This window comes from Phoenix dactylifera, chromosome 8 (assembly GCF_009389715.1).
Source record: "Phoenix dactylifera cultivar Barhee BC4 chromosome 8, palm_55x_up_171113_PBpolish2nd_filt_p, whole genome shotgun sequence".
NCBI classification, from domain to species: domain Eukaryota; kingdom Viridiplantae; phylum Streptophyta; class Magnoliopsida; order Arecales; family Arecaceae; genus Phoenix; species Phoenix dactylifera.
This window is the reverse complement of record NC_052399.1, coordinates 14053645-14124772: the sequence shown is the minus strand read 5'-3', so window position 1 is coordinate 14124772 and position 71128 is coordinate 14053645. Positions and strand designations below refer to the sequence as shown.

At 39.3% G+C, this 71128-nt stretch overlaps 4 protein-coding genes across 6 annotated transcripts; 3 read left to right on the top strand and 1 right to left on the bottom strand.

The window, feature by feature from the left end:
• The first annotated feature begins 8036 nt into the window (after nucleotides 1-8036).
• On the top strand, nucleotides 8037-14438 carry LOC103695533 (14-3-3-like protein). Of its 2 annotated transcripts, XM_008776902.4 has the most exons (7): nucleotides 8052-8197; nucleotides 8306-8352; nucleotides 8807-9235; nucleotides 9338-9416; nucleotides 10019-10141; nucleotides 13887-14003; nucleotides 14112-14438. In XM_008776902.4, exons 3-7 carry the CDS (start codon nucleotides 8829-8831, stop codon nucleotides 14172-14174), a joined length of 789 nt encoding a protein of 262 aa, XP_008775124.1. In that variant the 5' UTR covers nucleotides 8052-8197; nucleotides 8306-8352; nucleotides 8807-8828; the 3' UTR covers nucleotides 14175-14438. The 2 variants fall into 2 exon arrangements, with proteins under 2 accessions (XP_008775117.3, XP_008775124.1); XM_008776895.4 differs by lacking the exon at nucleotides 8306-8352 and having other exon boundaries at nucleotides 8037-8197.
• Nucleotides 14439-16664: 2226 nt separating this feature from the next.
• LOC103695545 (protein CASP-like) lies at nucleotides 16665-42966 on the top strand. Of its 2 annotated transcripts, XM_039128980.1 has the most exons (20): nucleotides 16665-16833; nucleotides 16864-16989; nucleotides 21623-21733; nucleotides 21955-22133; nucleotides 22413-22562; nucleotides 24347-24435; nucleotides 24606-24715; nucleotides 24849-24943; nucleotides 26652-26704; nucleotides 26883-27048; nucleotides 28978-29070; nucleotides 30500-30628; nucleotides 31219-31338; nucleotides 31616-31696; nucleotides 34749-34853; nucleotides 34942-35085; nucleotides 35180-35281; nucleotides 40423-40502; nucleotides 42465-42557; nucleotides 42653-42966. In XM_039128980.1, exons 2-20 carry the CDS (start codon nucleotides 16908-16910, stop codon nucleotides 42723-42725), a joined length of 2055 nt encoding a protein of 684 aa, XP_038984908.1. In that variant the 5' UTR covers nucleotides 16665-16833; nucleotides 16864-16907; the 3' UTR covers nucleotides 42726-42966. The 2 variants fall into 2 exon arrangements, with proteins under 2 accessions (XP_038984908.1, XP_008775135.1); XM_008776913.2 differs by having other exon boundaries at nucleotides 16665-16989.
• Nucleotides 42967-43759: 793 nt separating this feature from the next.
• Nucleotides 43760-58100, bottom strand: LOC103695556 (ubiquitin receptor RAD23d-like). The gene is made up of 12 exons (XM_008776922.3): nucleotides 57922-58100; nucleotides 55737-55898; nucleotides 54098-54151; nucleotides 53087-53169; nucleotides 52882-52944; nucleotides 52240-52411; nucleotides 48849-48983; nucleotides 48695-48760; nucleotides 48571-48618; nucleotides 48389-48498; nucleotides 48218-48296; nucleotides 43760-44241 (listed from the first exon to the last, which is right to left on the bottom strand). Exons 1-12 carry the CDS (start codon nucleotides 57985-57987, stop codon nucleotides 44125-44127), a joined length of 1155 nt encoding a protein of 384 aa, XP_008775144.1. The 5' UTR covers nucleotides 57988-58100; the 3' UTR covers nucleotides 43760-44124.
• Nucleotides 58101-61576: 3476 nt separating this feature from the next.
• On the top strand, nucleotides 61577-69978 carry LOC103697616 (50S ribosomal protein L15, chloroplastic). The gene is made up of 4 exons (XM_039128979.1): nucleotides 61577-61769; nucleotides 61854-62223; nucleotides 65626-65777; nucleotides 69510-69978. The coding sequence occupies exons 1-4, from the start codon at nucleotides 61692-61694 to the stop codon at nucleotides 69735-69737; spliced, it is 828 nt and encodes a 275-aa protein (XP_038984907.1). The 5' UTR covers nucleotides 61577-61691; the 3' UTR covers nucleotides 69738-69978.
• The last annotated feature ends 1150 nt before the right edge of the window (nucleotides 69979-71128 follow it).

The following is a 71128-nucleotide window of genomic DNA, read 5'->3' as shown; positions in this document are numbered from 1 at the left end:
CAAGCAAGGACACAACTGCGAGTGCCCATTTGGGTGGGGGTACGAGACTCTGCGATATTTGGCTATCTGACGGCCCAAAGAGTGTCATCGAATGAGCGAGGATGCAAGAACGACAATTTTTAAGGTAATGCTGCCATCAAAGATGGCAACGTGGTTCAAGAAGAACGCACGACGTGGAAAGGCATGCAGTGGCATGCATGCATTCAATGTTTTTGTGCATCAATGGCCAGTATAAGGAAAAACTTGGAATCGCAAGCTGTTAATCGACTCCCTGATTGACATCTGGAGATGGAGCTTGCGGATGAGAACTTTGATGACAAAAAAATATTAATGGTTCTGCTGGGGTTAGGCCTTGTTGCTGGAAATTGGACCCGGGGGCCGCCACGAAGCCAGAGGAAGGAGGGGCTCCGCCGCAGAAACAGTGGATGACCGTGCGCCGGCTGGTGGCGTCCTTCTGGGGGGGTGCAAGTCCGCCGTAGGAGCGGTGGTCGATGGCGTGCCGGCGGGTGGCGTCCTCCTGGAGGGGTGCAAGTCCGCCGTAGGAGCGGTGGTCGATGGCGTGCCGGCGGGTGGCGTCCTCCTGGAGGGGTGCAAGTCCTGCAAGAAAACCGGTGGCCGGGAAATTGGACCCGGGGGCCGCCACGAAGCCAGGGGAAGGAGGGGCTCCGCCGCAGGGACAGTGGATGACCGTGCGCCGGCTGGTGGCGTCCTTCTGGGGGGGTGCAAGTCCGCCGTAGGAGCGGTGGTCGATGGCGTGCCGGCGGGTGGCGTCCTCCTGGAGGGGTGCAAGTCCGCCGTAGGAGCGGTGGTCGATGGCGTGCCGGCGGGTGGCGTCCTTCTGGAGGGGTGCAAGTCCTGCAAGAAAATCGGTGGCCGGGCTCCCCGGCGCTGGCCCTCCGATGCTTAAGTCAGAGGGGGGCTTAACTTTGAAGAAGAGAGAGGGATTGTATGTAGAAGTCCGAAAAAATTCCCTTGGGAGGAAGAGGCCTCCCCCCTTTTAGAGGGAGAAGCTCCTCTTTTATAGGGAGAGTGGCAGGGTTACCTGTGATGTGACTGGGCGAATTAATGGGTTGCCGTCACTGTCAGGGAGCTGTCACGATTGATCGGACCCGTTGGGGTGGTTGAACCGCCGGCCGTGGTGGGCCTGGGGTCCGTAGATGACAAGTGCATTGATTGCTGAGTGAACCGGTGGTCAGAAAGAGCCATACGCTTTGATGGTTCAGTGATCCGGAGATCATCTTGAGCCGTGTTCATTTAATGACTGAGTGCATCGGAGGCCTGAGGGGGTCTCATGCATTAATGATAGGGTGTGCCGAATGCCTGCGGAGATCTTGTGCCTTAATGACTTGGGAATGGTGGCAGATTGAAGTGGAGTCATATATTTAGTTGTCAGATCCTTTGGAGGGTTAGGCGGAGATTGGATATTTGGCTAAGGCATGGGCTCGGCGGGGTTGCCTTTCTGGTCGGCGCTCTCTGGTCTCGGCCTTCTGGCCTCGGCTCTCTGGCCTCGGCTCTCTGTGCTCGGCCTTCTGTGCTCGGCCTGCTGTGCTCGGCTCGGCCTAAGAGCCCGATCACTTGATGAGCTCGAGAGCGGAAGAGCCCGATCACTTGGATGAGCTCGAGAGCGGAAGAGCCCGATCACTTGGATGAGCTCGAGTGCGGAAGAGCCCGATCACTTGAGCTCGAGGGCGGAAGAGCCCGATCACTTGGATGAGCTCGAGGGCGGAAGAGCCCGATCACTTGGATGAGCTCGAGAGCGGAAGAGCCCGATCACTTGGATGAGCTCGAGAGCGGAAGAGCCCGATCACTTGGATGAGCTCGAGAGCGGACGGATTTGGGTGCTATAATTGCATTTGTGGGGTGGTCCATTTTTCCACCAACACTACCCCCCGACTTCCGAGTTCGACCTGCCTTTTGGCTCAGACGAAGGAAGTAGTCCAGTCGTCGATCATCCTGCAATATAGCCAAATATATATGGAGATGTGCGTGCCAAGCAGGATGTACCTTTCATGCAGTTAGAGTTAGTGCTTTAGGTCGACTCAGCGGCCTTCTTTGGCTTGTGGTCAACTCAGCAGGGTGCCCCCACTCAGATCGGGGCGTGTTGTCGTAGGAGGCGTCGAATGGCGTCGAATGGCGTTGAATGTCGTCGAATGGCGTCGAAATGTCGTCGAATGGCGTCGAAGTGTCGTCGAATGGCGTCGAAGTGTCGTCGAATGTCGTCGAATGGCGTTGAATGGCGTTGAATGTCGTCGAATGGCGTCGAATGTCGTCGAATGGCGTCGAATGGCGTCGAATGTCGTCGAATGGCGTCGAATGTCGTCGAATGTCGTCGAATCGGCGTCCCGAGCTTAGCTAGAGCATCATTGGAGACGCATACAGGAGACGGACTTCGTCCATTGGCGATCGTGCGCCCTATTCGGGGCGACGTTGGTCGTTTTTTGGATTCTCCGACATGGAAATAGATAAAATATTGAAATTATTTGAAGCCAAAGTGGCGTCCTGTACCTTTTGGAGATATTTTGATGGCTTCCGAGCTTCGAAGTCCCTTAGGACTTAGCTTGGCACTAGCTTTCTTTGGCTCGATTTTCTGGGGGAGGTGTTCTGCATTCGGGCTTCTGAGCTCGGGCTTCGGAGCTTGGCAGCCTTCTGAGCTCGGCGGCCTTTGGTGCTCGGCCTTTTGAGCACGGACGGCCTTCGGAGCTCGGCCTTCTGAGCTCGGCGGCCTTCTGAGCTCGGCAGCCTTCTGGACTATGAAAGGATTTAGCTTCATAGTACTTTCTTTGGGTAGAATCTCCTATGAATCTAGCCAGAGGAGCGCTCATCCTTTGGAAGGCATACAAAATAAGGCATCAACCGAGCTTTCATTATGTACTAAAATTCTTTTTTAAAACCTTGCAATGATGAGGGAAATAGCTACAGCGTCGTCATAAAGAGGGCTCAACACCCTTTTGGTCTTCATCAGAAAAGGAGATGTGACTTTCACAGAGCACGGATGCTTTGAGGAAGCTCTTTTTTCCGAGCTCGGAGCTTCTGGTGCCTCTAGTTGCCCGCCCTCTGATGGTATTGATGATGCCCGTGAGAAGTCAGGTTGTCATTCTGCTCCTTATGCGGCACTGGATTTTGTTCCTCGGGCTCTCTCCTGTAGGCATGATCACGGACAAAATAACTCAACCGACCTCGGCGGACAAGTGCCTCGATCTCATCACGAAGCTCGTAGCAATCCTCCGTATCATGGCCGCGATCTCGGTGGAAGCGGCAGTACTTTTTCGAGTGCTTCCGCGACTCTGTCGGACGCATTCTCAATGGAGGTCGGAGGTAGCCCCGACCCTCAATCTCCATGAGGATTTCTGCTCGGGTGGATGTGAGAGGAGTGTACGTCTGAAATTTTTGGAGGGGAGACCCCGGGCGAGCTAGGCTCTTGGGCCAAGGAGGCTCTTTCTCATGCCAGGAAAATCTGCTACTTGGTTGGGAGTGCTCCTGGTGCTTCTTCTGCATCTTGGCAGGTTGTTCGGCTTCCTCCCGCCGAGAGGCCATGGCTTCCTCAGCCTTGGCGTACTTGCGAGCTCGGGCCAACATTTCCGTGAGGTCTGCAGGGAAGTTCTTCTCGATAGAGAAGAGGAACCTGTAAGACCGGGCTCCAGTCTTTAGTGCCGACATGGCGATTGACTGGTCCAGCTCTCGGACTTTCCATGTTGCGGCAGTAAACCGATCCAAGTACTCCTTGAAGGACTCTCCCTCCTTTTGTTTGATGTCAAGGAGGGAGTCCGACGTCCGCCGCTGGGGCTGGCTAGCGGCAAAATTACTAGCAAACTGCCTGCCGAGCTGCTCAAAGGAGGAGACAGTACTCGGCTTCAGCCCGGTGAACCCAAGCCGGGCCGGTCCTCGGAGCGTTGCTGGAAAGGCTTTGCACATCATGGCCTCCGAGGCTCCTTGTAGGGCCATTAAGACCCGATAACTCTCCAGGTGGTCGAGGGGGTCGGCCCTGCCGTTGTAAGGCTCCACCTGGGGCATCTTGAACCGCGGCGGGACTGGTTCGTCATCAATTTGCTGGGAGAAGGGGGACTTTGTGGTGAACTCAAAGTCACCATCACGTCCCGGTTTCCTTCCATGGAGTGCCTGGATCTGGCGCTCCAGCTCCTCGACCTTCTTGTCGAGCTCATCATTCTGGGGGATCGCTGCAGCGGTCCGTTCTGGTGCAAGTTGCCCTGGAACTGACTCGGCCTCTGAGGGTTGGGGCCAGCCACCAGGGCCTCTAGCTGGGTGTTCTCTCCAGAGGGAGGCCTGGACTTGAGAGTCCTGACCTCGAAAGGGAAGTCCGCTTGTAGGAGGCTCCGGTTGAACTGGGGCCGGAGGGGGCGGTACCGTCGGGGCGCCCCTAGGTTGCAAGCCTTGGACAGCGGTAGCCAAGGCCTGCACCTGTTGCACCAGGGCATGAAACTGCTCTGGCCAAACTTGAGGGGTTGACTCGGCCGGAGGTGGCGAGTTCTGGACAGAGTGTCCAGGACTAAGTGGAGGACGTCGAGAGGCGTTGGAAGCCCCTTTGCTTCTTAGCTTCATGGCAGCGAACTCGGGCCCTTCCTCTAGCGCCAACTGTTGCTGGAAATTGGACCCGGGGGCCGCCACGAAGCCAGGGGAAGGAGGGGCTCCGCCGCAGGGACAGTGGATGACCGTGCGCCGGCTGGTGGCGTCCTTCTGGGGGGGTGCAAGTCCGCCGTAGGAGCGGTGGTCGATGGCGTGCCGGCGGGTGGCGTCCTCCTGGAGGGGTGCAAGTCCGCCGTAGGAGCGGTGGTCGATGGCGTGCCGGTGGGTGGCGTCCTCCTGGAGGGGTGCAAGTCCTGCAAGAAAACCGGTGGCCGGGAAATTGGACCCGGGGGCCGCCACGAAGCCAGGGGAAGGAGGGGCTCCGCCGCAGGGACAGTGGATGACCGTGCGCCGGCTGGTGACGTCCTTCTGGGGGGTGCAAGTCCGCCGTAGGAGCGGTGGTCGATGGCGTGCCGGCGGGTGGCGTCCTCCTGGAGGGGTGCAAGTCCGCCGTAGGAGCGGTGGTCGATGGCGTGCCGGCGGGTGGCGTCCTCCTGGAGGGGTGCAAGTCCGCCGTAGGAGCGGTGGTCGATGGCGTGCCGGCGGGTGGCGTCCTCCTGGAGGGGTGCAAGTCCTGCAAGAAAACCGATGGCCGGGCTCCCCGGCGCCGGCCCTCCGATGCTTAAGTCAGAGGGGGGCTTAACTTTGAAGAAGAGAGAGGGATTGTATGTAGAAGTCCGAAAAAATCCCCTTGGGAGGAAGAGGCCTCCCCCTTTTAGAGGGAGAAGCTCCCCTTTTATAGGAAGAGTGGCAGGGTTACCTGTGATGTGACTGGGCGAATTAATGGGTTGCCGTCACTGTCAGGGAGCTGTCACGATTGATCGGACCCGTTGGGGTGGTTGAACCGCCGGCCGTGGTGGGCCTGGGGTCCGTAGATGACAAGTGCATTGATTGCTGAGTGAACCGGTGGTCAGAAAGAGCCATACGCTTTGATGGTTCAGTGATCCGGAGATCATCTTGAGCCGTGTTCATTTAATGACTGAGTGCATCGGAGGCCTGAGGGGGTCTCATGCATTAATGATAGGGTGTGCCGAATGCCTGCGGAGATCTTGTGCCTTAATGACTTGGGAATGGTGGCAGATTGAAGTGGAGTCATATATTTAGTTGTCAGATCCTTTGGAGAGTTAGGCGGAGATTGGATATTTGGCTAAGGCATGGGCTCGGCGGGGTTGCCTTTCTGGTTGGCGCTCTCTGGTCTCGGCCTTCTGGCCTCGGCTCTCTGGCCTCGGTTCTCTGGTCTCGGCCTTCTGTGCTCGGCCTTCTGTGCTCGGCCTGCTGTGCTCGGCTCGGCCTATGAGCTCGATCACTTAGATGAGCTCGAGAGCGGAAGAGCTCGATCACTTGGATGAGCTCGAGAGCGGAAGAGCCCGATCACTTGATGAGCTTGAGAGCGGAAGAGCTCGATCACTTGGATGAGCTCGAGAGCGGAAGAGCCCGATCACTTCTCGAGAGTGGAAGAGCTCGATCACTTGGATGAGCTCGAGAGCGGAAGAGCCCGATCACTTGGATGAGCTCGAGAGCGGAAGAGCCCGATCACTTGATGAGCTCGAGGGCGGAAGAGCCCGATCACTTGGATGAGCTCGAGAGCGGAAGAGCCCGATCACTTGGATGAGCTCGAGAGCGGAAGAGCCCGATCACTTGATGAGCTCGAGGGCGGAAGAGCCCGATAACTTGGATGAGCTCGAGGGCGGAAGAGCCCGATCACTTGGATGAGCTCGAGAGCGGAAGAGCCCGATCACTTGATGAGCTCGAGGGCGGAAGAGCCCGATCACTTGGATGAGCTCGAGAGCGGACGGATTTGGGTGCTATAATTGCATTTGTGGGGTGGTCCATTTTTCCACCAACATGCCTGATGAGCAGTTTCCATCTTATGAAGTGTAAGTTGATTAGCCAAAGGAATTCTCATCCACTGCTTGCCATCTCTCTTCTCAAGGCTTGAACACGTGCTCTGGCTTTAATCCTGCACTGCGGCACTCTCATCAGTACTCTTTGTTAAAGAGTGCATTCCAATAGCCTAAGTTTGTAAGTGCCCAAGGTATTACTTATGGTGGCATGCAAAGCAAAGATGTCCTTCTGCTTTGGGTGGCAACTATGACTCGTGCTGGGGGTGTGAGTGTGTGTGGAACGTAGTGAGTTGATCGTGATGTTGCACTTTCTTTTTTTTTAGCTAAAACGAATGATTCATGCATATTTGGTACGGATAAATCCATTAAGATAAGGAAACAAAAGGTCTCGAAGCGCTCTATGCAGCTCTTCATCCTCAACCCACGGGATGTCTTCAGAGTGACTGGCCACGTAAGAAAGCCATCCAATTCGCGGTTTTGTTTGTCTCTCTGAATACATGCTTGGTTGGGAAGGCCACTTCATCGTTCATCATAACCCGAATATTCCAAAGCAAAGAGTGGCTCTTACTTGACACAACTAGCGCCACCCTGAACCAGCCGACTATAGTAGCGTATCGTGATGTTGCACTCGATTGCAGCGGCAAGGAGTGTGTGGTGAGACATGGGTAGGAGAACAAGTGTGGTACCCAAGTGTGCACGTTAATTGGTTCAATAAACAAGAAAAACATGTAAGTAATTTTCTATCTTTTAATCCATATCCCTTTTTTGCTTATTTTCTCCCTTTCTTTTTCTGTTTACCTTCCATTATAGCACAACCTGATTTTTTTCTATTGTAGTTTCTTAGTGGCAAATCAACAAAGACGTGTACTAAATACTAAATAAAAAAGGGATTTCAATCATGAGAAGGATTGTGAGAATGATGTTTTATTGTAGAGCTATGCGAGTCCGTATCTATTGAATGGAATGACAATAAATGGTATGGTATATGACATGACTTACACATCTCATCATTTGTCAAGATTAAATTTTTAATCTTCTTATATACATAGCAATCCAAACTATTTTCTTCAAGATCATAAATTTTCTCGCTTGAGTTCACTTCAACAAGAGAGTAATAAGTATGTAACTAAAAAAGAAAGGTGAGTAATAAGTCAGCCGATGGCAAGTGAAATATTTAGCCCATAAGAATCCCTTCAACAGCCGCAGCTTGTATGAGTTCATCCAATTTGGTGCTGTTACCAGCTCATTTGAAACCAAAAAATTCTTCCTCGTTGTAATAATTTATACGGACCAAAGCTTGCCCGTCGGTGCGGGCCTTGAACCATAAGAAGATTGGACTACCAAATCGAGGCATCTTTCTACCCTTCACCCCTCGCTGTTCCAGCCCAAGCAGCGTAGTCTCTGATCAGCTAAATCATAACCGTCCATATCACACGGGCGATACATGGACGGCTGGGATTGGTATGGACAGCTTGCTCGCCCGTCCCATGAACAAACAAACGAGGGGCGCGTGGGGCCCGTCTTCATGCGCAGAGCCCGCGTGGCAGTGTACCGCGCGAATGCTGGCCCGACCGACCACGTTTCTCTTTTTTATTGGTGGATTGACTGGAAATGGACGAGCGTTTTTAGGGCTCGACAGCTCCCCGGCCAAAGAAAAGAAAACCGAAACTTAGGGGCCGACCGAGCGGCGAAGTCGATTGAAGAAGAAAGAAAAAGAGGAGGGAAAAGGGAAAAAGAAAAAGACTCGAGGGGTTCGTTTCGGAGGAAGAAAGGTAGGATTTTCCTTGTCTTTTTGCTGTTCATTGCAGCGATTTTCTTCGATTCATCTGTGTTGCCGTGCACGGATTGATCGGATCTGACCTTTCTGAGTCTCGATTTAGGTTTGGAAGATTCGATCTTATATTCGTGCCTGCGTTCTCTTCTAAAGGTCGATTTGATCGCTTTGTCTACTTGGGGCTTTTTCGGGGTTTGATAATTTTGTCTTTATTCTTGAGAAAAATTGAGAGATTTATGCATCGATTTGTTGAGTTAATATTATGAAAATCTTATGATATCTCGCGTTCCGGTGTTTCATATGGAGGAAGTTGAAAGATTGCCGAAGGAAAAGAATAAGTAAATGGAAAAGAATAATAAAATCCGAATATTCGTCAAGATATATCTCCTTTTCTTTTTCTTTTTCGTTATTTTTAGATTTTATTTTTTTCAATTTTTTATTCTGTCGGTGGATCAGAAGGCTTTCTTTCTTCTCTTTTCCCCCTTTTCCCACAATAGATCAGGATGAAGAAAGATATTTTTTCTGGTTCATTTTCTTTTAATATACTTCAAAAAGAAAAGAGTCGGGGTGACGGCTAGGGTTGGATCTGGATCTGATTTACGTACAGAGTTTGGGAGGCAGAAGCTACGATGTCGCCGGCCGAATCGTCGCGTGAAGAGAATGTGTACATGGCGAAGCTGGCCGAGCAGGCCGAACGGTACGAGGAGATGGTGGATTTCATGGAGAAGGTAGCGAAGACTGTCGACGTGGAGGAGCTGACCGTCGAGGAGCGCAACCTCCTGTCGGTGGCTTACAAGAACGTGATTGGTGCCCGCCGGGCTTCGTGGCGCATCATCTCCTCCATCGAGCAGAAGGAGGAGAGCCGCGGGAATGAGGACCATGTCGCTATGATCAAGGAGTACCGCGGCAAGATTGAGGCCGAGCTTAGCAAGATCTGCGATGGGATCCTCAAGCTGCTTGACTCCCACCTCATCCCCTCGGCCACAGCCGCGGAGTCCAAGGTTTTCTACCTTAAGATGAAGGGGGATTACCACAGGTCTGTTGGAATTATTCCATTGGGGAAATGAGTTTGTAGAACGAAATTGGAAGAAAGATAATACTTTTGATCATTGGATAATAATCTATTCTGATGGTGCAGGTACCTTGCGGAGTTTAAAACTGGTGCCGAGAGGAAAGAAGCAGCTGAGAGCACACTGTTGGCATACAAATCAGCTCAGGTGGGTCCTTCTGTTCAGATTTGCCATTTTAACCCATTGATGAGAATTTGTGATTGTTTGCTTTGTTGCCATTTTCTTTATGGGGTATATCATTAAAACAAAGATCCTCCTATGCATCAACAAGTTTTCTCATTTTATTTAGTCAATGTCTGGTTCCTGGGATAATGAAAAAGAGAAGCATAGAAAAATTATGAATCTTCTCATTTTGTAAGGGCTAAGTCGACATAGGAGTTTGCTGAGCCATGCCATCCCCTTTTCTGAAATAAAAGGAAGGGGATATTTTAGGCATTTGAGAAATAGTCTCGGCCCTCTATATGTCCTTTTATCTTTAAATTTTCTTTTGTTTGCTACAAATTGGAAGAAACCTCCTTCCTTTCTTTTTCGCATGCTTAACATAGCTGAGAGGTTTTTTTTTTGTGCATTTAAAGATATCTGAGCTTATTGGAGAATGTAATTATTGTGATGTTCCTGAATAAGTTTGTAAGCTATTGTCTTTCATGGGGTTCCAGTTGCCTGTCTTCAAGTTTTCTTTAGCTTGTGATTTTGACATATTATAGTTGTACAAACATTAGCTCAAATCTCCACATTTGATGGCATAATAGGATATTGCACTCGCTGAATTGGCCCCGACTCATCCTATAAGGCTTGGGCTTGCACTCAACTTCTCAGTGTTTTATTATGAGATCTTGAACTCACCAGACCGTGCTTGCAGTCTAGCAAAGCAGGTTTGTTTCTCTACTTTTTTTTGTTTTTTTATAATTTGTGGTTATTTAATTGATGATAGACGATCTCCCTTATTATTTTTGAGCTGTTGGCCAGTAAAATTGCATTATTTTATTTATGCATCTTAAACATTATTAGAGGCACCATCTATTGGAACTTTGACTGCATGCTGTATAGAATAGAACTTTAATTACACGCCATATAGAATAAATTACTCTGTGGGGCTAAGCGTTTTCAGGCATGTACAAGTATTGCACTGTGAGAATATGAACTCTGCAGTATGTGTTTTGGTTAAGTGCTTTTAGTATATACTGAATTAATGAACATCTGTTATAATAAACTTGGTCTGAAGCTGAATCTTATGCGGTGATTTGTTTCTAAACAATCTGACCAGCTGATAGGTTTTGCTGTATGTGCTAAAATGAGCCTTGATGTAAGCAACTTCCCACAACACTTCCAATACATGCAGTTCTATATGTTCTATGTCCAATTATATTTTTTTTTCCGTTGTCACTTGCAATGAGCATATACATTAGCTACCTTGTAGAAGCACGTTCTGATATGTGTCTAAGCTCACATATGTCAAGAGCATAAACAGACACCCACAAATATATACACAGTGCTGCATATATTGTATTTACAAAAATATATTACGTACATAATTGCAATTCTGCACAGAATTTGATGCATGTGCTAATGTATTCACATACCTCGATATCTGTTTCTATTTGTACTTGTACATAAACACCAATATGCAGTTAGATTAAAGTATGATATCATGTTGTAAAGCAAAATGATTGTGTTCTTCCCCTTCTCCTATTCTATGTTAATTCTGGTCTACATCTGATAATTTGGCTTATATATTAGATAGTCATTGTGCAATGACATCTTAGTGTTGTAGTATGATAGTATAGTTTTCTCAGGAGAGAGTATTTCCAAGGAAAGAAGATAAGCATATGATGCTTTAGAAATCAACTCTGATGGCTTTAATATTTGGCTGTGCTTTTGTTAGAAAAAAGTCCATAACAAAGTTTATGATTTTCTATTTGATAAGTAGTTTGAATGAAGTCTTTTATTTTTATATTGCAGAAATTTATTCTCTATATTTTTGAAGATTATCAAATTATAATAATCCTTTACTTTTTTTCTCAGAATTTTGAAATTTCATTATTATGTACCTTCACTGCGATTATTGTGCCAACTCAGTGGTTTTATCATTAAGGAATAGGAACATATACATTAATGCATGTTGGTTATGAGACAATTATATGGACTTGTTTTTCAACATTTTGAGTAGTTCGTTTCTATGTCTGACATGGTAAAAAGGCTTATGGGATTATATGCATCAGACTAGAGTTCTGAGGCATTTTATTTCGATTATCTTTCATGCGCATGAGCAGCTAAATTCAACAAGCAAAGTGTTCCTGACACAGTTTAAAGTGAGACCTGAACTAGACTCTTATCCAATGTTGGACCTAGCTTGTTTTACATATGGGCTGGTTTAGTGCCAAGCCAATGTCAACCGACTTGACCTGATGAATATCTTTCACAAGCCATGGCAGTGACCCTGGCTCAACATGGTAGGGTTTGAGCTTGCTAGCTTTCGTGTTATGCCTGATCCTATCTTGTAGAAGAAATTAGACCTAGGTGCAGCCTGACCCGGCCTGATTTTTGGATAGAAGGGTGGCTGTTGGGAGTAGATCTCAGTACTGGTTGGGCTTGGTCAGGTTTGAGCTGGTGCTGCATTGAGAACAACTATGCTGGCCTTTGTCTGGCTCTGCCTGGTGCTTGACTTTTTTGGCTGATTCTCAGATGCACTGTTAAATTCCAAGCCTGAGATGAGCTAATTGAATGCTAGGGTCAGTGTTACTTGTTGTTTCTACTCTGCACTTGTGGAGGGAGAAGTTGTTTGATTTTCGGATAGAAGAGTGGGTGTTGGGAGTGGATCCCAGCACCAGTTGGGTTTGACCAGGTTTGAGCTTGTGCTGCATTAAGAACAACTATGCTGGCCTTTATCTGGCTCTGCCTGGGGCTCAAATTTATTGTCTGAATCTCAGATGCACTGTTAATTTCCAAGCCCAAGACTGAGCTAATTGAATGGTATGGCCAGTGTTACTAGTTGATTCTACCCTGCGGTTGTGGAGGGAAAGTCTTTAAGAAGAGAGAGAGAGAGAGAGAGATGGTAGGTGGTGATGGTAACACAGGCATTCTGAGTGATGGGGGTGGTAGCATCCTTTGTGAAGAGAGAGTTGGTGGGGGACAGGAAGCTTGCTGTACATTTTTTATCCATAGTTTTTTTTTGTTGTTGTTGGTTGGGGGTGGGTGTTAAGAGTTCTGTTAGAGTGAGAGCGACCAAGGGTGGGGGGGGGGGGGGGGTGGGGGTGCAGTCATTTTAGCTAGAGTTCTAGTTTTGGGGCTAGAAATTTGGACAAGGAGTATAGTTTCTTTGTAAACCATTTATCACCAGCTGGGCCAAGGTACTATTTGGTCAACTCGGGCCCTGTCTGAGATTTAATCTGGTTTAGAATTGGCCTGGCTTGACATCCTGAGATGAAAATCCAAACATGTGAATAGACAATTATGGGGTTGCACAGGTGAGCAGTTCTTGTCCAGGTCTAGTTGGGAGGTTGTGGGAGAGAACATCTATGGGGATTTATATTTGGGTCTGGGATGCATTGGTTGCCAAACATTTTGCCGGTAAGTCAGCGCATTAGATGTCATTAAGTTGCAAGATCAGATTGGTAACATTGACTATAGCCAAGTAAAGGAGCCAGACTATAATATTCCTATAATCAAGCAACTAGTTGACTACTACTGTCTCATAGCAATTGTAATGTATATCATAAGAGGGTTCATAGTTGTATGACTGATATGGATACTTTTTTCTGCTAGCACTATATGCGCACTCTATATGTTATTATATATATACACTATACACACAAGTGGGCCATATTTGGGCCAGTTCAAAATCCTGGACCTGATCTGAAATAGCTTCAGTTTAGAATCCTGACTTGACTTTTTTACTTTGGGCCGAAAAAAAATGATCTGTCCTGCCAGCCCTGCTCATTTTCCTCAGTTTTATTTTCAGATCCCAAACCCCTGAGTTGTGATCTAGCAAGATGGATCTGATGGATACATTGTCCACAGGGTTTGTCCAACATGGCAAACTTGCTTAGTTCTGGAGTCTGGAACTAGTTTTGGCTATAATTCTTGGGAGGAGTTCATCAGACTGGGCCTAGACCTCATTTGTCTTCCTCCATGCTGTACATAAAACTTAATTAAATATTTATTCCTAAGATATATTTTATGTAAATCAAACTTTTTATTGAGTCACCTTAAAGATAGCCGCATACATTATCTTAGCTGCAATCACTAATCTGGAGTTGCTGGGTGCTTTGAGTTGATGCCCAGTAATATACATTAGGTGTGAAATAGAATAAAACATCTCTATTTGTATTTATATTAAATCATTATGCATCTTCAATTGATGGTCCTACTGACCATGCACCTGTCTTGTTTATGTTGGAAAAGGAGGATGCTTTCTGTGTGGTGTATTTTTCTTATGACTTATATTTAAGTTGATACAAAAACAATGCTGGACGTCTCAAATCATTTGTTAAAATGCTTCAGTCGGCTTAGAGTTGTTTTGTTGATGACTTGATGCATTACTCTTATAGTCGGATGTTGATCACAAGAGCACATCCGTAACCATTGCTTGAACCTTATCCCTTTGTTTGTGGATCACAGGCGTTTGATGAGGCCATCTCAGAGCTTGACACTTTGGGTGAGGAGTCTTACAAGGACAGCACCTTGATCATGCAGCTTCTCCGGGACAACTTGACACTCTGGACATCTGATATCACGGTATGACTCCCCTTCCGCCCTTTCCCTCTCCCTTTTCGGGGCTAGCCAATGATATTTAGAATTATTTGGTTTGCATTTTGTTCATTTTACCTGTCTTTTGCCTGCCAGGAGGATGGAGGTGATGAGATCAAGGAAGCTCCCAAACGGGAATCAGGAGGAGAGGGGCAGTGATGAGAGATCAGGGATCTGGCCTGTTTGATCCCTTGTGCCCTGGAATGTGTATTTTTAAGCTTTAAATGTAGCGATGTGCTTGGAGATTGGTACTCTTTTAGTTGCCGTGGCTTGTGGATGAACCTCCTATCTACCTGACAGATGTGGTTTGATGGTTGGATTGTTCTAGCTTGTTAGTGCTTCATCACATCTCCTTTATCTCCCATAGTGGAAGATTTATGGTTAGTGTATGTCAAGCAAGGTAGAAGCTAATTAATTGCCGTATATTTGCATCATGGAAAAGCTGCATGACCGAAAGCTAAGTAGCATCTCGTGGTTTGGTGCGCTATTCTACCATTCAAGATGCTAATTTTGCTTGGAAAAAGTATTTCCTTCAATGCATGGTGTGGCCCAGGTCAACGACAGTCCTCGGGATGAAAGGTCTTCTGCTAGCGTGCGGATGTACTTCAAGCTTTGCAGGATCTTGTTGGCTAATGATTCCTTCCATTTGCTTCTTAATTAGGAAAGTTTTCTTCAGTTTTGGTGGTCAGGTTCTAGGAATCATGTAGGCTAGGTATTTATAGGTTCCCATGAGGTGAGGCTTGTTTCGGTCGGGTGTGAATTCTGCTGATTGACCTCCAACAGTATTAAGCACCAATCCTCGTATGCAGAGAGTGGCAGGTATTATGCCTACTGGGTTAGGCACCGGGTGTATCGTAGATTGGTGCACCCTAAAGGTTCGTATTGCTCGGTACCAATCTTAAAAAGATGCCTTATTATTTCATTTTTATTTATAAATTTTCTAAATAGCTGACGAGAATTGGAAGTTGGTGCAGGTTGGGATAAGATTAATTCAAGAGCTGATTGCTTGGTGTAGGTTGGGATAAGATCTAGTGTAGCAACTAGGTTCTTTAATTTCTTCTGTTTGAGTTTGATGGACTTGTATAAATTTTACATATCATTCCTGCTGAGATCACTTTTTTCTAACTTGGAGCAAATCTCAGAATTTTAGTGTTCAGGCAAAGTAACAATTGTGAAGTATTGGAGAATTATTAATTTTTTCAGAAGTCTATAAGTCTCAAAACATTTGAACGTTTGTAGGACCCAGAGATCTGGGAGGAAGAGTGTTGTATGGTGATCTGTAAATAACTTTTCAGTTAGTATGGGACTAATTTGCAAATAGCACTAAATATGCTTTCACGTCCTTTTCTTTTCGAATATTTGTCTTCTGAAAAAAGTGCATGTTCGTACCCAAAAAAAATGCATATAAAGTTCTGTGATAATTATTAACAGTTGTCATTAAGTTAATGGTAAATGCACCAGCTTAAGAGACATCGTGCGCACAAAATGAAATTTAGCATATATATAAATTAAATGTTGTTAATGATAATTAAGAAAAACAATTCAAATCTACCACAAAGATCATGTGACTTAAAGTTCTATAACAACAAATTAAAAAAATCATCTATTGACTATCATTTAATGTAAAGAATTGAAAACATGTAAATTATATAACTGCTTCACTTTTGAATAAAATTATAGAAATATCATATTACATATTCTACTATACAAGGCAAAACACTCTCGTTAAAATTATACCTTTAAAATTGGATTTCCAACTGCACATATTTTTTATGTTTCCCCCGCCCAAACTAAATACGCTCTTCTTCCCCTTCCATCAAAATGAAAAAAAATAATTTAATCCTTTTAAAGTGCTTGCTATGATATTGGTCTTTTATCTGTATGCCTTTTATGCCTCTTTAAAGTCATTCACCAAGTTTTGCATAGTCCCATTTATATGATTATTGACAATGCTTCATCTTCGTTGTCATATATACCGAGACAACTTGCAAGAGACCCTAAAACAGAAGTCTAATACTTGCAAAATATTTTTTTTTTAAAGGAAGTGCTGCATACAAAAACCTCAAGAATCTAAACTTTCTCAAGCACAACAATCTTGGAATAAACATATTAATTCTCTCAACATGCACTGCGCATAGTTGTTATCTCATATACAATTATAAAACATATATAATTGAGACATAGATACATCTATTTATTTATTTTACGCAATATTGATCGGAGAAATAGCAGGTATTCAAACACTCCTTGAATAAAGAATGTAATTTTAGGTTGTTTGTTTGCTCATTGTCTACTGATTAAGAACATATTTATCAACAGAACCAACCAAAAACATACCAATGGTGGGAAATAAATTTTTGTTTAACAGAAGTAATTTGACTTGGTGAGGAGGGCGAAACAAAGTCAACTACTTTCTCATCTCTTTATCTCACTTATTATCGAAAAAAATTATCCCACTAACTATTCAATATCAAATAGACAGTTGATAATTTTATTCGATAGTAGACTTAGTAGTGGCCATTGATTAGCTGATCGGCGTCCAAACGCAACCGGTCACGTGAACCACATCCCGTGTGCGGCCGAAGCGCAGGAAGTCAGGTCCCGCCCCCGCCCCCCCCCCCCCACCCCCAAAACAGAAGAAAAATCCGATAGCACGTCAGGCATCAAATAACACCGACTGCTCTGCTTGCCGGGACGCAAAATCTGGGGTGAAACAATTTCTCTCTACATTAAAAAAAATAGAAATAATCCCCTCTTGAAGAATACCCATTTCATATAACGATCTCGGCAAGAATACCTAAAGCTAATCGAAGAGAGAGAGAGAGAGAGAGAGAGAGAGAGAGAGAGGGAGAGAGAGGGAAAGAAGGTCGCAGATCCCATTATTCCCCATCCATGGAGGCGAACCAGTCGGGATCCGAGAGAGACAAAGGGAGTTTGCCGTCCCCCATCACCGTTGTTTGTAGCTTTTGGAGAGGTCTGTTCGCCTTCCCTCCACTTCGATCTCGTTCTTTCTCTTTCTTTGGTTTCTTGGATCTTTGACGGCGGTGGTTGCCGAGAGGGCCTTCTGGGAATCGAAGGCGAGTCGTAATGTTGGTTGATCTCAATTAGAACTGTAGATTTTGCGTGTCCAACACGAATGAATCTGATTTCGAGATAGCATTCGTTACCATTCTCTAAGGTAGTTTCTCGGCCCTTGAATTGGGGTATCGGAGTCTCTTGTGGTTTTTAATGGTCATGTGGTCTGGATCTTGCTTTTAGGTGGAAAAAAATATTAAGGGTTACCCGTGTTAGACAACCGAAATTATCTAGACCCCTTTATTTGAGTGTAACATCGAAATCCTTCTTGGTACCTGGTCATTTTAATTATATGTCACTGATGCAAGGACGGGCTTTGTTGAGAGGCCTTGCTGCTCTCCAATGATCTCCACTGCTGAGGTTTATGTTATGGCTATAGCCAGTGCAGCACTGGAGTTTGGATGTTAACAGATGCAAGGATGGACTCTGTTGAGAGGCCTTGTTGTAATCCAATGATCTCCACTGCCAAGGTTAATCTTATGGGTATAGCCAGTGCAGCACGAGAATTTAGTCTCAAGAGCTTCGAAGTCCTGTAACACAATTTGAAGTAGAAGAAACTCTAACTTACTCTTCATTTCACATTAACATAGCCATCCATCCCCTTTCATATGGTTTTAGGATTCTTCAGGTTCAGACCCCTAAGTGGGTATCTAGAAATCCTGTAATATCATACATGCATGTGTGCTTATCGGTATGAGGGTATTTATGCAGTGGTGGTTATCATTGTATTATGCTTATATATATTTATGATTTAGACTGTTACGTCTGTTTGCTGTCTCTTTCTTGCTTCTATGCCATGAACCAGGCAGCTTTGTTTAATTGTTTGGGTTGATAAATTTTCTGATATGGGACGTTACATGGACATTCGTCTTGCTCATATATATAACTTGTGTGAACATTCATAAACAAACACAAAACATTGTAGAGCAATTTTTTCCTCTTAATTGTTCAGCAAAAGCAGGAGGGCATCCTTCTATTCCTAGAGTTCTTTTTGAAAAAAATTTCATTGCGCAAGTGTAGGGGAGGAGCTAGGATTGTTCCTATTTGGCACCAAGAAACATGATATGCTCATATGATGGGTTTCTCTCAAGGAGAAATTTTACTAGATCTTAAAGGTTCATCTTCATATGTTACTAGAGGTTGGATCTGACTTGTTTCTCCTAGCACATCACTTCTCCTCTCTCCCCAATTTTGCTCCATCAATATATAGGATCTTACACTAAATAGATGGGTCTCCAAGAGAAACATCAAGTAGTACTAAAGATTTGGTGAAGGAAAAGGGAAAGTCAATATAGATTCACCATGATTTCTAAATACTGCAACAAGTGGGACATTTATGTCGTGTCAATAGTATCAAGCTGTATGCTACATGGACTAGTATTGGGGCCCTTACCAAATACTATATTTTTATTTTTGAATGAAAATGCATGAACACTTAATCATATCCATCACCTGTAGGAAAATCTAAGAAAAACACAATCTCTTTCTCCTTCTTTCAAAAAGGTATATCTGTGTTAGCCTTTGATCCAACTAATAGAAGAGAAATATTGTTGTTTGAAAACTCTGGGAAGTGGGAGCAATTAATCAGCCTGAGGTTCAAGGCTTTCCTTGATGGTGTTTAAAAAAAAATAAAGAAATTCTCCTGACCCATCTGAGGGTGATGTTAAATAAAGTTGACCAGGTGATTAGGCCAAGAAAACTGCCATCTTTGTGTTATTTTAAAGGGGTGCCATATTTCTAGGTGAGGCCTCGCTATGGAGCCCCAACAAGAGCAAAGGGTGTTTGGTGAGTTTTGGAATGGGAACTTGGCTATTGGTAACCAAGAAATATGGCATTATACAATCAGGATGAATATTTAAGCAATATTTGTATTGATATTAATTTTGGGTGCATCTGATTTTTTAAGGAGGTAGCATACCATAGAATTTCAAAGAGATTAGTTGGAGACCTAGAAGACATTCTTTACTTTCTGGGGTGCAGTCACACCCATTGGTCCCCCTTGGCTCTGCGTATGGGCAAGTGTGTGATTAGTCACGATATTCTTTATAAATAATGATGCCTTTCACAATCTGCATTGCGAGTAGGTAATGTGGTCATCTAAGGAGGCATAGCTTCTTGGTGATGGTCCGTAAATAAAGAATGAGGCAGGAAGGAGCAAACAGAGAAGCAAGTAAAACAAAATTTGTCAGGAGGTGAGTATATATAAAGTCTATCAAGTACCTGGTTCATCCCTCATTATTTTCTAGAGAGAGAGAGAGAGAGAGAGCATGCAATGGTTTTGGATTCATCATTTTTCATTTCCTCAACAATAATTATATGTAGCAACTTCTATTACCTGGGCCATGGATGCCTGAACTTTAGAATAAGTAATCCTAGTTCAGACAACAGCCATAAAATAGGTCTTGAAGGGCAAAAGGAACAACAGGAGATTAAACAGATATACAAATAGATAGATTAAAGAATGCTGGATATATTTCACTGATTTGGCAGCGCAATGCCCACCCCCATGCTGTCATCTAATGCTTTTCTTGTTTTTATTAAACTGGACCTTTATATGTTGCTTGTTAGCTGTTTATCTCATTATTACCCTAATCTGTCAGCTAAACATTTGCTTTCCCAAGAAGCTAAGATCTAAATGAGATGGTGCAATAGAGAAAGCAAGTTACAGAAATGAGATAATGTTTCTGTCATAGGATTCTTTAGAATAGGTTGTCAAGTCTATGTCAATCATTTCCCACAATTCTTGAGTGAAGAACATCATGAAATTAAGTCACTGAGTTTGAGAGTCCTTTTACAAAGATTCTACATCTTTCTTCAGTGCAAACAATTTCAGGGAGAAGCATGATAAAAGATTGAAGAAATGCTGGAAAGAAACCTAATTTATAGTTGTGACAATTGTGGCAATGGGTATCTATAAATTGCTTGTGATTGCAACAATTGATGGGAGATGATACAAGATCTAGATATTTTGCATTGATTGAGTTCAAGAAGAAACATCCAGTCTAGAAGAGGTTCTGCTTTTCCGAAAAAGCTGTCCTGACCCATGTAAAAACAAAGAAAATTGTCAGGTAGAAGCCATCAACAAAGAGACAAGCATCCGTTTCCTTTGAACTGAGGAAAGTTTTGTGTTGGAGGAATTCCATCCCCCACCCCCCACCCACGAAAAAAAAAACATAATTGAATGCCTCCAATTGGTCTCTCGTTATAGCTCTAATACCACCTATATGTATATGTTGTACACGAATGCATTATAAACATTATTCATAAATCTATGTCTACAATCATTTTTTGCAATTGTTTTTGCTAGAATAAACAAGAATGGTTCTCTTCCTGTAAATATAGCTCTACATGGCATTATTCTACACGGTAATGTTGCATAATATTATAGTACCTTTTTCCTTGTCTGAAAGAAGGACATAACTGCTATTTATTGTTATATGACAATCCTTAGTACTGAATTCCGTACCATAGCCATCTTGGTTCAGTGTTGATACGCTCAATACCCGCACCACATACTAGTTTGGTATTGATTTGGCGCAATATGCCTGGTATATATGTACCGGTACGAACTAGTATGGCACACCATTAAAGAGTCGCTTAGTCTGACCATCTCATCCATTTCAACTAAATTTTATTGCGATCATTACTTATTAATAGCTAGATTCTCTCTCTTTGTTTGTTCCATACAAATTCAGGCCCCTTTTAATAAGTTTTCATCTACTTCTTGTGGGATGTGGCTATACTACTTAAATCCATTGTCCATCACATAATAGCTGTTTATCAAACTCCTAAAACAATCTCACTGCTTTACTTAATAATCACTAGAACATTGGCATGTGTTAGGGTCATCTTCTATGATTGCTCCACATTTATATTTCTTCATTATGATCCATGCAACTTAGCTAGCCTTCTTTCTGTCCTGCAAGGTCCCTAATGTGTCAATGTTCATGCAATTCTTGCAAGGCATATATGTTTAAAATCCATCTATAACCATGCGGCATCACCCATATCCTCTATACATATGACATTTTGGCATCCTGGGCTTGTCGGGTGTAACATATCATTGTACAAGCACTATCTGCATCAATGCAAACTATATAGATTGTAGAGTAATGATCTCATCTCACACAGGGTTGTTTTAACAGTATTGCTGCTGAGTTTGACCGTGCGAATTCCATTATAATAATTTTTTTTATTGCTACTGTCAAAGTAGTTTTATGTCCAATTTAATACTCTAAATATTGAGAAGTATATGTATTCTATCCGTTTCTCATTTACTTTCTATGCTCATTATATCCACAAACTAGTGCGAACGGCATATGTTTTATTCATGTTCGAGGAATGCTACTAGTTAATGATGTGAAGATGACATTTTTCCCCCTTGCACCCCATTTTTTTCTTAATTACTTTCTCCTGAATACCAAGTTTCCTTTATCTATTGCATTCATAGTCTCCAATTTTTCAAGTGATGAAGGAGCTGTCATTCTATAACCAAGTTACCTTTACCCTGTGTTCTTTTATTGTGGTAACAGATTTTGATTTAGAAAAAGAAAGGAGTGGCCTGGATGAACAGGGACTAAGAATTGCTGAAAACCAGGAAATTAGTCAGAAGAACAGGAGGAAGCTTGCAGAGAGTACTCGGGGTATGTTACATGTCTTTCCACCTAGTCGGTATTATTTGTTAGTGCTTTTTTCTGATACTGGGTGTGCTACATACTTTCCACCTACTTGGTATTATTTGTTACTACTTTTTTTCTGATACCTACAAGTTCTCAGCTAAACTGGCTTCTAAAATTTTACCAGTGGAACTTTGTATTTTCTGTCATTTCTGAGGCATGCATGTAATTACATTCTTTTTGCACAGATTTCAAGAAAGCATCTGCAGATGAGAAGCTAAATTTGTTTAATTCCTTGCTTAAGAGTTATCAAGAAGAAGTTGATAATCTTACCAAGAGAGCAAAATTTGGAGAAAATGCATTTCTTAACATCTACCAGAAGCTTTATGAAGCTCCTGATCCTTATCCAGATCTTGCTTCAATTGCTGTAAGTTCCTTCAGAATTAACTTCGTATTTTTCCTTCATGAATTATTGCAGTTTCTCTTCATTTTCTTCCCTGCTATTATTTGCTTTATACTTATGAAGTTGTTAACCCTTGTGGTATCTGCTGATGTAAATTTTGTGGTTGGATTATCATGTCATATTTCCTGAATTGCATCTCTCCCCTGTCCAGGATTATATATTTTGAAGTGGCTGTTTCTAGTTGTTATAGAAGTTTTGCATTTTGAATGGCTGTCCTGTGCTATAATTGGTTCTTTTTTCTAGGAGCAAGACCAAAAAGTGTCTGAACTTGAGTCTGAGAATCGAAAGATGAAGCTTGAGCTTGAAGAGTACCGGACTGAAGCTACTCATCTAAAGAATCAGCAAGCTACAATTAGAAGACTAGAAGAGCGAAACCGCCAGCTAGAGCAACAGGTTAGCATCATTGGTAGCACAATGTTATTGACAGTTCTAACTTTTGTTTTCCCCTAATTCAATTATCCGTGGTTTATGTCAAGGCACAAGGTTTGTTGTATATCTTTCTTGTTCTTTACATTGCTTCCTTTTCTAATGAACTAGATGGTGGGATTTAAATCTGATTTTCCTTGCTCATTTACCTGCACATCGTCTGGAAGATTCGATTTCCTTTGTGTCTCTGTTTTATCTTCTTCATAGTAGAAGTGAGAAATTCCCTGTTGCTCAGGATTATCTGGATGCTCATAGATTATCAATTCATTATTAGATATTAGTCCTGTTTCCTAATACATACATACATACATACATCATATATACATGCATACATATATACTGCCACCAGATTTGCAATAAACTTCCTTTACTGAACTCTTGAGGTCATGATATGGATGAAAGCACACCCACAACAGCCTCTTTGCTGGTTGAGTGAAGCACTGAAAAATCTTTCACCCGTGTTTGAGAAACCTGTTCATGAAAGTTTTTTGCCTCACGACACTGAGATTTATCCTATGTTGGTTTCTTACAATTAAGGGGGAAAACAGTGGCAGCAGCAACAACAACAAAAACAACAAAATCATTGGAGAGATTGTGATAGTTCGGTATATTGCTATTCACAAATACAAGTGATTAGGATGCCAAGCAGAATTAAGACATCAGGAAGGTGGAATTTAGATAAATCTCAAGGGAGCTCCTATATAATTTAGGGATTTAATGTTTCTGGATTTGGATTAGATATATGAAGATCCGAATCCAAGTTTGTTCATAATCTTTCAAAGTTGAAAATTGTTTTTTCTGACTGGCTTTGGCTCAGATTCAGATCTATTATCGAATTTCAAATAGCTCTTCAATTCATCTTTGAAAAATGTTTCTTCTAATAATTTTCCCTCTCTATGTTCATTCTCTAATCTGAGCATTTCTTTCAATATAGAATAATGTTATGCAGTGGGGAAGTTATCCAATATATATAATGCTGATGCTTGTGTGATTGTGTCTACAGCAATGCCCATTGGACATCGGGTGAAGGAAATCTGTTAAAAGTATTCCTTATTTAAGTATATTTACTCTCTCTTCATTCTTTCTCTCGATTATGTTTAAGAAAGAAATGGGAGTGTATATCAATCAGATGAATAAGAAAATATGACATTTATCAAAGTTAACAAGTTGATGCAATCACAGCCATCCGTCATATATTTTCTATTGAATAGTCACTTGCATGACATTTGCCGGCATACTGAAGTCATAATTTGAAGTTTCACATCAGTAATATTTGTTTTTCCCTGTTCTTCTTCTGATTTTCATCTAGATTCAGCTAGATGGTGAGAAAATATTGGAAGTGAAATCATGCCTGAACCCCATCTATAACATCAAAAAAGGTCAATAGTTCTATGAAATTAACACATGCTCTTATGGCAGTGATTATAATTAAGCAGTAAATCTCTTAAACATCAAAATGAGAAACTACAGAGGGATAATACAGATATAGTAAAATTGGTACTGATTAGTGAAACATCAAATAATGAATACCAATATCATAGGCTTAAAGTATGTAGACATTTTAAACCATTTCTCTACTGAATTCACATTTCTTTGTTTCTCTGTCATGAATCTTAACCATCAAATTGGCTATTTAGACTAAAGCGTGTGTCATGTAGTGGAAATTTCATCCAGTTTTACCATAACTTGAATGTAAACTAACAATCTATATTTATTTGATGCATACTGATTTTTCTAATGAGTTTTTTTAGATGGAGGAAAAGGTGAGAGAGATTGTGGAAATGAAGCAACGTAGCCTGGCAGAAGAAAACCAGAAAACTCTTGAAGTCTTGAAAGAGAGGTAATCCTGTTCATTTATAACTTTGATAGTCAGGTGCTCTCGTTTTGTTCTAGTTGTCTGAGACTTCGAAGAGCTTCATCAACTTTGCCACATGAACACTAAATTACCAATTTACTTTGATGTGATGGAAACTGAAACAAGTAACTTTTGCCATGCTGGCATGGTGTTAGGGAACTTCTATTGCAGGATCAACTACGGCAAGCCAAGGAAAGTGTGTCGAATATGCAGAAACTACATGAGTTTGCTCAAAGACAGTTGCTTGAACTTCGTACTCAATCAGGTACAGTGCTCACTCTGAACAAAATGACAATGGGATCTTTCTTTCTATTGTACCACTATGAGACACTAGTGGCCTTGTAATGTTCATAAGAACTAAAAGGCGTTATTTGTCACATTTTTTTCAATGATTTTAGAGGAAGAAAGAGCAGCAAAGGAATCTGAGGTCAATCTTCTAATGGATGAGGTTGAGCGAGCTCAGACACGGTTGCTTAGTCTTGAAAGGGAAAAGGTACATCTTTATTTATGCTTAAATTCAGGAAGGTAATATTAGTTTCTGATTTGTAATATGTGGTTTTGGTTTCCCCTATCTTGCAATTTGGCTTCTTCTGTATCTTCATGTATTATCATGTTTGTCATTGCTCTTTATAATGGCCACATTACTTGAAACATGTGACATTAAACTGTGTATGAAGTTCGTGGTCTTCTTCATTTTACTTATAGATTTTAGGAGGCCTTACCATTAATTTACTCATGTTATATGACATGCCTTGTGACTTGCTTATGCAGCTAATAGACAACCAGTTCTAACTGAACCTAGAATATATTTAAGCAGGCATGATTGGCAATAGTCTAGATCTTGCACTTACAGACCTTTTTTTGATATCCTAATCTAATTGTTCCAGATACAGATAACTCTTCCCGAGATATTAATCTTAACTTAAAATATTGACTTTAGCAGAACCAGAAAGAAATATTAAACATTAAGGGGAAATATTGGTGTTGGTATGGTATCAGCTATAATCCTTCCTAGGTTCTGATTCTTCCCAAGGCTGAAAGAGGCTGCTATCCTTGTGAGAGCCATGCCACAAGGTCCACAGCCAAGCAAGCTTAGCATCAAGCTATCCAGAAAAACCTAGGGACCACAAGGACCCATATAGACATGTATCCACTTTGATAAATGGAAAATCCTGGGCCTTAGAATCACTACAAACCCACATAAACACTTGATTCTCCTCCACTAGATATGACCCGTTAAAATATATTAATGATCAGGACAAATGATGACACATAGGCAATAAGAAATTCAACTATTACATATCGAGCATATGGCAAGTCAATGATGACAGTTTTGATGAATCAAGACCCACTCTTTGAAGATGGACTAGCAGAAGATTCTACAGTTGGAGATCTAGATGCATTTTATGACTGAAGGTCTGCCAATTGATGGTGTACTAATTGAAGATCTTACTTTGGCAATCTATAAGTTGGAAAAAGCTATGGTTCAGTGTCCACAAGTTTAAATTCTTCATATAACCAAAAAGTGACGGAAGAAGAAATAATATACAATTCAAATGTTGATTCATGAGAATACCCTCTGAATGATCCAACTGTTGAGGATTAGTCAATCGAGATAAGGGTCATCTAGTGGCAAAATAATATGATTCATTGCAAAAATGGATTGTTGAGCTGATGATCAACTTCAGGAACAACCAAGTAGATGGTTCACTCACCTTTTCATGTGACTTCAATTGATACCATACATGTGGGTTTTTTTTTATTTATTTAGTAAAATGTGTTTTGGAGTGCTTTCGCTGTAGTGGATGTTTCAAGATAAATTTGTTGCAAAAGAGGGTTACCTGTATTGGAAACAGATTCAACTAGAATGTTTAATGCTAACAAATAGGTCTGAAACACTGCAAGCTTAGGTTTCTAGGATTTTTAGGCATGAGGGTATGATTGATCTTTGAGGAGGATAAGGCATATTAAGAGTTAACTTCTCATCATAACTTTATTTGAAAAGATGCAAATGAGAAAGCTATACAATGAGGAGAGAAGAGCAGGTTTATGGTTGTGTTATGCACTTTTGTGTTTTTTAATTGAAGTCATGGCTTTTAGTACTTTCATCATAATGCATATGGTTAACATTATTGTGCTAAATCCTTTTCTTTCAAGTTGCTTGTGGACTATGAACATTTCCGATTAATAATCCCATGCAGGGTCTTCTGCGTTCTCAGTTGGAGTCGACAAATGAAGAGGATGAAAATCAGAGGTCTGGTTATATGGATTTTACCATGTCTGCCTAAGATTTTATGCATCATCTTTTCTCCTATGTTTTTGAATTCTTCTAGTCTTTAACAGTAATTTTATTAGATTTTTTTATTTTGGTAGGTTGAGAATTTTTGCTTTTTAGATGGCTTTTTTTGAACTTATCAAGCGCTCGTTTTCAGTGATTATTTGGAGTCGAACAATATCCTTGAAAGTTCCTTGAATGCAAAGGAGAAGATAATCTCGGAGTTAAACATGGAACTTCATAATACGGAAACTGCATTATCTAGTGAGAGGGAGCAGCACGTGAATGAGATCAAGAAGTTGAATGCATTACTCAATGAAAAGGTTTTGAACTACTACTCATTCTATGTTTTATGATAGCTGTGTTTTTCAGCTCTTGTTTTGGTTTGATATTCCTGAGTAGGTCAATTGTCTTTCATGCAGAATGAATCTGTTGTATCATACTTGTATTTGATGAGATTATGATGCATGACTAAAGGCAGAACTATAAATTTTTTTGTGTACCTGTGCATAACCTGCATAGAAATCTAAGTAGAAGACCAACTGTTGTCTGCTATGAATTAAATGATAACCTATGTTGTGTTTTGTTGTGGGTTACAAGAGGGTTAAATGGAATAAACGTCTCTTTGTTCCACTTATTCCACTTTAGCCTGCCAAGTGCTAAAAAAGTAGCATTCTTATTTTGAGGGTAAAATGGGTATTTTGAAAAGTAAGTGAAATTTACCTTTTTTGCTTAACCTGGAATAAACTACTCCACCCTGCATGGTGGAGCAACTTATTCTGGAGAAAAGAACCTTTATTCTGGGTTAGCTTATTTGGCAATGAAATATAGCCTTAGTATTTTCACAAAAAAAAGTTAAAGTTATTAAATAGACATTTTAAGTATATCACAAAGTTATTTTAATAAACTACTAAAAAATGTAATGCTATTAGGTTTTTTTTAAAAAAATAGAAAATCACTATTTGTCAGTCTTCTCTCTATTGTAACATTACGTTTTTCTTGAAGTTTTCATAATGCATTATAAGACAGCTTTCTTTTATGTATAAATAATCATCTCCATGTGTCCATAAATTATGAATCTGCAATATGTCAACGGCACTTGAAAATGCACTTATGACTACTAATGCACATACCCGTGGACATGTTTGTGTCTCTGTGCGTGCAGGAGGTGAGAGGAGTCCAAATCTTATCAGTGCAGAATTTACAATATGCCATCCACATATGATTGATGCAAAACTATGTTTTGGATCTATCAAATGGCTACAGAAGGATCATTTTTAATTTGAAGATGCAATTACTTCGACAGTTTAAAAGCATCTAAATCTGCTAAGTTTAGGTTATGATGTGTTTAAGATGCTTCCATCTTCATTTATGGTGTTGGTTGTTGAATTACTTTGTTTTGTCATCCAGAACTTTTGGTTCCACAAATTCTCTGTCCATGTGAAACATAGATAAAGAAATCTCCAAAACATATATCACCTCATTTTTAGCTGTTTAATTATTAGATCTTGATAAATGTTCTAGATTCTAATTCAGGGTCATTTTTATCCTACATAGAATTGTATCTAGAGCATGTTTTCACCCTATATATGCATATACACCAAGGACTTAGGTCCCCGCAGAATGTCCTGCGGGACACCGGGATGGGATACCAGTTTGAGTGTCGAGATAGGACCATCCCACCATTGTCCTAGTGTCTTGATCAGCATGTCTTGGGACATCTCCTATCCCAAGTGTCGAGATGGGCGGGGTGGCGGTGCATCGTGTTCCATCGGAAAACCGGGAAAGCCCTATCCCGTGGGATTTAAAACCTTGATATACACACAATAAAACACAAGCACATGTTTGTATATGTGATTTGTCTTGCATCAAAGGGTTTCAGGCTGAAATCTTGTTGGCACATTCTAGTTGATCCCTCCTCTTCACACTACCCCCCTCTCTCGCCAGTTTTCATATCGCTGGTCTGTGCATGTGCGAGCATGGAGAGTTCTTCACTGTACATAAACACATATGCGTATAATATATATATTATATATATTATATAATAGGTATGTATGTATATTAGTTTAATTATAGTGTATGATGATAATGAAAGCATTCCCATGCAATCGGAACCTGGACTTTCGCCCAATCTCTGCTGTTTTGTGTGTGCATATTCAGTCGCCGAAAAGTCAGAATCTTCAGCAAGCAGTTTTTGCAAACTTGCAGTTCCCTTCAGTTTTTTTTTATATTCTTAGTTTATTTGTTGACAGGAGACTGCTCTTATGGAGGTGAGAAAAGAGCTTCAAGAAAGACCCACTGCAAAACTAGTTGATGATCTGCGTAAAAAAGTCCAAATTTTGCAGGTGCTTCTACTAGGTTAATACATTATTAAATTTTTGTTGCCTCTTATTCTTGGTCCTTTCTGGAAGTTGTAGATATGTTAGAATTTGTTAAAAGTTTAGTTTGTACTTAATTGTTGCTACTGCATTCTGACAGACCATCAATAATTCAGTAGCAAGCCATGAATGATATACCGGGCTACATAAATGCTAATTAAATTGTGCCTTGTGTTAGAGAAATGCATGGAGTAGGTATAATTATGTGAGTTTGCAATATGCTGCCTACAGAAGAGTAAAAAATAGAGCTTCCTATGCATTATATTAGCTGTATCCAAGCTGTTGTTGAAATTCATGCATTTACCGTTATCCAACTGGTTTTGATATTGTTATATTCTGTTTTTCAGGAAGTTCTTTGGATATGTTCCATGTTATATGTTCATTTTATTTATTAGAAATGTTATCACAATTCTGAAAACTCTGAATCCTCTTTCTCCTGAACATAATTCATGACATTGAGACAACTTAATAATAAAAACATAGTTGTGGTGTTCTTTAAGCGAAATGGAAAAGTATTAAAAGTGTGAAGGCTAATTATCATTATGTAGATAATCATACACTTTTTAAGAAGTGTTTAGAAGTTTGAACATGGGGTTCATGTTAGAAAGATCTATTAATGTGGTGCGCTATCAATGACAAATTACCTGTTTATGCTTCAAGAAATTGTGTGATGCTTATCAGATGCAGCTGATTCTATATTATTTCTGAAGAAAGAGTAAAAAAAGAAAGAAGAGAAGCTTCAAGGTATGTTAGAATAAGGAGGAGGAGGAGGAGGAGAAGAAAGTGAGAAGAAAAGGCCCGGATCTTTTGAATCTAAGGTTTCCTGATTTACATTTGAATGAGACTCCTATTCAAAAGAGAAATCTTTAGATATGGTTTAAATATTGATTCCTCTCGATCATATCTGGATTCTGTGGCAAGTTAAAAGTCACCATAGGAGTTTGTTGGAGTCTAAGATCTTTGGAGTTGGTTTCATTTAAATAATATTTTAGTTATAAGTTGAAAGGAAATTTGAGTCATTGTAATAAAATTTTGGGTTACGTAGGTATCCCAATATATATCTGGATTTTAATATTTGTTCTTTTTTATTTTTTTCCAGTTTAAGTCTTTGTCATACAAAAAGGGGTTTCTTCCAATTTTATGCTTCATATTGTGAAAGTTATGAGATATCCTGTTTATATCTGGTTTATATGTTTTTCTTTGTTTTCTGCAAATATTTTTTCATGATTTTCTAATATTTATAATTTGAATTGGAACTGTTTCATGTTAAAATCAGCCTATTCTGGATGCTCTTTGTACTTCTCTAGATGGGAATATTTTTCATTCTTATTCAATTCAAAGATATTTCCTTTCCAATTCATTCTGGTTTTTATGCTTAGAGTTCGCCTTTCTTCAGGCAGTTGGTTACAACTCAATTGAGGCTGAAGACTGGGAACTGGCTACCAATGGGGAAGAAATGAGCAAGTTGGAGTCCCTGTTACTTGACAAGAACCGAAAAATGGAGCATGAATTGACACAATTGAAGGTCTGGATTAGCTTTTATACATGAATATCATCATCTTTTTTTTCCCTCATTTTTTTAATGCACATGGAGATGCCTGACCTTAATACTCATTACTTTATATATGTAATAGCAATCCTTTCAATCAATGGTTGAAGGTTCGGTCTGCCGTACCGATCGGTACGGGTCGGTACATACCGGTACCGGACGGAATCGGTACTGTACAACTATATTTTTCGGTTCCGACTATTCGCAATCCGTATCGGTCGGTACCGGCCCATACCGACCGGCTTGTACCAATCTCAATTTTTTTTTGGCTTTTGGCCCGAACCAGCCAAAACGGTACAGTACCGGTTCGGTATAGTACCGGTACCGGTGCCTACCGGTACGTCGGTATGGTCGGTACAACGGACCTTGGTTCTTGCTATTCACTATCAGAAGTTTCTAAAGGCCAGCACCATTATAACAGTTGCATATAAATACTTATATATTCCAATACTTCATATATGTAAAAGCAATTCTTTCAGTTGTTGGTTTAATGTTGCTGCTATTCACCATTAGCAGTTTCTAATGGCTGGCTCCATTGTAACATTTTTTTTTATGTTATTGTCTAGGTTAAAATTTCGGCAAAAACAAGTTTGCTGGAAGCAGCTGAAGCCAAGGTTGCAGAACTAACTGCCAAGGTGGATGAACAACAGAAGTTAATTACAAAACTCGAAGATGACATACTAAAGGTTTTCTCTGTCTATTTCCAGCTACAATCACATATAAAGTTGCTTATACGTTTTTTCCTTTGCAATGCATACCTCATGTTAACATCTCTTATGAAGTTTCTTCGTAATGTTGTTGTCTTAACTTTTTGACAAAATTTAGACATAATTTTCTTTGATACAACTACAATTCATATGTGTGGATTCAACTAACATTACGTATCTAACAAGTAATTGAAAGATTCTATTTCATTATTAATTAATTTCCTTGAATGCTACCTTGACTCCTTTTCTGATACAGGGTTACAGCTCATCTGACCGGAAGGGCTTGCTTTTGAAAGATTGGGATTTTCAGGAGATTGGTACAAGAGAAGTTTCTGAGGTACCAGTCATTAGCTTCTTCAATTTAAATTGTTCATAGTATGGTTTTTCGAGCAGTTTCTGGCTCTGATATGCTTCAAATTTCCATTTTTCTGCATTCAAGTTTTTTTTCGTTTACTATATTCTTTTAAGTATGTATTTTCCTCAAGCCAATGGAATTTGAATGGTGCAGTCAAATATATGGATTATGTATCTGAATATTGTTGTGTGTCATCATAAGGCATTTATATGACATAAATAAGGTATCAAGTTATCAACGTTGGCATTAGCAAGCCATTTGCTGTTGTTTGCTCAGATAGAAAAGAACCATTTAGTTTTTGATCATGCAAATGGTTGAGGTTCCAAACTCTGCTATATGTGCTTCTTAAGGAAAATAACTAAAGGTGGTAGACCACTTGTTCCACAATCCTATATTTTCTTCATGTCCTTTGAGCATAATGGTGATCCTAATTTGGCATATTCTTGTTCCTCCTTAATTTGGTGCCAATTCCTCCCTATGGTGTTCTTTCTGGGTATGTACTCTCTCTCATGATCTGCTTGCTTCATTGAAAGAAATTATACTTATTCAACAAAAGTTGTAAATAGGCCGTTGGACATTCAGGAGGAAAATTAAATTGTAAGATTGATATAGGTAAATAATGTACTTTTTATGTAATTTAATAAGGACCAGCTCATGTTTGTCGTATCTTCATTTGATTCTTTGACGATTCAAATTAAATATGTGCCACATTGTGAGGAATTAAACCATATGGCTGCATTTTCCTTCTTCTATTTCTTTATTATGGATTCCATATTTTCTTCTATGTCAGTACGGGGCTGTTCCGATTTTTCTATGGAATGGACACTTGCATCCCAGCACTCAGGATGGTGGATGTCCCCTCCCAACTCGTCCCATCCTGACACTTGGGATGGTGCCCTGTTCCAAAATATAGGATGGTAGGATGCCCACTATCCCTATTTAAACCCTTGGTTAATTGATCCTGTTTTGTCTTGTTTCCATCAAGTTGGTAACTTGCTTCTTCTTGATTGAAGACTTTCTTGTGCTGTTTTTCTTTTCTGAAGAGAAGAATTGGAACTTTTATGCAAAAGACCACCTCATAGTTGTAGTATCTATCCAGAATGAAAAGAGGACCTAAAGACTGTGTCCTGTTGATGGTGTTTCAAATTCCAAACTTTATGTTTTTCTATTGATGCCAGCTAGTAGGAAGACACAGTACTGAAATCGAGCTATGGTCAGACCTAAAATGTAGATCTAATGTGCCCTGTGTTTCACTATTACGCAGACAGAAGTTTGTATTTTATATTTTCTGATGATGATTTTTGTTCATAAATCAAAGCTCAGCTTTGGCTGAAACTGATCTGGAACTCATCGCAGTTTTTTACTTAAAGCCATGACTTGCTTATGGGCGAAAGCTATATGGATGGGCAGTCAGTTCTAATCTTTTGCCATTTGTTCTTCTATTTCAATTCCAAGAAGCATATTCCCAAAATTAGGCATGAAATTTACTAGTTTTCTGGATATGTGGAAGCATTATGATACTACCATATTGGATTTTGAAGATATTAAGAGTAGTTATCTTTTTGACCCAGATGCGTCTACCACAGATTCTGTATCCAACAAAAACTTTGACTATTACACGTTGAATTTTCTTCAAATAATAAAACAATATATTACACTGTAAAATGATTTTAGATAGATGTGTTCATTATCTCTTTTAGTGTGTAAAAAAATTATGTACGTGGCAATAGCTACATGCCCGCATAAGCAGATACAAATGTTATTTTTCATGTGATAATCTTGGCAGGCTTCTTAAGACTGTACTTAATGTCCAGGCAACAATAAGATAGGGTTCCCAAAATCAAATGATAGGAGAGAAATAGCCATTAACATTCTTGAGGCCAAAAGTGTTAGGAGCCTGTTGATTGCTTCAAAATGAAGCTAGGTCCTGTAGTCACCAACTCCGTGTTATATCATTCTCTAGCCAGGGCAAAGGCTTTTTAAAAAGCTACTAGCCTTAGAGATGGGTGAAGGTGCAATAGGCTGTCAATACAGCTATTGCTGTATATGATATGCTAGTACATTAATCAACAAGTTGGGCATCTATGGATTATATTATGTGGGGCTTGATTATAAAGCTGCTGCTGATAAATGATGCGCTGATGCATTAATCACATTTTGCAGTATATACTAGCTCCATTTGTGGAACTTCTAGTTTTTTCTGAAGATTGGCATGTGAAACTTGGATGACGCATCATGCTTAGTGAACTGTCTGTTGCACAGGATTGTACTTATGCAAAGCTGACTTAACTACATGTAGAGGCAGGAAATGATGTCCATGTTTGCTGAGCTAACTTGAAGTTGACAGTTTGAGGATAAAGACACTGTCTGTTGTTTCCTATCTATACCTATTGGTGGCCAGCTGGCTGGTTGTGCCTCAGGCAAAAGCCCAAGCCTCCTATACTAAATGAAATAGTCCAGAAAGTTACTGGTTAACAGCTTTGCTATTTAAGAACTTCAAATCACAAATTTACTCAAGGAAGAAACGAGAAAATTAAACTGTGTCAAAGTTGAAAAATGAGAAACTGAAAGTACTCTTATAAAATGATTTTTTTTAAAGTAATGGTATGTATGGTTAATCTGTACTTAACTAATAAAGTTGCAAGTTACACCTCACATGATAATCAGTGCTACATGGTCGGAAGAACATCAATGATGGGAAGAACATCTCCTGGCAGATCTTGAATGCATGCTAATTCTAGGCCTGAAAAACTACAGCTGATAGGAATAATTTGCACTGTGATATATAATTTTAGTACTCATTTTCTAGTAGCATAATTGTGATATTGGACATTGTCACATGAATTCATTCCCATCAAATCCATATTCTCATTTCTTTGGCAAAAAAAAAATGCATATGCGTATTGTGCAGTGCCTCTATGCTACATATTGTATCTATTTTATGAGCAGTCAATTAGAATAAGGAAATTACTGATGTTTCATTTTCAGCCTTCCATTTTGTCATTTCATTTTTTCTCTGTTTATTACACAATAGGGTACGGATCAGAGATATAATTCAGATCAGGATCAAAGTTCAATGCTAAAAGTAATTTGCAATCAGCGTGATCGTTTTCGAACACGCTTACGAGAAACAGAGGAGGTATGATTCTGATACTATACCAAATGCAGCTATGCATTTAATTCTCTGCAGTCTGTTTTCATTGTGTTTTTAATGCCATATATTATAGGAAATGAGGCAATTGAAGGAGAAGATGGGGATGCTAGCTGTAGAACTTGAGAATACTAAAGCTGATAATGTGAAACTCTATGGGAAGATCCGTTATGTCCAAGATTACAGTCTTGAGAAGCTTGTCTCTAGAGGACCAAAGAAGGTTGCTTGCACAATTTTATGATCTATAAGTTTTTTGCATTGTGATATTTTTTGTGCTAATATGTTTGTTCCTTTTTGTTCTATGATCCTTTCAGTATGCGGAAGATATTGAAAGTGGCTCCAGTTCTGATGTTGAATCCAAATACAAGAAGATATACGAGGATGACATAAATCCTTTTGCTGCATTCTCAAAGAAGGTAGAACTGCTGCTTTTTAGCTTTAAGTTCACGTCTTTGAAGAAAAAGATAGATACTCGATAGAACGGCAAGCTTCTGTTGTTATCAGGTCCATCATTCCTATCAAGGGCTACCTGTGATATTATTGCAAGCTTTTCCAAACCTTTTTTAGACTATGATTCGAGCTAGTGTCAACTTATTCAAAATTGCTAACCATTAGAAATTTGTCAAAAGGAATTTCAAACTCTTTGTTGGCACATTTATCCGAATGCTTTTTGCTCCCATGCCCTCTTTAGGGGATTCTTAGAATCTTGCCTTTTTTTTCTTCCATAGGCACAGAAGGATAACTTATGATATGATTCATTAGCATCATTCGTCCATTATCATCATTAGATGTCAATTTAGTTTTAATTGTTACAAATCAGTTCAATCCTGAGGTATCCTTATATATTTCTCTTGAAACTAAACTTGAAAATTAAGATTGTCTTAATATTTATGTGCAGATCATGTGCTTGGTTTATAATGGACATTATTAGATCTTGAAGACATGTTCCTTATTCAAAGCTTATCTAGCAATGTGAAAAATAGTGACCCACATTGGTTTTGACTTGTAAGAGATTATCTAGTGTATCGATTTACTATTTTGAAGCATGCACATCATGTTTTCTATTTTGTTTACTATTTTGCTTATACTTTTTTTTGCTACCAAGATCCGTACCGGTCGGCGAACGGGTTGGTACGGTAACAGTTCGAAACCGTACCAACACGGTATGCTTGGGTGTGCCGGTTCTGTACCTGCACGTCTATTTTTTTTTGAGTTTTTCAAGTTCAATTAATTGGTAATCCCTTTTTTTATTTTTTCAATGATTTTAAGTCTAATTTGTTTTTTTTTGATGTTTTTTGAGGTTTATATGATCCTGGTTTAACCTAAATGATGCATCTTGTTGTTTTAAAATGATATAAAAAATAAAATGATTAGTGAAATGTTGCATGTTACAAGAAGCAACATGAAATATCCTCAAATCAAGTAGTGAGGTAAAAAATATAAAATAATATAATCAATTATATATATTTAAAGTAGAACATACATACCGATATCTAAAATCTCGTCGAGTGGCGATGCAGCTCGTAGATATCTGATTCATTAACATAGTCAGGAGGCACATCAGCCCACCCCTTTAACCAAGTGGCGTTGTAGTCTTATATGTTCATCCTAGAAGGAACGTGCTTTAGGTTATAAGCACTCTCGGATCTTTCACTAAAGCTCTGGCTCTAAGAAGTGTCCTAGACCGATAAAACGACTGTGGAAGGGCTCATCCGAATTAGCCGACAGCAAAATTCGACTCGTAAGATGCTTCAAGCTGCGTAAAGTAGTAGCCACCGGAAGATGCCTTAGACACACCATATCTATATTCGTATCTGTATGGGTCATAGGCTTCCTGTGGCTATGAGTAATAAGATTCAGTATACAATTCGGAATCTGATACATCTATGGATCTTACTCCACATGCGTCTTCCTCTGCAGCTGCATTGTATCCTCTTGAATGACCTCGAGGAGTCCGTCTCTTATATGCAATTGGATCCTCGCGGGCTCCATCAGATCGTGCGGTGGTTCCTATTATGTGCAGCATGCATAAACTGAGATTTACCAATGAATCAAAGATTACTCTATGATTGTCTCATAAACGGTAGTCTCATGTCCGCTCTCTAGCCAACAAATTCATGACCACCAGAGCTACTACTCTTGGTCTCTAAATCTGAGTGAACTGTCTCCACATTCTCCATTGGGGCTGCAGGTGCCTTTTATTTTTTTTTGGTGTGCTGGGCAGTTGTCGTCTTATCCTTCATGCCACTCGCTGCCTACTTACACTTCATGCCCCTCCTCTGTCTGCTTACCCTTCGTGCCCCTCTGCCTGTTTATCCTTCGTGCTCCTCTCTGCTTGGCTATGTTGGGAGGATGTATGTCGTCTTTCTGACCGAGTCGACCAGGTAGCATAGTAACCTCGTCTAAGCATCTTTTAATCATATCTCTGAGAAGATGTCTCGAACAAAAAATCATGTGGTGACCGACTCTCCTGTGGCTGCGGCTCAGCAGCTAGAAAATGCGTGGAATATTGCTTTCTGCCCATTGCCCTACATCGATCCTAGCCTTGCTAGCTAAGAAATTGGCCGATCGTGGAGCGATCCTCGCTCATGAAGCTCTGACTCCTGTTGCTGGCCCACAAGCCATCCAATTATAGAATCATTCTCATTATCAGTGAAAACACTATGTATCGGATCTATCTACTAAAGCTCCATTTTCTCCTGAATGTACTTCCTTCTAACAGTGGAGCTTTTAGTATTATAGTGGCTCACTGCCAGAATGTCTACCTCGTCACCAAGTTTTCGACAATGCTCCCTTTAGTGTCGGCCTTTGCATATCTGTTTTTCTGCCACTTGTGACTGACAAACATCTAACGTAGGGTTGTTTTCCTCTTAAGAAGGCTAGCAAGTACAACGTAGTTGATAACAAGCCGTTTGACTCTTAGTCTCAAGATCTCTTTTCTTGCATACCTCATCAGGAAAAGGACTCATGTATGATTATAAATGTATCTGGTAATTGTTTGGGTTGTCTCCACTGTCTATTACATCTTATAAATCTTCGCAATGTCTATCAATATAAAGTCGATACAATGTGCAGCACATGGGATCCAAAAAATGACCACCACTCCATCAAAATCTCCCAGGCAGTCTTATATTGTGGCCCATTATCCGTGATAACCTGCACGACATTCTCCTCTCATACTGATCAATCACCTCCTCCATCAATTTGAGGAAATACGTGGTGTCGTGCACCTGATCGGAAGCATCAACTGACTTAAAATCTTCGTCTCATAATATGTCAAGAAATCGATAATGTTCCGCTTGGTAAGATAACCATCACACATCATCGTCAGTCCATATATGGGCCACTTGCTCTTGTATGAGGCAATCCACTTCTCTAGCTCCTCATTATTATCAAGAAGTGCACTGTTGATGTCCTTCAGTCTTAGAGAATGTACACTAGAATCGGCTGCCTGTATGAAGGAAATGGCAGACCAATAATACGTATTGTTTGCCACATTCGTTGGGATGTAGATGAAGTGGAACCGGGATCTAATAGCTCACCACATTCTTTTTTTATCCTTCAGTATTGTGTCAATCCTCTGCTGCTTCGAATTCTTGCTGAGGATGGCATGTGAATCTAAATGATGGATAATTGCTTCTGGTAGAATATTTCTGGATGACTTCTTTTTGCTACCAAAAGCTCCTAGGCATAAATGCAATATGACCACCACCTCTGCTGATGGCCTCCCTGATTGAGGTCTTCCTGGTCTCTAGATCTGCTCTGCTGCTCGCAGAATTGGAGCTCGATGCGTAGTATGAGGGCCCAATCGAGCCCTATGGCTGGCCACCTCATTCTGCTGCCACGGATCATTCAGGCTCGCTTGTATGACAGCCTGGATCTGTGCCTTATCATCTAGAGCGGACACGTCCTCTGACTCTCTAGAGTAATAGGAAGGCAGCTCTGCTGTTCGGCGGTCCACCTCTGCTTTGTTCTCGAAATTCTCTCCTTCGCTGCTTTAAAAGCAGCAAAGTGCTTCTTCATCAGTTGTCGAACCTCTTTTAGGCAATTCTGGTACATAGATATGGCAGGGTAACCACAAGCTAAGTGCTGCTTCAACCTGGTTATCCCTTCATTAAACTCTATGTTGTACCAGTTGCACTTCCAATAATGTTGACTCGAGAGCATGTCTATGATTCCAACTAATATCATGCTCTGGCTCCTTTTTCTTTTAATGGTTCCATTCCTGCAGGTTTATCAAGTACTTCAGTTTATCAATTATTTAAACTAGCAAAATTTCGTTATAATGAAAATAATTTTGTTTACCTTAAAAAATATATATGATTTATCTAATACATAATACTATTTTTTATTTTTTATTTTTTATTTTTTATATATTTTTAATAATTATGTTTAAATGTCATAAATTCAGAAAAATATGTTTTCTACTTAAAAAAATACTTTTGAATTATGTAATATGTACTACTAATATTTTATATTTTTGGTATAAATTATATATTTTTAATAATTTTTTAAATATAAATATTTGAAAATTTTATCTCAGTTTAGATCCATGTAGATCCCAACAATAGATGCTACATATATTTTTTTAGGCTTGTGGGCATACGTCAAAGGCTACTTATTTCTCAATCTTTTCAAAATTTATGCCTAGGCCACTGTGCGTATGTTCGCATCAAAACTTGAAATAATAGACCAAAAGTTTTGTTGGAGAGTAGCTTGCATGTCTCTAAATACGCTTCTAATTTTACAGTTTTTTTAAATTTTATTTTATTATATTTTTTTTATTTTTAATTCAAAAATATATTTTAAATTTTTAAAAATTATGTATAATCCGAAAATTAAAATTTTTTATATCATCGTGTAGAACATCCAGAGATCTACAACATATAATAAAATCAAGCCCAAATTGAAAATTTAGCATGATCTTCTCTTGTTTTGCAAATTTCGAGCTATTTTTTCAATTCTCCCAAAAAATATTAAAAAATGAGATAGAAAAGAGGAAGCACATCTTATTTAGGCTTGGATCTTTCTTCAGTTCTACTGAATTGATGTGATTTCGCAAATTGGAGGGGAAGGGGGAGCCGTTTAGGTGCCTTAAAGGCTAAACGAAGCAAAGGTGTTGGGAAGGCTTTCCTTTTAACAAAAGAAGCAAAGGGGAAGGGGACCTGATTCCGAACCAGGTCGACTCGATGCGAACTGGATGGTTTGCACCGAGTTCGAATGGAATTAGACAGTTCGTAACGAATTCGAACGGAACCGGCCGGTTCGGGCCTTTTCCGGCAGGTTCTGGTCAATTCGGAATCCGTTCTGGACGGTCTGGAGCCAAAACCGATTTTAATGAGCGAACTGACCAAATTCTCCACTGGGTCGGCTTGGTAGGGGTCGAACCTGGTTGTTCGGTCTGGTTCGGCCTACTTTGCCACAATAGTTATATATATATATATATATTGATATGTCTAGAATGTAGAACATTATTCTGTTCATTGCTATCATTATTGTTGTATTCAACTATTTTTGTTCCATGCATCTTCTAATATACCATTTATAATTTATTCAGGAAAGGGATCAAAGGTACAAGGAACTTGGTCTAAGAGATAAAATTACACTTAGCAGCGGTCGTTTTCTTCTGGGCAACAGGTATGCTTTTGGCATATTCTTTTCTATGTAAATTTATTTTAATGTTTGCTCATGTTGCTCAAGTTCTTTCAGCTTTGTATCTTAACCTACTTTTCAAGAGTTATATTGTTTAATTCACTATGCTGTTGAGTTAGACTTTCAGTTTGTTACCTCTACTAGATGCCTACATGGAAAGATGGTCTGCATCACATTTCCACTGTTTATCAACATTTAATCTGTCTTTGACATTTTCTTTCTAGGAAATATTCTTAGAAAATTCTGGAAAATGATCAAACAGAAAAGTATCGCAATATGTAATTTAGTAGGCGAACTAAATTTGCATGAGGTTGTTAGAAATACTGTCTATTTATGTCTATACACTAATATATGTCCACAAGAACGTCGATGAGAAAAAAAAAAAAAAAGAGAAAATTTTTCCAAATCCGAAGCCCACCTTAATCCATTTTTTTTTTGAGGGTTTCATGGTTTGGTAATTGCCCATCCCACCAGGCAAGTAGAGTAGCCCATTGGCCAGTTGACTTGATTTCGGTGCAAAGTTAATCTATTTTTCATTCAACTAGATTTGATTTTTCAAATTTTGTCTACTTTTAACAAGCTAGCATTCAGACGCTGCACAAGGTATATTGGCTGAATTGATGGTAAGGGTGCATATTAACAATAAAGGACACTTAGTCAAATATTATGATTTATATACTAAATCAATAAAGAAAATATAATAGCAACACTGTTGTCTTAGCTCGGTGGTAGAGATTGTTAAGCTTCCCTCATGTTCCAACTCCCAAAGCCTAGACCTGTGGTCTAGAGAATAAAGGCCTTTAGGGTTCACTTGTTTAACACACTAATTATTTTAGTCTATTCTGATACATCTGTGGGATCAAGGATGATATACTTCACTCCCTTTGAGCATTCATGTGTACTTAAGAAAAAAAAGCTATTGTACAATGCTTTGCACATGCAGTTGATGTACACGGTACTGCTCAGAGCTCGGGCAGCTTCCTTTGATTTTTCTCATACCATATGCAAGAGGATCATAGCCTATTCTAATTGTATATATGGGGCTAATTGCCTCAAAAGAATTTTGTTAATAGTGCTCTTGCACCACATCCACTTTCGCACAACTTTCGTGTGCCAACTTGGTGCAAGTACTTATATGCATCAATTTCTTTCTTATATTTAATGTGGACATAGACAACTAGAAAAATGAATTTTTAGTAGCTTTAAATGTGATTTATTGAGAAACTATATTTAATCAAACACTTGTTAGCCAGATGTAACCCAGTCACCTTATAGTTCAGGTCTTGGCTTGATATGTTGGATATGATTTCTTAAACTAATTTTTCAGATCTTATGAAGTGGTCATGTCTGATCAGGTTAGACAAATTTATGTTGGAACTAGTTGAAGCCTTGGATCTTGACATGACTCCTTAGTTAAATAGTCTGATCAGACTCACGATCCGGCAAGTCTAGACTTGGTTAAAAATCGAGTAGCGTATAGCAGGACCTGGTTCCTATAAGCCCACTTGCATTCCTAATTATATATGTCACCTGGTCTGATGATAGACTCTAATTTTGCAACAAAGAAATTTTTTTGGCTTTTGAATTACGTTCAGAAGACAGGCATTATCAAAAAAAAAGGTAAGAGTCAAAATATTTACTATTCTCTTTCAGATTTTTCAATGTTTAATTGATTTATTCATGACATGACTTAGGATAAGGAAGTCATCTTGTTATCACATATATTTGAATATAGCACGCTGACGGGTTGATCCTCTTCTGAAAGTTTTGAAACCACCACAATTTGTACCTTCTGTTGTGCATTTTCTTGCTGTTTCTGTGATAAAATGGAATGCACATGAAAATTGCAAGTGACACGCCTCTCGGTCCATGAATGTTATGATGTCCTGTCTATTCCTGATTAAGATTGATTTCAAAATAACTATTGGGTCTCTCATCTCTGTACAGATATGCCCGAACATTCGTATTCTTTTACTCTATTGGACTGCATCTCCTTGTATTTACATGTCTTTACAGAATGTCAGCATTAAGCTATCTCAGGTAATTTGAGCTTACTTTGGATCTACTTATAATTTGTCTTAGCCTTGTTGATACATTAAAATTTTATGTAATTTTGAATTGTGTCCTGAGTGCAGCACCACTCCTGGCCATGATGAAGCCATCCTTGATGCTGGGAATCACACGCTATCTCATGCATTCTCCAACTAATTGGATGGTGTGCCTTGTATTTTGCGAGTTCAGGTTTTTCTATAAGAAGCCCCATTTGTGGCTTTTTGATTTTTAAGGGACAGAAATGTATATAAGATCGGAACAGCATTATATGTCCAAGGAATGTACATGTAACGTGAAGATGTCACGGATACAGATGAGAAGGGCATGTCTGGTATATGCACATGAAATGGAAGTTCGATTCCTTCGCTGGTTTCACCTGCAATGAATGTGCAGCAGTTCAAACACCGTTTCCTGCACACCTGCAAATTCCTTATTTTGCGGATTTTTTATTTTGAGAAACAAATATAAGAGCTGAGAAAGCATAACGACATCAATCAAATGTAGGTAGAGGCCTGCGGGATGAAAATTGCAGTAGCTGCTTTGGGTTAAACGCTCAGTAAATTCGAAGAACTTCAAAGCCTGGGCATCTCGATGGGTGGATATCCGGGGAAATTGCAACTGCTAAATAGATCGCAGATGACCATGGAATGCTGCGTAAAAACGTGATTAGTACCATTTATGCATACAAAAATTCCTCATCAGCACTGATTGCCCAGCAGCGGTTAATGATATCAACCGATGTATCAGGTTATATGAATTTATATCAGTCAGATAATATACTGAATAAAATTATCCTATCAGCGAATGTCCAATAGCCGATGCGAGAGAATTAGAGTTCATTTTAAAAAATTTGGAGATCTTATGAAGTGGCCAACCTTGTCACAACATTTTACTTACCATATTTAGGTCTGCTAAACACAAAATTTAAATCTTACTTGATGAATTAGATAGAGACATTGTTAGATTTCAATTCTTATATTTCATGCAACCTATTTTTCTATTTTTCTTATTTCAATAAATTATGGTCACCATACGGAGATGAAATTTCGACAGTCCATTCTCGACACAGACAAGATGCCTTGCTACAATGACAGCACCGGAACCCTAGCACTCCAGCTACCGAGTCTTGCAGAGAACGTAATTTTAACATGGAAACAAAACAATGCTAAACAAAAAACTAATGACAATCATACCGCAAGAAAATCATATCTGGATTTAGCATATCTTCAGCACTTTGCAAGCTTCGGCTTCCCTATTGCTTAATAGGCATCATGAGCTTGATATGAAGAAAAAAAATAAGGAACTGTTCTGATGTGCTATGTTGCTGAAATGGTCCAAAATAAAATCATTATACACAAATTGCATTCTCCCGATACTTAAATATTATGTACCCAGACTATATCTTTTTGAAAGAAGCAACATATAAAAAGAAAAAAAACCATATATAAAGCTCTGATGACCCAAACATTCTGTCTGCTCTGAACTGTAACCCACACTACACAACGCCTCTGAACTGGGGGGTGATGCACTCCAGCAAGCTTTTTACTCCATCAAATCAGTCTTCAAACTCATGCATGTGGTCCAAAAGATAGTTTGCAGCCAATTCCTCATTCTTATTGCAGGCAAAGAAGACCTCTAATACGAGAGCCCGGTCAAAGCCCATCGCCTCAAGCTGGCATGATAGAATGAAGATATAAAAAGGTATTTCAAGACCCCAGCAAGATATTATGCAAAAGAACAAATATTGTCGATTTCAACATGCCAAAATTTCAAATCCACATAATGCAAATATATTAAGGGACAAATATCATCATTTATAAAAATTTTATAAAAAAAGAACATTGTTCAACACAATGAATTGTTTAGAAGCTGGACTAAAACCACCAACTATATGGGGCCAACTTAATGAATATTTTAAGTAGTTATTCCTACAGGTCTAGCACCCAGTAACTGCACCCTTTTCAGGTTTTCCACTCACAAAATTCCCACCCAATTTATCTTGGAGGGTTCCTTTCCAGTTTCCTCAAAACATCGCCACGCAGGCCCTAACAATTTAAACAGGTTTCAACCACTTCATTAATATTGTATACCATGCAACATCAACTTTTGCCTCACAACTTCCCATAATTTTCTTGAGCATGAGATAATTATACAAACCTTGTAAAAACTTCCCATCCATGCCACCTGTGTATTTCTACAGGATATAAAGATGCATGTCTGTCACATACTCTCCAATGCATAATACACCTAGAAAAATGAAGACTATCGGTGCAGCAGCTTTTGTCCATGATTGTATATAAGAGCCTCATTCATGATTGTTCCCACTAGAATTTAATGACTAATAAACAAGACAACTTCCTATTTGCATCAAAATAAAAAAAAAGACAACCTCCTACTAGTTTTTGACATCTATTTCAGATCAATTTTGTGAATCCTCTTCCAGTAGGTGCCGATCAGCCAGGTAGCCTACCAGCCCAATAGGCAAGAAAATACTTCCATTAAAAAACAAGTTAGAATTGGGCTTCAACATGTACGCCAGCTTATTACATACAGCAGTTCAATAAAATATCTTTGTGAAAAAAAGAGAGAAAAGAATATGACCACTCTCTCTCTCTCTCTCTCTCTCTCTCTCTCTCTCTTGCTCGCACAAACATGTATGCACACATACATGCACACATGCATTTTTGGTCATCATGTTTAATTTGAACAATTCCACATCACAAGCGAAAAATGTCCAACAATACAAGCCTTCTCCAAATCTCTTTTTCACAAAACTCACCTCCATTTTATACATCTTGTCATCTATTTCTTCCACTGTCAAATTTGAGATCATCTCTTAACTGGTGCAACATGTAAGATACCATTGCACCATTTAACCTCGATGTCCTACTCTTAATCACTACCTGGTGTTCTACATGACAAATTTTATCACACACGAGCTCTTGCTGAGCAAACACCTCAACATTTTCACCCGCAATGCGTATTATGTTTGCACTCTTTGTTTGTTGCCTATTTTCCAACGTATATGGCATTAGCTCCTAAATAATTTGGTTCCTAAGAGCAAGATGTCATAATTTCAGCCCAGTAGTGCACAGAGCAGCATGTCAATTAATATTGAGTAAATAATGTATTAGTAAATAAAATCCTAATTGAAAGGCCAGTAGTGAGCGAAACTACTAGCATTAAAAAATCGTTTCACCAACAAAGCGATTAATAAATTACTAAAGGTCTTGCTAAGCTAGAGAACAAGATCCAAGCCGATTGCATCAACCAGTGTACATGCTACAAATTCCCAGATTTGCCTAAATAATTTCACTGTAGACACCTAGTTTAAATTGAATAATGCTTTGCTCGTAATATGAGCCTATTATTTGTTTAATTATGAAAGTTAGGTAGATTTTCAAGTTTTCAGGATGGTGCTTCCAGCATTATCAGCACAATTAAGGAGTCCATACCCCCTCCCTCTCTACTTCCATGAATTCTCTTTTCTTCTTTATCAATTGGACCTCCTTTCCACATCAATCAACAGGTAACAGAGCTTGAGGGCATTTTTTCACATCAAAATCCTCCCATGATGTTTCACAGGTTTAAAGTGATTACACAAATCCAGTAGGACTGATGTTTATTCGGACTACAAGGATCTCATTTCTGGAGAAGTCTAGTCTAATTTATATCATATTTGAGAAAGACGAGAACCAAGAGGATAAGGGTTTCAGTGAACTACACTAACAAAAGCAAAAATATCCCCTTGAGTATCAACCATGATGAAATCTGTTCATTCCTTTCCTATGGAGTTCTGGATATTTACAGGCCCCCAACTAAAAGAAATAGAAGGAAAGAAACACAAGGCAATCTATGTGAGGACCCGTGCGGGCGTGTATTTAGTCCCACATCGGTTATTCGCTGGGTAAATCTTGGGTACTTATACAGGATCAAGGAACCCAAATAATACCTTCCGGCTAGCTATTTTGGGTGAGATCCTGAGTTGTGACAAATGGTATCAGAGCGGACCCGACCCATAACCTATGTGGACTAGGGGACACTGCAGCACGGATCCATTGGGGCTAACCATGAGCCGATAGTAGTGTTTGTGATTAGATTTGAATGGATTTGAACCCTTAGCCTGACGAGGACGTCAGAGCTTGAACGGGGGGAGTATATGAGGACCCGTGCGGGCGTGTGTTTAGTCCCACATCGGTTATTCGCTGGGTAGATCTTGGGCACTTATACAGGATCAAGGAACCCAAATAATACTTTCCGGCTAGCCATTTTGGGTGAAGTTCTGGGTTGTTACAATCTAGAATGTTCTTCCTAGACCAATAAAATTGAAACAAAAGCAGCATATTCAGCTGCTTTATGAAATTTTTAAACATAATCCAAATTAAACACCATCATAACTCTTTTGAAAGCTAAAACCAAACTCCTAATTGCTAAACAAGTAAATGCATCTAGAAACAAAACATGCAAATTACAAAATTGTATATGATTTCATAAATATCCATTTAAAATAAGTTTTTTTAAAAAAAATATGGGACTCTATATTTTTTAAGTTTTACAAAAATGAACTTGCATTGAACCTAAAATAAATAAAGTTTCTCAAAGGATTTTTGAATGATGTTCATAAAACCTTTTTTAGAGATCCTGACAGATCATAAAACCAACTAAATGAATTTATGAAAAAGGGTCTCCCCAGTTTGTTCTTTCTTTCGAAGTCTCAGGTTCTTTATAGGCTCCCAACTAAAAGAAATAAAAGGAAAGAAAGACAAACCCCAAAAATGAATAGATCTAGAAATAAACCAAAATGATGGAATTTAATTAAAATTATAGATAATTCATTGACGCCCCCTCTAAAATTCTAGTTACATTATGGGACTTTATGATCATCAGGTTTTCCCAAAATTGATTTGCACTAAACCTAAGATAAATACGTTTTCTCAAAGCACTTGTTTGGTTGATGTGCATAAAACCTGCTTTTAGATACAGACAGATCATATAACCAACGAAATGAGTTCTATGAAAAACAGGTCTCCCTAACCTTCATAAAACTTTTATTTACACAAAATCTACTTTTATCTGTTTGTCATGATCTGTTTCAGTAGAAGTCACTGACTCCTCGCAGAGAGAAAGAGCCCCTAAATTTGCTATCTATGAATTTCATCCTGAGATTGCACTTATGATCTTCACCCATAGTGCATCTCGAAGATCCGATAGAAACTAATCTGAATGCATTACACAGATGTAACGTAACATCATAGGCATTACTGATCTGGCCACCAATCATGTCATTCCACATCCAGTTCAATATTTCTTCCTTGTAAGCTGATTAGAAACTACCATTCAGACTGCCCCAGAAAAATGTAATAGATCATTTATGCAAACGTTTTATCCTATTGCCATCTTTACAGATTTTGAAATTCACCAAGAAATATCGGCAACATTTGTAGGACTTCTCTGGAAATTTGTGCTCATACCCACTTTGTTATTTTATACATCAGTGCTAATTGGACAACTTGTAAAATCAACAATGACTTGTCCAAATTTGTAAAATGAGCTGTCTAGACTGCATTAGCATTCATTACGAGATAAAACTTCGATTATTTCCATACATTGAGAAAATGACAAAACAAACAGGGATATGAACAACTTACACGTTCAATGGCCTCACGCTCCTCTGGAGTAACTGTCAATGCTTGTGGCATTGCACTCGCTAATTGCCCTAGTAGATCGCTGAGTCACAAAAAATAGAAAAATAAGAAGCGTTGACATTTTCAATAATTCAATAGACATATGAGATATACAACAGCACAACAGCTCAACACCTCTCTGCTCCTTCAGTTGGTTCATTGAGTAAACGAAGAAATTCAGCTTGATGCTCCTGAATGAGCCTCATAACTTGGGGGTTTTGTTTCCCTAGCTCTTGAAGCATTGGCTGTGAAAAAAAAAATGGTGTTAAATAGAAGTATAGCAAGAACATGTAATAATGTAAGGAATGTAAGGAAACCTGTAATATTTGGGGATTTGCCTGCACCAAAGTCTGCAAGGCTCGGAACTGCACAAGGAAAATGAGTTAATTATAAATAGCAGTCAATTCTTTCAGTCTTATTTCCTGTAGAAATTTAAGATACCTGTGGACTGTTACGAAGAAAATCAAGGCTACCTGCACCAGCATTGGAACCCATGCTGGGGAGACCCTGCTAGAAGCAACAAGTAATGAGATTAACATGCAATGCTGAGACAAAATCTCTAGCAAGGATAAGCCAGTAATTTTCATTTTTCAACCTGAGGGAAAAGGTCCAAAGGATTAGCATTCGGCCCACTTGAAGGAACTGCTGGCTGGCCTGCCTGGGGAGCTTGGACTGGAGGACTTGTTGGAGCTTGGCTCACAGGTGGTGCTTCTGCTTGCTCAGGAATACCCTGGTAAAGTGTATTAACATAAGAACATATACTGTGAAATGCAAATCTAGAGATGCACGCGGCCAAGCTACTGTGCACTGGCACAACATTATATGGTGTGGTCTCTGTGCTGATGCCAGCTAACATGTCCCATGTTATAAGAAACTACATAAAAAAAGTATAGTAAGGAAAAGCACATCTAAGTGAATTATGCTTCTCAGAATATGCAAGACCTGCACTTTTTTCCTTCCAACCATTCAAGAACATGCAAAGTCGGTGCTTTTTCATTTAACTAAGTTTTGGAAAAACTGACTGTACTGCAGTAAGTACTGCACCAAACCAACCTGTATTGGCAAACAATGAGCAGATACAAGGATGCACTGCCGTATGTACCATACTGGTATATGGCTGATACACCCCCATACTATAGTATTTCCTTTTTTTGTCAATAAACCCATACTGCAGTATTTCCAACCTAGTGGTTAACCATTATTGAATTAATAATACAAAAGGATGACAGGAAATTGTGCATCCAAAGACAATTTGACACATTCGAAACCCAAATCAGCTGGGTCAATCAAGACTAGGTCCACCATATCTATATCGACAATTTGGTTTGGATCCATATTACACAAAATTCACAACCCAGCACATTACAAGAGGCATCAGCCAACTTTTACTTGGCACCAAACCCCCCCTCTCACTGGCTCTTCTAACCTCCATTCCTAAGCACCCTAGACATTGAGTGCACCACCTCAAACAGAAAGTCCCTTCTACAGCCCTATCCATCCCATTTCTGTGCAAATAGGTCCATGAATCTCAAGTGCATGTTACATGCAATTAGTAACTCAATAACACTTAAACCAGCACAATTAAAAGGTTGACCACATATCACCTCATGAGAAAGACTTCTTTAGTACAAACCAGCGATTGCCGAACCGACCCCAACAAAGTGATTCAGCCCGCACCAAACCGTGCCGACACTAATTCGGGACGGTTCAGCATCTCGGGTTGGTTCATATATAAAATCCCTCCCACCCCACCCATTCGATGGTTCAAGAGCTTTCAAGGCTCTCTCTCTCTCTCTCTCTCTCTCTCTCTCTCTCTCTCTCTCTCTCTCTCTCTCTAGCTTTCTCTCTGGACATCGCCTTAATGGTACCAATGCTGCCGAATGCTGCTCGCTCCCCCCTCTTCGATGCTGGCGTCACTGGTTAGTCTCCCCTCTCTCCCCCCACTAGGTTTAGGGTTATAATCCCCCCCTCCCTCCCCTTCTTTCCCCCTCTCCATGTCCCTATTGAAGCCCCCATCAGTCATCCTTGTCAAAGCCCTCATCTAGTGAGTCTCCCCCACCGTCTCCCTCTCTCCCCCTCCCCCCTCCCCCTCTCTGTTTCGGTACACTCCGGCACAGCTGAATTGGTACGGATCACGGCACCAATTCAGTGAACCGTGGTAAAAACCAATATAGGACCAGCTACAGCTCAGACTAGTGTAGGTATTTCATTAGGTGGAGGAAGAGTTAGAACAATAACGAAAGAAAATAAGAAGGCAGGTACTATCAAGGTCTAAAAATGATTTGCACAATCACCATGAGAGAGAAATAAATTAATTAGAATTGCCATCAAAATTTTTTCATCCCAGTCTGGTGATGGCTGCCTTTTTAGGGAATAAAATATGCTAAAACTAATGACAGCTATCCAACCAAATATTTAAAACTTATAATCCAATTACCCAAGGCTATATCAAGTTGGTTTCAAGTTAGTCAAACAGATGCAGAACAAGATTCAATTCTTTATGTCCCAATTGCCGACAATAATAAGTAGATGGCCAACCTTTTCACTTTCTCCATTAGAAAGTATAGAAATATAAAAATCCCAAATCAACCAGATCATTGCTGAGTCACGATTTTGGATCTTAATTTGAATTTCACTACTCGTGCTGACTAGATTTGAATCTGGATACAGGTTGGACCCCACTGATTCTAGCAGTGTTTGGATTTCATCATGTAACTCAAAAAGGCACTAGCAGATAGGAATGACACAAAAATATTATTAGAATATAGCAGTTCTCATATGCATCGTCAATGACCTTTAACAGACCACATATTATCATCATCAAAGATGGAGATTTGATATAAACATAATGTTCTGAAATTATCTCATGCTCTTATATCCCTCCCAACTGAGTTACATTGTCCAAATTTTGTAACTCCAAAATCAGAATTTCAACCAATGTTTTAAAAACCGTGCCTGATGGCATATCAGCTTTTGAAAAACTGATACGATACCTAGGACTGATGCACTGTACGGTACGTGATACTGACAGATGGTACAGAACCTACTTCTGACAAATGGTACGGTACCTGGTACCAACACATGGTACGCTACTTGCTACCGACAATGGGGCTATATCTTTGTCTATATCCCGTACTGACACTATGTTATGCTGCAGGGTTTTTTTTTTCAGAACGCTGTTGTACTGTCCGTACCATCCCGTTCCATTCAAAACATTGATTTGGACCACTAGGTTTTAGCAGAAACATTCTTCCATTTTCTTTTTCAATTCATATGTGATAATAATGATGAAACATGATATAATCAAACAAGAGAATTTATATAAACACAAAGTTTTGAGTTTTCAACCTCCCATCTATCCATAAAGGAACTTTCTTCCTTTAAATACATCATTTTATTTGGTTCATCAAAAACACAGCAAATATAGGAGTAAATTTTTTTTGCCAGCATCATCATACACAAAGATCCATTACATCAAACAAGTAAAATCAGCAATACTAGCAAATAGCAACCATCCAAGAGTAGTAACTTTTCTCTTGGCTACCAGACTTGTAGCAATCTCAGACTAGTTGAAAACATCGACTGAAATATATCATTTATGTTTCTCAGAATTGAGTAAATTCTGCCACTTTTGAGGTAAAAAGCAAGTCACAGTTTGCAGCTGTGGTTTAACTAACATCTGATTCGAAGTATGTCAGCTGTAACCATCCATTCTAAAGGATGATGATATATTTAAAATGCAAGAATACATGGAGAAAACCACTCTCAAGTATGACCTCTGTGTGTGAGAGAGAGAGACAGAGAGACAGAGAGAGGCATGGGTAGCCCCTAACCCCCCACCTACCTGGGAAAAAAACCAAAAAAAAGACTTTTTTGCAGGAGGGGATGGGAGATGGGGATGGATGAAAGAGAGAAACTAGAGAAATGCGGATCTTTCACAAAACAGGGGCATAAACAAAATGAAATCTTAAGCAAGTGAAACTTACTGAATATAAGTACTCAACAGCTCTCTCAGGGTTGTTATATGCAGCACGTAAAGCACGAACAACGATGTCCCTGTCCCAAGTGCCTCCACCCATGTCAAGAATGTGTTGGATGGTTTGCTCAAGGTTAGTGCCTGCAACAAGATTGGATGCTGCTTGACCATAAACATCACCGCTGTTCCAAAATAAAAGTGAAAAAACAGGTCAATAAAATGATTGATTTAATGAAAACAGAGATTAGATGATCCTGAGTTTGCAAAATTATATATCCAAAAAATAGAATAGATTTAATATTACTGAAAATAGAGCATATAAATTTAAAAATAATAAAAATGCTAGTTTAACTTATTTATTCTCCTATATTATGTATTTACTAATAACGCTTGCCATATTATCTTATGGTAATCAAGTTCTGATATGAATATCATTTGTAAGTAGTAAGAAAAAAATAGATCAAATGATTAAACGGTGCCTAAATAAAGTTTGAGGGCAAGCTATATGTATTAAACAAACAACGATGAAGAACGGACCTATAATGGAAGACAGATAGCAAATTATATTTTAAAAAAAATCCTTTTGCTAATGCCCACTTAATGGCAAAAAGATATGCATAGCATTAGCTACAGAATGATGCAAGTAGCTTACGGTGCAGTAACTGCAGAAGCTGGTGTAGCTGTGGCACTCGGAATAGGTGTAGGCATAGGGACCCTGCTCAATGGTCACAATTTCAACAGGGGGGAGGGGGGAAATAAATAAATAACAGAACTTGCATAAAGATACATATGTGAGGTATTAAAAAAATATAAAAGAGCATTATGATGGGAGAGAAAAGACAGAAAGGGAAATTTACGGGGCCAAAGTTTCTGTAGGTGCCGCAGCCGGGGTGGGTGCTGGAGTTGAAGCATTAGGTCTCACAGAACCAGCAGCAGAGGCCTACAAAGAAAAGCAACTATGATGAGGCATTGTGAATAACAATTAATCCTACATGCATTACCAATTAAAGATGAATGCATCTAAAAAGTAACTCATGTGGATTGCTGAGGAGATACCCTCTTCAGATTGAATAAAAGCAGAAACAAGTACATACAGCACACACAATTCTAGTATCAGAACAATTTTAAAAGTTAAGCATCTGCCACTTTCCTTCAAATCCTACTGCAGAAGACTATGGTTAGGGGAAATCAGCACTGGCAATTTATACATATAACCATGTTGCACCAGTTCTGCAAATTTTTAGTAAAAATAAACATAAAAAGTAGAACTGGAAAAATAAAATATGCATGAAGAATACATAGGTAATGACCTATCTTAAACTAATGTTGCAGCTTTCCTCCCTTTTCACACACATGTTGCTTTTCATATCTCACAGTAAATACGGGGGAAAGATGCCAGGATAATTTTCCAAAAATAGTAGATTTTTTAGCTGCTCGCTTTAGAACAGCTTATTTAACAGTTTATTTAACAGACACTTTTAGGGTTCTTAAATGAGAGAAAATGAGAGTTGAGAGACAGTCTTTGCAAACACCATATCTGTTTAATATCTCGAGAGGATAACAATAAGTACATTTTTCCCATTTGTACATGCTTCCATCATGAACAAAATGCCTCTACATTAGCAGCCTTATATGTTGTAGTGCTATATCATTGACTGGCTTCTCATTACGAGTTCAAAAGCAACAGTTGACTTATAGGCTCGTTGCATCTATTCATAGTTTCTTAACTAGAATGTCAAAATTCTTGTCGACCGAATTCTCATATTTATGGATAACATTAACTAGATTCTAATAAAATTTCATTTAGCTATCTTTTCTAAGGAAATGGAGAACTGCTGTCATAATAAACTTACTGATCGCCTTCTTACCTGACTTGTAGGTGTTGTGCCTGCAGTTGAAGCTCCACTTGACGAACCTTTAGTCTAAAAAGATTACACAGTATCAAACAAATCAAACTTAGGCATACCTAAAAATTATCCAAAATGATGGCCAATTTTGCACTATGTCATGCATAATGTCATAGTTTTTCATAATACACTAAGCATGTATTCCCACACTGAAGCGAAACCTTGAAAATAAAACATAAGTCGCAATGATATTCTAATACATTAAAAATTTCTACTAAAGGAAAATATCTAATTAAAATGGAATGGGCCACAAAATGGGACTAAATGATAAGTCAACTAACAGGAAAGCTTACAGGAAAGGGACAGATTGATATTGTTAAATCTGGGTGGATGAAGTGTACATATGCTTCTGGGTATCATGTGATTGATGCATGCCTTTGGGGCTCATGTATATTTATAAGACAATAATACAGCATAGCTTATTGTAAAATACAAAATATTGAGCAATAAAGAGGTCAAAGCACATGAGATGAACATGGTGGCATTACTGACAATGTTCAAGATGATTCATGGTAGAACAAAGTCAAATGATGAGATATGACTACATGTACTTAGACATCCAGCTATGAATGTATGCGCATACGCATCAAAGATTAGATAAGGCTAGAGAGGATTTTTTTGTGTTAAATAGCAAGATAAGGGACATAAGATAACATGGGCAGAAGTAGTCAGAAAAATTTGGAGAAAGAAATGATGACAAGAAATGAAAGTCTTAATAGATTGAACGGGTAAGGACTCATAAGTGAAGAACCCTAAATGATGCAGACAAGGGTTTTTTTACTTCAGTCTATGGCAATACCATTTTTTTTCAAAAAAAGGAATATAGAAGAGCGTCACCTTAAAAACCAGCATACTTAGAGAATTATGAAATATAATTGAAAACATAAAATAGCTACAAAAGTTACCAATCACAAATAAGAAAATTGGCACAACAAACATCAAATCACCAACAATGAAACATTACATGTATGTACATGCAGATAGTTTGTTGTAGCCTGGCTCAAGGGGAAAATTCTCACTAAGACTCAATAAGTGAACAATGATGTCAAGCAGATGACCTTGTAATATAAAGTACCAGACCACTTGCTGTATAAAGGCCTCAAGTGGAAGCAATGGAGTGTGTTTAGTTGTAGTAAAGCTTGCCAATTGGCACCAACTAGCATGGTTGATACATACAGGAACAGCAGAACCTTTTTTCCTTGTACACCCTCAGACATGAGCTAGCATGCGGCTGGCAGCAGACAGCTTGACACAGCACAACAGTGTAGATTCATACTGTGCCAGCCCCTGAATAGAAATATCTTAAACCTTGATTAAAACTAAACAAGCATCTTCTGGGTTTTGTCAATTTCAGACATATACCATACGTCACCATAAAGTTTAAAAAGAAGTATTTTACTTCTCTAACAATAATTAGGGTTTTAATCTGCAATAAAGCATATGACTATATGAGGTAAGTTGGCACTCGTACACAATTTAAGTCGAATATCTATAATAAAGCACAACAGCTAGGGTACACTTTGATAGTGTCCACACAAACATAGGGCAGCAAAAATTTTAGCATCAATTACATATTCCCTCAAGGGTATAACAGATATACCTTAGTCAGCATTATAACGATAAAACTGTTCTCAGCAACTTTATTGTCCTGCAACGTTGTTTCATCTTTGAGAATTTTCCCTTGATGTATCAGCATCTGTTGTTCAGCTGGGTAAACACTTTGCCCTTGTGTAGCCTCTATATTCCTTTTGACATCAGTGACCTGCAAAAAGCAAATATATGAGTTGATGTTGTTTGCACACCCAGCATTAGTAAAGGGAAAAAAAACACAAATAGAACAGAAAGAAAATGAAAATTGGATAGCCCTAGTATCTGTAATGGGCATATGAGACACGTTATAGAAGGAAACAATGTTTACATGACAATGCAGACCGCAGAGAAGACCATGAAGCACCGTCAGTTATGTTTTCCAAATGATTTCGAAAATTACGTCAAAAATGATGCAGTCTTATGTCAGCCTACAAAAGATTAATTACTAAACATCTATCCCTTGAACCAACCAACTATGAGAATCAGAAAAGCTTAGATGTCATAAATACGTGTAAGTGCGGTATAAGTTAATGGCATGATGTACCTATGTATAAATTTCATAATTCTGCAATATTTTCATCAAAAAATTGTTAATTGCAACTTATCCATGCATGTCATCTACAAAATTTTCCGGTCATCGCCACCACCTTTGTTCAACCAAAGATCGGTCTTTGGCACACTAATATACACATTAATAGTTCATAAATCTACAGCTGATAAAACACCTGTCAGTCAAGAGACTACAGACCTAATCGGTTGCACTATTAGCAAGAGGATTAGTTATGATTGCCTATACTTGAAAGTGTGGATGAAATCAAAGTAATTCCTCACAGGATATAGCATGAACCAGGCATGCATGAAGTCAAGGCAAGAAACATCATGGTAGTGTAATAATGGTCCTGAATATTTGATGGCAACTAGATATAGTATAAAAATTAAGTTAGGATTACTCTTTGATGCAATAAGATCTAATATTTAGTTGATTCCATGGTTGATAGCAACAGTGACTATACCTACCAATTAATTCAGTTATAAGAAATACCATATCATAGTCCAATTCATGCTATTCACGTACTTTCTTTCAACTTGTACCAAAAAAAGAAGTGGTAAAATCTAAAACTGCCTTACTTTTCTATGTAACAAAACAAAAGTAAAATTTTATTGCAATTGAAATCAGCTGCTCCATGAAACAACATGATACCATCCCTCGCCTTCCAAGCTTACTTGATAATGTAAAGACTCCTAATCTAAAGCTGGATAAGCAAAAAACGTGAAACTCCCTTTGTGATCACATCTCCGAACACAAGAAACAAAAAAGAACCCAGATCATAAAGGACCCAGAAATTTAGATTAGCATATGCCCCAGAAAGCCCTAGAACTAGGTGGGGGAAAATCTTGCTTTTATACTAAGAATAACAAGAGAAGACCAATCGATTTCACTATTCTGTCACACCATACATGAAGATGAACAACATAACAACGTCCCCGACCCTACAAGCTTTCATGAAGGTCGCGTGGTCGCTCCTAACCTAAAGCAGGATGATCAGAAAAAATACAGTTCTCGACGAAATCACGACCCACGGCACCAAAAAAAATGAAAAACAGACAAGAATTCAGATTATTCCACGTCTCATTAAGCCCTATTATTGGGGGAAAATCCCACTTTAGACAAAGAAAAACCAGAAAACATCAATTAAATTCACTACGACATCACACTAAACATCAAAATAAACGATATGACACGGTTCCCAACCCTACATCAAAATAAAAAATATTTTGAAGGTCGCGCGGGGAGTACTGGTCCACATAAGGACAAGAAACGAAAAAAAGAGCCTCAATTGAAACGAACCCAGAATTCAAATGAGTCCACGCCCCGCTAAGCCCCTGGCATTGAAAAGGAGGGGGGAAAAATCGCTAGTAGACCCAGAATAAGAAGGAAAGAACAACGAATTTCACAATAATACCACACGAAGCATTACAAGATTCGCTTACATCAATCTACAACCTACACTGCAACCCAACAAGAGAAAGACAACTTCTCCATATCAAGAAACGGAAAGGCATCCCATTACCCTCGTATTAGGCTCATTCGAATCACAAAAATACAAACCCTAATCGCCTGAGAAACAGCGGTAGCATGGAAAAACAAGAAAGGCTAGAAAACCAGCGAAGAAAGATGGGGAATCGAAGAGTACGGTGTCTTCGGGCTTCACTTCGATCTCGAAGTGGGTGCCCTTTAGAGTCTTGATGAAGATCTTCATCTCTCTCCTCTCGGCGGCGACGACGCTTCGACGGTTCTTGCCCGCTTCACCCCGGGTGGTTCGACAATAGGGCTCGGCCGATACGGTGGAAGGAGGGCGCAAATAAATAAAAAACCCAGCAATTATCGGATAACGACGCTCGGTATTTAAATCCGAGTCCACCAGTGCGGACTCTATTGCCTCCGAACAGGATACAGATTTCTTGGCGAACAAGATGGTGACGTGTGTCATCAGACCTTGCACTCGAATGCCCCGGTTTCCCGATGCCCGCGTGTACTCGCTACCTTTTGGGCTGGTGGAAAAGTCTATGTGAAATATGGAAGGCAAAATAAAAAGGGAAAACCAGATTGCAAGGAAAGCAAAGAACCATTCTTTTACACCAAGGCCTCAGCAGCCTTTATAAAAAGAAAGTTAATGAAAATGCAAGAGAAAACTATAAAAATTATTATTGATTTTTTTTGGTAAATGAAAAATATTATTGATTTCAATGTACATCATATGCCCAGGTATAGAATACGATGACAAAATAAATAAATAAATAAATGTTTCAAAAATAAATGTTTTAGAGGGAAAAGGATGCTCGATACCAGTTAGAAACGACAACTTTGGTTTCTTAGCAAGGACAAGTCTCGTTATGCTGCATAATTCCTTATCAACTATTAAACCTGAAATCTTGTCTCTTTTCTCTGTTCCAACTTTCTATGAATGGGGACCCACCTGATCGCCACCTATGGCTATCATTCATATATCTTTCTAATCACCCAATCTCGTGACCAATATCTACCCCAATAACACACAGTCCATCACCTGCACCAAATCCCCAGGTTGCTTCTGTATTCCAAGTTAGGTTCCAATGCAATGATGGTCCAAAATTTTATTGGTCTGCCTTGTAGCTTGAATTCTATTCAAAATGATCGGCTTGCAAGCCTTGTGACCCTAGCACGTGTCTCTTTTATTAGAGTTTTAATTAAAAAAATATTTTTTTCTCATTTTCTGATTTTTAGTTGTTTTAAATGTTTGAAAATATTCTTATCTTGATGCTTCTTCCAAGAAAAGATGTGACTCTTCGAAAGAGAATATTTGCTTCCAAAAAATACGGTATTTCCCAGACATTATGTATTTTCGACACTATCACGTCTCTTCGATCTTCGGATAGAGTCTACAAACAGACTCCTCTGAGATAAAGGCTCTTCGGTCTTCCAAAACACAATTTTTCCACCCTTCAACTTTGTTACTTTCTATCTTCTTTTATTTTTTGGGTATTTGAAGGAATCGGTCAGGTCAAGCCTCTCAGTGATCGTGCTCTCTAGAGTAGGATCGAGCTGAACTGAGTTATTGTACCTTGGGGACGAGATTACTGCAAACCCGCACGTAGGGGGCGAATCATGTTCTTAGGGCAGTGTATATCACACGCCTCGACCTAGGCAAACTCTTTTCAATCTTTCGATTTTATTTAGTAAATTATTTTTTTTATAATACTTCTATAAATAAAGATACAATAGTTTCTAGATAAAAATATTTCCAACAATCTAAGAACATGATCTTGATTACACTAGAAATTACTATTTGATCGTTTATCAAATTTAGTTCAATTGCATAAGACTAAATTTGGTTTTAATTATGTAGAATTAGAAAATAACCTAAAAAAGAATAATGTCATTTTCTTGAAATTTGTCAAGTATGAGAAAAACTTAGCAATGAATTAACTAAGGATTTGTCTAGGAGTGGAGTCCTAAATTCATCAAGGGGGATGGGGCTTAAACCCATTATTTGGTCACCAGTAGTAGATACCCAATCTCTGTGATTGGAGATCCTATTATTCAGATTCAATGTGGTAGAAATGAAGTTGATTGAGTGATCATGTCAGAGCACATTTTTTGGAGTATATCTCCTCCCATCTCTATAATGAGTACTCTTATTAGTGGCAAAAATATATACAAGAAAGGTCAAGTTATACTCTTAAGGAGTTTAAGACAGAAAATCTGCAGGATATTAGGTCATAAATATTCATGGAGGACTTACCTAGGTGAGAATTGTCATATAGGCCGCGACTAGGGGTTTCGGCTAATCACAATAATTTTTTTATGAAAAATCAAAATACTAAACGCAAAGCCTTTAAATGGCATTGACCGCATAAAGACCCAATTGATCCATACTGCGTGCATGATAAGTAGAATCTGAGTCAAAGGACCTAATTTAAGGTCTAATCTACTATGGTTCCTTTAGATAGATACTATCAACACTAAGTAAGGTTCAAGTCCAAGAGACACTTCATCCATTGCACAGTACAAATTGCCTAAATATTCTACTTTATGATTTTCAAAATTTTAAATCTTTTTGAAGGATTGTTGAAGTTTTAATTAAAAAAGATTTAAAATTTTCTTATCCTTTAAACTTTAGTTGTTTTTAAATACCCTTTTTTGAGACGCCTCTTTTAGAAAAGTTGTGACTCTAGAATATTGGCTTACGAAAAGATATGTATCCTTGAAATATTACGTATCTTTGAAACCATCGTGTCTCTTCGATCTTCGGATAGAGTGTACAAATAGACTCCCCCGAGATTAATCCTAAGAAAATCCAATCTCTCTCTTTCTCACTAGTACTCTGTCTTTCAAGAGTTTCTTCCACAGACACAATTTTTCCACCTTTCAACTTTCAACTTTCTATCTTTTTTTTTGACATCTAAAAGAGTCGGTCGAGTCAAGGCTCTCAGCGATTGTGCTTGTTAGAGGAAGATCGGGTTGAGCCGGATTGTACCTTGGGGATGAGATCGCTGCAAACCCACACTTAAGGGGCAAATCACACATCTCGATGCAGGCAAGCTCTTTTCAATATTCTGATTTTATCTTATTAGATCATTTCTCTATAATACTTCTATAAATAAAAGTATAGTAATTTCTAGAAAATAATTTTTCCAACATCTTTGTTCCTTAAATTTCACCATACTTTGAAAGGCAACCTTTAGCTTTCTTAAGGGACATGAGGAGAACCTCTTATCGACCGTATAGAGCAACAAGAGGCAAAAACACTCGATGCATGGTGACTAGAGGTTAACTGAGACATCGTGCTACAATTAATCTCACAAATGCAAATCAAAGTACTGCCTATACTTTTTGCAAGTTGTTTGCATATTATCGCCTCAAATCTTCATAATTTACATGTTGACTATACAATTCTCTAAATTCATGTATTAATTCCTGATCTTTTTTTTTTGAGTTTTCCCTTGAGTCAACTTCTGGTTGTTGAGAACCCAACTAATTACTTTTTTCAGTCTCTATCAATAAACATTTTAATAAAAAGCTAGACGAGCTGACGTTGGCTTTAGGAAATTTAAAAGTTAAATCAAGATAAATAAGATATTCATTCCTGCTTGTTGACCAAAATCAAGAGATATATCCACAATGGATTAGAGATTTGCATGGACTAATATATAAGTTAGGAAATCAAGGCGTCCCAATGCAACAAAAGAATACAAAAAACAATTTCATTAAATAACGTAAGGGTCTAAAAAACGAGAAATTAAAATATATTTTAAAAAATGGGAGTAAAAGAAAGGATAAAAAAAGAAAATAGAAAAAAGAAGAAAAAAAGCCGCTTCGCCTTGATAGAGCCAGGCGCGGGCCGGACCGACGTCGGGAGGCGCTCCCTATCTCGAAAATCCTTTTATCCACTTTCCCGGTCTCCCCGGGTTTTTCCGGGCTCAAATGGCCGCCGTTTTCTCCCTCTTCTCGCCACCCACTTCCGCTCCCGGGCTACTCCGCCTCCCCGCTTCTCCGTTCAAGGTTTCGCTCTGTTTCTCCCTTCCTTTCCTCACTCCATGGCTTAGCTCTTTCTTTCTATTATTTTTTACCTTTGTCTTCTCACAGGGCAACGCAAGGAGTCTCAGACCCACCACCTCTTCCCCCTTTCCATCTCTATCGGCATCCAGGTCTCGCCTCGTTCCAAGGGAAGCAGAGAGGCCCTCCTCCTCGACCTCGACACCCATAGTTATATGCCGAGCTGCTGCTGCTCTCCCGACTAGTGAGCGCTTTCGGCTCAACAACCTGGCTCCCCAGCCCGGCTCGAGGAAGAAGAACAAGCGGAAGGGACGGGGAATCGCTGCCGGCCAGGGGAACAGCTGTGGGTTTGGTATGAGAGGCCAGAAGTCGAGGTCCGGGCCCGGCGTCCGTAAGGGCTTCGAGGGTGGACAGATGCCTCTCTACCGTCGGATCCCCAAGCTCCGTGGAATTGCTGGAGGTATCGATATTTCCTATGTTTTTCTTTTCTATTTTAATTGGTTCTTCAGGATGTCGATTTTTTTTCTTTCTTTGTTTCGCTCGACGAAGAGCTCAAATTATTTGGAAAGCAAATAGCAGAGAAAGGTTAGTTTAAGTTAAAATTATAACATACCATCAAACTTTCAACGATGGCCAAAGATCTGAGCAGGTGTAGAAACTAGGCATATATTGGGGAATAGAAAACATCGAGTCGATAGTTAGGACAGGCTCGAAATTGGTCTGAAATCACTGGCTTGTTCTCAGATGCAACGGGGACAGGAGCCGAAGTGTGAGTTTGTTGAAGCAAACCTATCTCCTCAAGAATATCCTTCCCTTCAATTTAAGGTGCCAGCAGCTTCACAATGACTTCAGTTTGGCTTCCAATATGTATGAAGGACAATTGCTCGTGCTTGGTGATAATCGTGGATGGAGCAATTATAGTCGCCCGTAGCAAGGGGCCATAGACTCACTGCAGAAAAACTTATATCTGAAGGGTAGATGGACATGTTGGGCTTAGCTAAAGTTTGCTACCAACAATAAACCTGGATAATAGGAATGGAAGGCCGCCGGCTACAGATGAAGGCAGCCAGGGATGAGGGGAAGTTTTAGGAACAAGAGTAAGAATCGGTCAACAGAAGGGGAAATCGGGGAAAATAAATGAAAGTACAGAAACCACATTCCAAGAATCCTTGGTAGAAGAAAAACAGAAATATGAGGCCTTGATGAGAAGAGGTGCCAAAGACTAGGAAAAGCCTAATAGACAAAGTGCCTAAAGAAAATAACATGGCATAATATATGTGAATGTTGCATGATAAGGTCATATTTATCCCTTATGCAGGGCTCTAACCTATGAAGAGAGTTGCCCTGGAATGTGCAGTGACTTTTGTGCAAGTTCAGAGACATGAAGGATCAAGAGATGTTGGAAGTCTCAAAGTTCTAAGGGACAAGACCCCCTTGAGGGAGTAAGAGGAAAAAGTAAGGAAGACTTGGTAGAAGAAGAAAACACAAAGGAATGACATGAACATGGACAAAAACTCAGTTAAGTGGTAAAATGGTGGAAGAAATAGAGAAAATGAGACTGTTGAGGGACACAGACATAAAGCGAGCATAACATAAAATGAAGTGGAAGGGTGCCAAGCTGGTCGAATTGGTGGACCTCTGCATGTATGCCTATTGAAGGAGATCTAACTCTCAAAGAAACTGATAAGGTGAAAGTAATTCATGGGAAAATGGAAAGGGATCTCACCTGCCCAAATCAACAATTACAATTTTGTGTAAATTCACTTGAAGAGAAAAATGTGCAGAACACCAATTCAAGGCACAACCTGAAAGATGAAGAACCTTTGACTCATTGATGAAATGATCTCTGATCATCAATCTAGACGTAGATTTACAGAAGCTTTAGAGGTAATAAGAAAGCTTTAAAAAACAAATTCTGCAACATAGCAAACTTGTTGGCAATTGTTGATGGAATGATCATGCAAACAAAAAATCAGTACTCATAATGGAAGGCAGTAGTGTGGATAACCTTGTAGATGTGCATAGCTGAAGCACTAAGTCAACTAGGAAGATCAAACCTACCAACTAATTGGTTAGCAATGATGAGCATATGGGTAGATAAATGATTAAAGAAATAAATCATTTACATAATTGATGAAAATGCAATTCTGGTGATGACCGCTGGCCTCCTTCTAGGAAGAGGATGGATATATAATTGATATGTGGTACTTAAAACCAGAATTATCAGTCTTACTCATAAAATGGAAAGGTTGTATTGATGTTTTGGAATATTAAAGATGATCAGTGGAGTTCAAAGACCTCAGAACCAGCAAAGAATATTCCATCAACCTCAGAACTAGCAAAGAAGATTCCATCAATATCGATAGGATTCTTGGATCATATCATGGGTCCTTAAATTGCAAAGAAGTCATCTTAAATTTAAATTGAGAACATATTCTCTTCAACTTGTTTTCATGGGTGCATGATGTAGGATGTATTTGACAATTTAATTCACTGATGGAACACAATCAATTATAGTTCAAATGCACTAACAACTTTTTGAATTGTATACCTATCAAAAACAATTCAACAATTTCTTGCTGTATGATCCACCATTTTCATTAAGTCATATGAGGTTATAAACAATAGTTACATCTATCATATATCGATGCTATTTGTGAATAGGTGGGCAAATGCAGCGCCCCCCCCCTCCCCCCCCCCCCTCCCCCCCCCCTCCTTTTCCTTTCTTCCTTCTTCTTCTGTGAGCAATTACCGTAACCATTTCAGTGATGAGTAAACTGGGTAAGCCAGTTAAAATTTCTGATGACTGGTCTGCCATGACTAGATACGGGTCATTTCAGTTCTAATATACTTGAGTCTTAGGTCCAAATACAATCATAATATTTGGCTTGTGAACAGATGGAGAGAGTCCTCTATGATGACCTTCTATCACTCTTCCTTCCTAATGCTTCTCGACACTGTTCTGCTTAGCCCTTGTCCATCTATCGTGTAGTTACTCTCACTTTCCTCTCTAATTTTTTACCTTATTTCTTTGACAAACCTTCTGCCTTCTGGGTCCAACACTGCTATTTCTGTCCTGTTTTGCTCTATTTTCAGGCTTATCTTGTCTGAACATTGCCGGGTATTTGCTGACAATAGTTACTTGTATCTCTGTAGACAGATGCTTAAGGACATTTGATGATTGTGACAATGATCTCAATGACTCGCTGAGGGGTGATGCAAGGGGAAGTGATGAAACCCTTTCTAAATCATAGATGTGCATTATCTATTGCAAAAAAATGTGCTGGAGTTGAAAGTTCACAGGATAAAGATATTTAGAGTAACCCAGCTATGTATCGACACCGCAATTGCATCTATTTCACGGTGATTATATTTAACCGGCGGCCAAGTCCCAAAAGAAAAGAAAAGAGAGAACATAACAAAAGGAGAATAGATGTTGAATATATTTAACCCTATTTCAAATTTAAGTAGATGCTTTTCCCCATTAGTGTAATTATGATACCTCTTCAGTTACAAACTTACAGATCATAGTTGTGATCATTAACTCTCATATATCTATCTTCTTGTGCTGGAGAATATTACAAAAATTAGTACACTGCAGGAATTCATCGGTCTGTTTCTCAAATGCATGCTTTTATGGGTAAACCATGCTTTCTGTTATCCCATGCTTTATATAATGTTGATTGATTTTTTTTTTCTTTTATTTTATAATTTTTCTCTATCTCAATATTCTACATGTGAAGTGCATCTTACATAGGATATCTGAATTGCTATATGGTCTTATGTAGAGGGATCATTTTTTAGCTTATGATTCTTGTTAACTCACTATGAATAACAATATCTATAAATCCTTTCCTGCCAGGCATGCATGCAGGGTTACCAAAGTTTGTCCCTATCAACATAAAAGACATTAAAGATGCTGGATTTCAAGAAGGTGATGAAATATCACTGGAATCTTTGAAAGCAAAGGGCTTGATTAACCCATCTGGCAGAGAGAGAAGACTGCCGCTAAAGGTATTGAGACTGTTTTTGAGTTTTTCCCTTAACCTGTTCTTCGATTGCCCATAGAATAAAGTAAGTTACTCAATCTGTTACCATATTAGAAATATTCATGAATTCATTGAATTGTGGAGTTTTGTATTCTTGGTCTCATCTTAAATCTAGGCAAGGTTAAAACAGAAAAGAATTTGCCGTTGACTAATAGATGTAACTTGTTATTTTGCTTTACATTCTCCTCTGAATATTAGTTATTCTATGTGTTACCATGCATTCCACTCGAACATGCCCAGTCACCCACCTGAGATTCTGGAATAGCTACGTTATCAAGACATGAAGCTGATTTGAGTTAAAGCATCTAGTATAACCACTACAAGATGAAAAAACAGTCAATACATTATCAGCAGATTTACTCTACCTTAAATTAAATTGTGTCTGGATTATATAAGGTGTTGATATGGTTAAGATCTTGAAGCATAACTGGTGGACTAATTTACAGTTTAGCATTGTCTAGCCTGGTACCCTTGATTAAAGGATCAGTGCATATCAGGTTTGAAACTACCATAGGTCTTTTCATGGTAGCTTCTTGTCCTAGGGTGAGCCTTATTTATCTCATACTTCATTATTGCTTTGTAGATGAGCTGCAAGGGAACCATTTTGGTATGAGATGCCCTGACAACGAGATTCAGAACTTCCATCTTATGCCTGATATCTAGCAATTTAGTTTAGATTACTCAATAGCTTGCTGCAGGTCTGTTGTATGGAACCTGCATATTTAACAATTATGTTTTGTTTACTTTCCCTCAAACTTTAAAAATTACTAAAAATAAAATACTGTCTAGCTTATCCCTGTACCTGTTTTCATTAGTCCATAGCTTTTCAGTTCTGTGTTATTGTTCAGTGTTAGATCAGATGCAGGTAAAAAGGATCCTTCAAAATTTCCCTCGCTGTTGTGAACATCTGTATAGCATAACATGACAGTAGGTATATTATCTGTGATTACATCAAATGGGTTTAGGAACTATACCAGCACAGTAGGTGAATGCGGGCACAGGGGAAGCCTGATGTGACCTTAAAGCTGACACCCTTCCTCATTCTATGGGGGTTTTTTTTGTCAATAACGGAAATGAGCTGAACACATTGTCATAGAAGTGAATTTCTATTAACAAAATGTTGAACTCGGGGCGTATTAACTTTATTTATTATTTTTGACATTCAAATGGGGTTGGCCATGGAGTAGGACTCTTAAGTTGAGGAGGCTCCAGTAAGTTTTACTGTGAACAGTCTACTTGACATGAACCTCCAAGAGATGGTACTGAATACTTTGATAGGGCAGCTTTAGGTAGGAGGGGGATCTTCAATGAAAACTGGAAGGCAGTTGGTGGGTACTGAGTTGGGAGATTGACATTGTTGTTGCAGCTTAAACTCCTACAATCAGCCCTCCAAATTTATATAGACTTTGGAAGCATCTAGATGAAGAGAGAAGATGGTAGAATTTGTTATAGGGAAGCATGCTCACTTTGAGGCACAAATATGGCGCAACAGAGTCAGATTTAAATACATCCTCAACTAGATTATCACTTCCAAATTAACTTCAAACCCTGTCATAAGTTGTTGCTATGAATATGTTTCTGAACTGGAATTCATATAGGTACAAGCTAAAAGCAGAGCATCTTGTTACGGATTTTTAGTCTTACTAAGATATCTGAGGCCGTGTCCATGCTTGTTAGGTACACTTATCGCTTCTATTTAGGATGGACATCACACTTTCTCAGAATTGATATATAATTTGTTCCCTTATTAAGCTTATTGGAGAATTACTGCTGGAGAGACCAAAAGGAGCTTCCCTATTTATAATGCTTACAACATTGTATCTTCCGCATAGAGCTCTCTCTATGTCAATTATTTCATGGATTGGTACAGGAAAATATATACTAAGTGCAGTAATAACAGAGATGTGCACACACACCCAGAAAAAAGATAAAGGACATTGACAAAATCAAGAAAAGTGTACCCAGTTGGCATGAGGTAACAAAGCAATTAGCTATCCTATCAGGCAGAGGGCCAGAGGCAAGCTGCTGCTTGATATGACCGGACAATCTGGACCCACCATTGCCTCTAGTAGAGCTGGAATAGGTGGAAGGTAGAAGTATGCTAGGAAGGTCAACAATTTGTAGCAAGAAATGCATTCAACCAAGCAGAGAGAATCTTAACAGTAGTTATTTTTTATAAAGAAGATGAGCTTGGCAATCTGCTGCCTAAATATGTGGCATTTAATGGTGGATCCAGTGTTTGATGTTGACAATTGGAATACTTGAGCAGGTTTTATATGATGTGATGTGAAGAGGAATCCAATGATTGATTATGCCTGCCTTATTTCTAATGGCTTTGTGGTGAATGTGGATGCTGCAGCCTTGTTAGCTGTCTCTGGGCCTTCGGTTTCTTTCAGAATATAAATATTTGAATGTTGAAGGTGTTATGGCTCGTAATCCTGCAGAATATCCAGGCAACATAAGGAGATTTGCAGAAGCAATGGGTTTAAGCCAGTTTATGTAGACAGGGGAGTAATAACTGCTTCTGATATGTCTGCTTACACTGGCTAGTCTCAGCAGATCATGCTAATGCATAGAGATGTGGGCCTGAGATCCTGATGGATTACTTGAGATAAGATGCCAACCTACTTTAAAAATGATAACAGATGGTTTATATTTTATATTTGTATATTTTTCAAAATACAAATGAAAATCATCTAGCATGTCAGTTTACACCTCACACGCACATTGCTCATTATTTGTTGATGATTAGCATTAAGATCGTGAAACTGGGGAACTAATATATTTTTGTGATTTTTATTTTTGCGTTGTCAGATCCAAGGTGTTCTAGAAGTTTGATTTGTCTAGGAAAACATATGATCAATAACTGAGAAGAAGTATGGATGTTCATTCTATATAACAGTATATTCTTAGGTGTCAATAATGAAGAGGATGATAAACATGATGTCATGCACATTATCTTTGGCTAATATTTGGAGTACTCATTAATTGATAGCATGTTGTCAGTAGCAGTGTTACTTGTTTTCTTCTGTACTTTGGGCATATTCTATGCTTGCTGAATCCCTATTGTCCTTTGGTGTGTATGTTATTATGGGAGTTCATTATGGTTAGATTCATTTTGGCCTTAATGGTGCTTGTTATTTTGGCTCGATCATATGTTTTTCAGTGTCCTGGATCCAACTTAATTGGAAAATCTGCAATCTTTGTGTTATTTGAAGACTAGGTGCTAATAACTGTGTCTGATGGTGGATTGTCAAGTTGTTCAGCACAAACTGATTTGAGACACGCAAAAAACCACAAGCTTGAAACACCTAAAGCATCACAATCGTATTTTAAAGATGTAATTTTTTTATCTAGTCTTTTAAAAGCGGTCATGGTGCTGCTTGTTTTTCTTGAACTGAGGTTCCCTCCTTATGCTATTGCTGCTGAGCAAAATCATTTTTCATGTGTGTTCAGCACACTTAGGAGCCGTGCGAGATGAAAGTCTCATGCACGGTTTTGAATGAGAGAAAGAAGTGAGGAATCCTCTTTTCGACTCTGACTCTCCCACTCCAGTCGTTGCTTTACCAAAATTGAGAAAAATACTAAGACTGAAAACAAAATTATTGCTATGAATTTCTTGGCATGCAGACGTTTTGTAAAAATATAGTATTTTTGTAAGGTTTGTATGCTCATTCATTTGTTTACCTGCCTCTAGATTTTGGGAGATGGGGATTTGTCTATTAAGTTGAACATAAAGGCACGGGCATTTTCAAAAGCAGCAAAAGACAAGCTTGAGGCTGCTGGCTGCACTCTCACTGTATTGCCTGGTCGGAAGAAGTGGGTAAAACCATCAGTTGCGAAGAATCTTGCTCGAGCAGAGGAATATTTTGCCAAGAAAAAAGCAGCAGCGGCTAATGGTGGCGCTGATCCAGTGACCATGTGAGCCACATCATCTGTATCCTTCCAAGTTCTTGTGCCAAAAGAATGCTATCTGATTAGGAATCCTTTTCAAAATGTTTTGTGGTTGTCTTTTGTTTGTGCTATTTTATTTGATTTCTGTTTAGCGATAACTTGATCTTTTGATGTTTTCATTGTTTTGGGGGTACAATTAGTGGGGTTCCCACTCCAAAAAAGAGAGAGAAAACAAGGAAAAGTGATCTGATGATAAAGTGAACGTATCTGAAGTCTGCCTCTATTGCTGTGGTGTCTGATAGAACTACCAGTTGGTTTGCTTCGTAGTGGGCATGGTTAATGCAAAAGAGGTTTGGATCTGAGGTAAGGCGGTCTATGTCCCTGATAAGTGGATGAGGTGGTGGTGATGTTGTTTTGCTTCGGCTTCTTTTGATCTAGTTAATTACGGTGATTGAGTCTCCTTCCAGCCTTATACTTCTTAGATTTATGATTTATGGGGCAAATTGCAAAAGGAGGTCAATAGTTTTCTAAATCCCAGGACCCCAACACCCATTAAAAAAAAAAAAATCATTAAAGAAGAGAGAAAGGAAGGAACACTGATGTCCTTCAATCCAAAAGAGGAATCACAGCATTATACAGCCTGCCAAACAGGAAGCACTCTATGATTCTATCCCTTGATGTGATCTTTGTGCTCCTGGATTTGCCCTATCTTACTTCTGGAGACCAGAGTGCTTTGAATGGAGAAGATGCAATGGGAGCACTTCAAGGTCTTGGTTTAAACTGCAACTTGGGAGAACTTAGGTAGAAATGGAGTCTAATCTGAATGTTAATTAATGCTTCTAGTCAAACGGAACGCAGTATTTAAACCCTGTTGTTTCCTTTGAGATATATTGTTATGTGTCATGACATTTTTTAGAGCCAGAGGCTAGAAAGGAAACAAAATCAATATCATGAGGTGCGACAATATCAAGGAGTGACAATCCTCTCATTGCTTCTCAATATCCCTTAATTGTAATAACAACTATGTCTAGCTGAAAACACTTCATCCTTATCATCCTCAGTATCTAATCCTGTCTCTCTAAGAGTACTGGTACCTTCCTGTGTATAACCAAAAGACAAGAAGCCCTGACATGAGCGATTCTATACAAGTTTGGACAGTCTCTGAATTAGCTGCCACCTATCCGCCCGGAGCGTCCATCTTAAAAGAGCCAAATGTCTGCTTCCTACCAATGTATTTCTAGCAAAGGTTATCCTAAGTGCTAAACCTAAGTAAAACACAAATTCTGAAAGCTCCATTGCTGAAGTGATCCGATGCGATAATTTACAGCAACTCAAACTGTTCATCAATTGCCTCCACAGCTGATGTAAGCTCTCTAAAAAAGTTCCTTGATATTAAATTGGTATTGTTGCATCTTCTGTTTC

What these genes read in the sequence shown, in the direction of transcription:
- LOC103695533 (XM_008776895.4), top strand. Translation starts at nt 8,829, where the DNA reads ATGTCGCCGGCCGAATCGTCGCGTGAAGAGAATGTGTACATGGCGAAG. An exon ending in TGGCATACAAATCAGCTCAG is followed by an intron (nt 9,417 to 10,018) that starts GTGGGTCCTTCT and finishes ATGGCATAATAG; the next exon opens with GATATTGCACTCGCTGAATT. An exon ending in TCTGGACATCTGATATCACG is followed by an intron (nt 14,004 to 14,111) that starts GTATGACTCCCC and finishes TTTGCCTGCCAG; the next exon opens with GAGGATGGAGGTGATGAGAT.
- LOC103695545 (XM_039128980.1), top strand. Translation starts at nt 16,908, where the DNA reads ATGGAGGCGAACCAGTCGGGATCCGAGAGAGACAAAGGGAGTTTGCCG. An exon ending in TTGCTGCATTCTCAAAGAAG is followed by an intron (nt 35,282 to 40,422) that starts GTAGAACTGCTG and finishes TAATTTATTCAG; the next exon opens with GAAAGGGATCAAAGGTACAA. An exon ending in CGTTTTCTTCTGGGCAACAG is followed by an intron (nt 40,503 to 42,464) that starts GTATGCTTTTGG and finishes ATCTCTGTACAG; the next exon opens with ATATGCCCGAACATTCGTAT.
- LOC103695556 (XM_008776922.3), bottom strand. Translation starts at nt 57,987, where the DNA reads ATGAAGATCTTCATCAAGACTCTAAAGGGCACCCACTTCGAGATCGAA. An exon ending in CTGTTGAGTACTTATATTCA is followed by an intron (nt 48,984 to 52,239) that starts GTAAGTTTCACT and finishes ACACTTTACCAG; the next exon opens with GGTATTCCTGAGCAAGCAGA. An exon ending in CTTTGGACCTTTTCCCTCAG is followed by an intron (nt 48,761 to 48,848) that starts GTTGAAAAATGA and finishes TGCTTCTAGCAG; the next exon opens with GGTCTCCCCAGCATGGGTTC.
- LOC103697616 (XM_039128979.1), top strand. Translation starts at nt 61,692, where the DNA reads ATGGCCGCCGTTTTCTCCCTCTTCTCGCCACCCACTTCCGCTCCCGGG. An exon ending in GCTCCGTGGAATTGCTGGAG is followed by an intron (nt 62,224 to 65,625) that starts GTATCGATATTT and finishes CTTTCCTGCCAG; the next exon opens with GCATGCATGCAGGGTTACCA. An exon ending in AGAGAAGACTGCCGCTAAAG is followed by an intron (nt 65,778 to 69,509) that starts GTATTGAGACTG and finishes ACCTGCCTCTAG; the next exon opens with ATTTTGGGAGATGGGGATTT.